Genomic DNA, 72,089 nt, shown 5'->3' with positions numbered 1-72,089 from the left:
GGTAGTGTTAGGTTTAATTATAACTTAGGTTAGGATTTATTTTACAGGTAAATTTGTTATTATTTTAACTAGGTAACTATTAAATAGTTCTTAACTATTTAATAGCTATTGTACCTGGTTAAAATAATTACAAAGTTGCCTGTAAAATAAATATTAATCCTAAAATAGCTATAATATAATTATAATTTATATTGTAGCTATATTAGGATTTATTTTACAGGTAAGTATTTAGCTTTAAATAGGAATAAGTTATTTAATAAGAGTTAATTTATTTCGTTAGATAAAAATTATATTTAACTTAGGGGGGTGTTAGTGTTAGGGTTAGACTTAGCTTTAGGGGTTAATACATTTATTAGAATAGCGGTGAGCTCCGGTCGGCAGATTAGGGGTTAATAATTGAAGTTAGGTGTCGGCGATGTTAGGGAGGGCAGATTAGGGGTTAATACTATTTATGATAGGGTTAGTGAGGCGGATTAGGGGTTAATACATTTATTATAGTAGCGCTCAGGTCCGCTCGGCAGATTAGGGGTTAATAAGTGTAGGCAGGTGTCGGCGACGTTGAGGGGGGCAGATTAGGGGTTAATAAATATAATATAGGGGTCGGCGATGTTAGGGCAGCAGATTAGGGGTACATAGGGATAACGTAGGTGGCGGCGATTTGCGGTCGGAAGATTAGGGGTTAATTATTTTAAGTAGCTGGCGGCGACGTTGTGGGGGGCAAATTAGGGTTTAATAAATGTAATACAGGGGTCGGCGGGGTTAGGGGCAGCAGATTAGGGGTACATAAATATAACGTAGGTGGCGGTCGGCAGATTAGGGGTTAAAAATTTTAATCGAGTGGCGGCGGTGTGGGGGGACCTCGGTTTAGGGGTACATAGGTAGTTGATGGGTGTTAGTGTACTTTAGGGTACAGTAGTTAAGAGCTTTATGAACCGGCGTTAGCCAGAAAGCTCTTAACTCCTGCTATTTTCAGGCGGCTGGAATCTTGTCGTTAGAGCTCTAACGCTCACTTCAGAAACGACTCTAAATACCAGCGTTAGAAAGATCCCATTGAAAATATAGGCTACGCAAATGGCGTAGGGGGATCTGCGGTATGGAAAAGTCGCGGCTGTAAAGTGAGCGTTAGACCCTTTCCTGACTGACTCCAAATACCAGCGGGCGGCCAAAACCAGCGTTAGGAGCCTCTAACGCTGGTTTTGACGGCTACCGCCGAACTCCAAATCTAGGCCTAATATTCCCTAGTGGTAATCTAATAGATTGGCCACCTACAAGGCCACATAGACCCACAGTAGATTAACAGATATACATACCTATAATATAATCTGGGTCTCATAACAGAACTACTAAGTGCTTCATATACTTAGCATTGTAAAGGCTGAGGATTGAATAACCAACAGAGAGAGTGTTTTTAACATTTTCAAGGGTAGCATACACACATACTTTATGCTGACTTTTTTAAAATTAAATTAATAAAGGTTATATTTTAAGTCCTGGTATTTTTTTGTTTCAAGTTCCAGTAATCAACCGAACCAATCTATATAATTTAATTACAGTGTAAAAAAGCATTCTTTTTTTGGACTCACTTGCTTATACAGCAGGTACAGTTCATCTTTGTAAATAAAGTTTTTCATATGCTTACGCACTGCTCCTTAAGTGTTCAGGTATAAATCTTAAATTTAATTACTTCAAGTAAAAAATCAAAGTTAAGAGACAAAACACTTAGGCAGATAATCCTTTAAGCCTCAAAATAATAAAGGTTCAAAACTTCTCCCTAAATACATTTTTAATATATAGTCTATTGTGACACTAAGGGTAGATAGATCTATACCCATATTAATTTTCTAAAAGTATAATATTTTTTTTTAACACTCACTATAAGAATACTGTGATTCCAAGGGCGTGCCCTAATATCATTTTTATATTTTTTTAAAATCCTATTGGCTGATGCAATCAGCCAATAGGATTGAGCTTTACTCCTATTGGCTGATCCAATCAGCCAATAGGATTGAGCTCACATTCTATTGGCTGATTGGAACAGCCAATAGAATGCAAGCTTAATCCTATTGACTGATTGCATCAGACAATAGGACTTTTTCACCTTTAATTCCGATTGGCTGATAGAATTCTATCAGCCAATCAAAATTCAAGGGACGCCATCTTGGATTAAATCACTTAAAGAAACCTTCATTCGTCGTTAGCCGTGGAAAGAAGAGGATGATCCGCGCCGGATGTCTTGAAGATGGAGCCGCTCTGCGCTGGAAGGAGGAAGATAGAAGATGCCGTCTGGAGGACCACTTCTACCGGCTTGGATGAAGACTTCTCCCGGCTTCGTTGAGGACTTCTTGCTGCTTGGATGAAGACTTCTCCTGGCTTCGTTGAGGATGGATGTCCGGTCTTCAAAACTGTAAGTGGATCTTTGGGGGTTAGTGTTAGGTTTTTTTAATTGTTTATTGGGTGGGTTTTATTTTTAGATTAGGGGTTTTGGGCACAGAAAAAGAGCTAAATGCCCTTTTAAGGGCAATGCACATCCAAATGCCATTTACAGGGCAATGGGGAGCTTAGGTTCTTTTAGTTAGGATTTTATTTGGGGGTTTGGTTGTGTGGGTAGTGGGTTTTACTGTTGGGGGTTGTTTGTATTTTTTTTACAGGTAAAAGAGCTGATTTCTTTGGGGAAATGCCCTGCAAAAGACCATTTTAAGGGCTATTGGTAGTTTAGTTTAGATTAGGGTTGTTTTTTTTTGGGGGGGGGGCTTTTTTATTTTGATAGGGCTATAAGATTAGGTGTAATTAGTTTAAATATTTGATAATTTCATTTTTATTTTGTGTAATTTAGTGGGGTTTTTTTTTGTAATTTAGCTAATTGTATTTAACTTATTTAATTGTAGTGTAAGGTAGCTAACCTTACACTACAATTAAATAAATTAAATACAATTACCTAAATTACAAACACTTAGGGCTCCTTGTACTAAGCCGTCAATTCATCCGTCATTGTAGACGCGGATAAACTCGCCGTTACTCGCCGCGGGCGAAATGGTGTCCGCTGTCGCTATGTACTAATATTCCCCCAATAAATAGACAAGTCTAGCCCGCCGTGAGCAGTTGCGGATTGTTGATAAATTTGACGCCTCGCTCGCCGCGACTAAGCTGATGTACTTAACTTTCAGTTGAATTGTCTGGCCAATTATTAACACGTGACATGCAAGGTGTCACGAACATCATAGTAGTCACGGGAATAGAATTTTGCTCCTATAAAAGTTCAACTTATCTAAACAACTTTATTATTGTTCAAAATTTTTTGAAGAGTGATAACAGAGCGTTATTTTTGTAATATTTATTAACAATTTGGATATGGCTTCATCTGGATCTGATAATATATAAATATTAATATAAAAATAATTATAAAGATTGACAACTATACAATACAAATTTAAAATATAGATTACTCTTTAATTACAGTCGACAAATTGGGCGCAATTTATGTACATGGAAATGAGAGACAAATTAGACGCCAGTTATGCTGTAAGTACAATGCTGATATTACTGCCTTTTATATATGTCTAGACTGGCGTCTAGATTGACTTTCCTATTGTTTTGTACCTTGCCCGCCACCTAAAAGGTGGCGAGGCAAAAATAACGAGGTGGGAGCGGAAATTGTAGCGAGCGGACAAATAGATTTTTTAGTACATTCGTTTTTGGCGAGTTGGTGGTCAAATGTGTCTAATTACAGTGAAAAATGGAGCGGTAGCGAGGTTTGGTGGATAATTATGCTCGCAATTTTAAAGATGCGAGTTTTAACATAATTGACGGCTTTGTACATATCAGTTTGCGAATTTTGACGCGAGATTTGTTGCGGGTAGCTCGCTGACTGCTTAGTACATGGAGCCCTAAATTACACAAAATAAAAACTCAGGATAGGTTTATTTTACAGGTAAATTTGTATTTATTTTTACTAAGTAGTTAGTAAATAGTTAATAACTATTTACTAACTAATCTACCCAGTTAAAATAAATACAAATTTGCCTGTAAAATAAAAATAAACCCTAAGCTAGCTACAATGTAACTATTAGTTATATTGTAGCTATCGTAGGGTTTATTTTACAGGTAAGTATTTAGTTTTAAATAGGAATTATTTAGGTAAGGATAGTAATTTTTATTTAGATTTATTTTAATTATATTTAAGCTAGGGGGTGTTAGGGTTAGACTTAGGTTTAGGGGTTAATAAATTTAGTATAGTGGCAACGACGTTGGGGGTGACAGATTAGGGCTTAATAAATGTAGGTAGGTGGCGGCGATGTTAGGGGCGGCAGATTAGGGGTTAATAATATTTAACTAGTGCTTGTGATGCAGGAGTGCGGCGTTTTAGGGGTTAATATGTTTATTATAGTGACACCGACATTGGGGGCGGCATATTAGTTGTTAATAAGTGTAGGTAGGTTGCGGGAATGTCGGGGCAGGAAATTAGAGGTTAATAAGTATAATGTAGGTGTCGGCGATGTCGGGGGTGGCAGATTAGGGGTTAATAAGTGTAAGATTAGGGGTGTTTAGACTTGGGGTTCATGTTAGGGTGTTAGGTGTAAACATAAATTTTGTTTACCCATAGGAATCAATGAGGCTGCGTTACGGAGCTTTATGCTGCTTTTTTGCAGGTGTTAGGCTTTTTTTTAGCCGGCTTTCCCCATTGTTGTCTATGGGGAAATCGTGCACGAGCACGTAAAACCAGCTCACAGCAGCATTCAGCAGCGCTGGTATTGGAGTGTGGTATGGAGCACAATTTTGCTCTACACTCACTTTTTGCAGAATAACGCCGGGTTTATGAAAACCTGTAATACTAGCGCTGTAGGTAAGTGAGCGGTGACAATAATGTGCAAGTTAGCACCGCACCCCTCATAACGCAAAACTCGTAATCTAGCCGTATGTTTACTAATCAGCTGATTATTTAACCTGTGCTCCAATTCTGCTATCCCCAAATCTGGTCTGAGGACAGGTTTAAAAAGCCCTGGACTACATTCATAGATGCTAAAGAGGTTGCTAAGGAACTTTGTTGTAAAGGTGAGGTTATGTTTGAAACTCATTAAGCACTTATCTTTTTTGAGTGTATCTTTATTGGGCATTCCTGCTATAACTGTGTTAACCCCTTATGCTATATTGATTTGTATCTATATCTAGTGGAAGTTTGCTCTAAATACGGCGGCAACAGGTCTATTTGGTTTCCCTGCAGTCTCCCAGTCCCCATTAGTAACACTGATTGGTAGGGCACAGAGTTCAGAATGAGGTCATCAGTGAACCACTGGGAACTCCCTGCCCTGCCAATCAGGGGGGATATTACAGGGGACACCTTCTGTTTAGGAGTGTAGCACTGCCTGTCTGAAGCACAGAGTTGTGCTTCCAAGGGGGGGTGGGGCACTCCCACAGTGGTTCCCCTCCCATTAGACACCACTGACAGCCCTCCCAGCCACCCTCTTGACATTGGACAAGAACCTTGGGGGTGCATGATTTTTTTGAAGGAAGAGGGGGTAATTTAAGGAAAATAAAATCTCAATAATTTATTTTGTGAATAAGGCAGAGCATAGAATTAAAAGAAAAAAATTCCAGTTGACTTTTATTATCAATTATACTTTGTTCCCATGATATTCTTTGCTGAAGAGATACCTAGGTAGGTTCCTGGTGCACTACATGGCAACAAATAGTGCTGCCATCTAGGGCAAGATTAAATACGCGGCACAGGCTTCAGCGCAACTGCTGAAACCCGTGCCGCACATCATTTCACCTCGCACATCGGGGTATTACATAAACCCCGCCGGCAGTTCATAAAGTGCCGTAAGTCGGATAAACTAGCGATGTCCAGAAATGAGCGTAAATACAAATTTCTGGAGTCGCCAGTGATTTACAGCACTTTAGAAACTGCCGACGCCTAAGAAAAAAAAAAAAAAAAATCAAATCTCCTGTAAAATTCTAACCCGCCTCCCAAAAATAAACCTGACACGTAAAACCCCTATATCCGCCATCAAACCCACATCAGAACTAATAATAAATGTTTTAACCCCTAAACCGACAACCCCCACAATGCAATATGCCTAATTAAACTATTAACCCCTAATCCGCAATTCCCCCACATCGCAATCTACCTAATAAAACTATTAACCCCTAACCCGCCATTAACCCTAATCACAACAAACCTAATACAACTATTAACCCCTAATCCACCAAAACCACACAACGCAATAATCCTAATAAATCTATTAACCCCTAATAAGCCAAGCCCCCAAAACACAAATAACTTATTAAATTACTAAGCCCCCTAACCTAACACCCCCTAAATTAACCCCAATTACCTAAATTAAAAAATGCTAAGTTAAAATTAAAATAAAAAAGCTAACATTACAAAACCTAAATTTAAATTAATCTAAGACTACAAAAAATAAATAAAAATCTAACATTACATAAAATAATAAACCAAATTATCAAAAATAAAAATATTAAACCTAATCCCTATGAAAATAAAAAAGCCCCCCAAAATAAAAACACCCCCTAATCTAATGGTAAACTACCAATAGCCTTTAAAAAGGCCTTTTGTAGGGCATTGCCCTAAATTAAACAGCTCTTTTCCTTAAAACAGTCCCCACTCTAACAGTAAACAGAACACTAAAAGATCCTAAACTACCAATTGCCCCTAAATAGGCATTTGTATGGGCATTGCCCTTAAAAAAGCATTCACCTCTTTTACTGCCCTTAAAGGGCATTCACCTCTTTTAAGAGTGCGCAGAAATCCCTAATCTAAAAAAAAAAAACCCGCAAAAAAATAAAAAAAACCTAAGACTAACCCCCCCAAATAGGTACTGACCATTTCTGAAGTCCGGCGGAGAAGGTCCTGTTCCAGGCGGTGAAGATTTCTTCCAAGCGGCGACCTCTTCCTTCTTTATCCAGGACCAAGCCGGCACGGAGCGGAGATGAGCGCTAATCGGCGGCCACGGAACCTTCGAGCGTGGAGGATCCTCTCTGTACGATCGCTGCCGTACACTGAATAGTGAATTCAAGGTATGAGAGCTACGGAAATCCTATTGGCTGATTTGAACAGCCAATAGGATTTCAGTAGCTCTCATCCTATTGGCTGATTTTAATTTGAAGAATCAAATCAGCCAATAGGAATGCAAGGGACATCATTCCTAAACGCGTACCTTGAATTCACTATTCAGTGTATGACTGTGATCGTACGAAGAGCATCCTCCACACTCCATGGCTCCGCGGTCGCCAGTCCTGTTCCGCGCTCAACTCCGTTCCACGCCAGCTTGGTCTTCAATGAAGAAGGAAGAGGTCCCTGCTTGGAAGAAGATGTCAGCCGCTTGGAAGAAGACTTCACCACCTGGAACAGGACCTTCTCAGCCAGACTTCAGGAGCAGTGAGTACCTATTTGGGGGGTTAGACTAAGGCTTTTTTTTTTTTTTCTGATTAGGGATTTCTGGGCACTCTTAAAAGATATGAATGTCCATTTAAGGGCAGTAAAAGAGCTGCATGTCCTTTTAAGGGCAATGCCCATACAAATGCCCCTTTGGGGGCAATGAGTAGTTTAGGATTTTTTAGTGTTAGGTTTTTTATTTTGGGGGTTTGGTGGGTGAGGGGTTTTACTGTTAGAGGGAGGACTTAGTATTTTTTTAAGGAAAAGAGCTGTTTAACTTAGGGCAATGCCCTACAAAAGGCCCTTTTAAGGGCTATTGGTAGTTTAGCATTAGATTAGGGGGTGTTTTTATTTTTGGGGGGCTTTTTTATTTTCATAGGGATTAGGTTTATTTTTTTATTTTTGATAATTTGGTTTATTATTTTATGTAATGTTAGACTTTTTTTATTTTTGTAATCTTAGATTAATTTTATTTTTAAGCAATTTTAGCTTTTTTATTTTTATTGTAACTTAGTATTTTTTAATTTAGATAATTGGGGTTAATTTAAGGAAGTGTTAGGTTAGGGGGCTTAGTAATTTAATTAGTTATTTTTGTTGTGGGGGTTTGGCAGATTAGGGATTAATAGATTTATTATGATTATTGCGTTGTGGGGGTTTGGCGGATTAGGGGTTAATAGTTTTATTAGGTTTGTTGCGATGTGGGTTAATGGCGGATTAGGGAGTTAATATACTTTATTAGGTTTATTGTGATGTGGGTTAATGACAGATTATGGGTTCATATACTTTATTAGTTATTGCAGTGGGGGATTGCGGTTGACAGGTAGATTGATATTGCGCATGCGTTAGGTATTAGTTAATATTTTCAAGCAGTTACGGAGCACACATACTCAGTGCAAGGCTTGCTGCGTCTGCTTATTTTTAGCGAGGTGAAAATAGAGTAAAATTTCTAGATTTTCACCGCGTAAGTCCTTGCGCTGAATATGTGATACCAATTTGCGACGCGGTTCTATGTTAGCTTATGGGAGTAAAAATTGCGGCCGACGGGTAAAATATACGTGCCGTATTTATATGGACTTTGCTGGCATTTGTTTGGTGTCACTGCTGACAAATCCAACCATAGCACCATAAAGGTAATGAACTAATAATAATGGTTCTATGCCTTGTGATCACTGCAATATGCTCTGATAAAATGTATATATATATATATATAAAAAAAACTGTTTCTGCCTATCAGTATCATTTGTGCTTACCTTGCAGACAGGTAGGAGAGATACATTATATCAGAAAGAGATTTAAAAAAAACCAAAAAACTTCTAATTACCAAAATAAGGGATTGTGGTTTCTAATTTTCACTTGATACCCAGAAGTCAAAGAAACCAGGCAATAAGTTATGTTTTTGCATCTGTTTAAAACAATTTTGAAATTGGACCCAAAATGTATCAGCAAGCATTACACTTTTTGATAGCAACAGTGAGCAAATTATAATAGCTTCGCTGCAGTATATAAAACATAGCAAGAAGACGGTGTAGACAAATTATAATGAGATAACAAGACTTGATTATAACAAAACTAATAAAAAAAAAAACAAGTTTCAACACCAGCTTGTGACAAATCATTTGCTGGAACATTCTGTGGTTTTGTCTATTCAAGCACATTTTTCTAAACCAACTTTAAAAGTACAGCACCAAAAATGTTACTATTTAAAAAAGATAGATAATCCCTTTATTACCCATTCCCCAGTTTTGCATAACTAACACTGTTATATTAATACACTTTTTACCTCTGTGATTACCTTGTATCTAAGCCTCTGCAGACTGCCTCCTTATCTCAGTTCTTTTGACAGACTTGCATTTTAGCCAATCAGTGCTGACTTAACCCCTTAAGGACCAGCGACGTACCCTGTATGTCGCTGGCCTTTTTTTGGGACTTGATTGTTTTATAGCACGGTCTTGCCACCAGCGTTGAGACTGCTCTATTCCACTAAGCCTGCTGGAGGGAGGGAATTAATAGCGTGTTCTTGCTAGACTTGTGCTATTATGTCCTGAAAAATCCCTTAACGACCAGTGACATACAGGGTACATTGTGGTCATTAAGGGGTTAAAGGGACAGTCTAGGCCAAAATAAACTTTTATGATTCAGATAGACCATGTAATTTTAAACAATTTTCCAATTTACTTTTATTACCAATTTTGCTTTGTTCTCTTGGTATTCTTAGTTGAAAGCTTAACCTAGGAGGTTCATATGCTAATTTCTTAGATCTTGAAGGCCACCTCTTTGTGTGTCTGAGAAGCCGGTGTTGCTGTTTTTGTTGCCCTTACTCACGGCTAGATTTAGAGTTGGGCGGCAGCCATCAAAACCAGCGTTAGAGGCTCCTAACGCTGGTTTTTACCGCCCTCTGGTATTTGGAGTCAGTCAGGAAAGGGTCTAACGCTCACTTTAAAGCCGCGACTTTTCCATACCGCAGATCCCCCTACGCTATTTGGGTATCCTATCTTTTCAATGGGATCTTTCTAACGCCTGTATTTAGAGTCGTGGCTGAAGTGAGCGTTAGAAATCAAACGACAAAACTCCAGCCGCAGAAAAAAAACTGTAGTTAAAAGCTTTCTGGGCTAAAGCCGGTTTATAAAGCTCTTAACTACTGTGCTCTAAAGTACACTAACACCCATAAACTACCTATGTACCCCTAAACCAAGGTCCCCCCACATCGCCGCCACTCTATTAAATTTTTTAACCCCTAATCTGCCGCTCCGTACACCGCCGCCAGCTAAATTATCCCTATGTACCCCTAATCTGCTGCCCCTAATACCGCCGACCCCTATATTATATTTATTAACCCCTAATCTGCCCCCCCAACGTCGCCGCCACCTACCTACACTTATTAACCCCTAATCTGCCGAGCAGACCACACCGCTATTATAATAAAGTTATTAACCCCTAATCCGCCTCTCTCCCGCCTCAATAACACTATAATAAATAGTATTAACCCCTAATCTGCCCTCCATAACATCGCCGACACCTAACTTCAAACATTAACCCCTAATCTGCCGACCGGAGCTCACGGCTATTCTAATAAATTTTTTAACCCCTAAGGCTAAGTCTAACCCTAACACTAACACCCCCCTAAGTTAAATATAATTTAAATCTAACGAAATAAATTAACTCTTATTATATAAATTATTCCTATTTAAAGCTAAATACTTACCTGTAAAATAAACCCTAATATAGCTACAATATAAATTATAATTATATTGTAGCTATTTTAGGTTTAATATTTATTTTACAGGCAACTTTGTAATTATTTTAACCAGGTACAATAGCTATTAAATAGTTAATAACTATTTAATAGTTACCTAGTTAAAATAATTACAAAATTACCTGTAAAATAAATCCTAACCTAAGTTACAATTAAACCTAACACTACACTATCAATAAATTAATTAAACTACCTACAATTACCTACAATTAAACCTAACACTACACTATCAATAAATTAATTAAATAAAATACCTACAAATAACTACAATTAAATAAACTAACTAAAGTACAAAAAATAAAAAAGAACTAAGTTACAAAAAATAAAAAAATATTTACAAACATTAGAAAAATATTACAACAATTTTAAACTAATTACACCTACTCTAAGCCCCCTAATAAAATAACAAAGACCCCCAAAATAAAAAAATGCCCTACCCTATTCTAAATTACAAAAGTTCAAAGCTCTTTTACCTTACCAGCCCTGAAAAGGGCCATTTGCGGGGCATGCCCCAAAGAATTCAGCTCTTTTGCCTGTAAAAAAAAAAACATACAATACCCCCCCCAACATTACAACCCACCACCCACATACCCGTAATCTAACCCAAACCCCCTTAAATAAACCTAACACTAAGCCCCTGAAGATCTTCCTACCTTATCTTCACCATGCCAGGTTCACCGATCCGTCCTCGGAAGTCTTGATCCAAGCCTCGGAAGTGTTGATCCAAGCCCAAGCGGGGGCTGAAGAGTGACGTCCATCCTCCGGCTGAAGTCTTGATCCAAGCGGGCAGAAGAGGACATCCGGACCGGCAAACATCTTCTTCCAAGCCGCATCTTCTATGTTCTTCAATCCGATGATGACCGGCTGATCTTCAAGACCTCCAGCGCGGATCCATCCATCTTCACCGACGACTTCCCGACGAATGACGGTTCCTTTAAGGGACGTCATCCAAGATGGCGTCCCTCGAATTCCGATTGGCTTATAGGATTCTATCAGCCAATCGGAATTAAGGTAGGAAAATTCTGATTGGCTGATGGAATCAGCCAATCAGAATCAAGTTCAATCCGATTGGCTGATCAGCCAATCAGATTGAGCTCGCATTCTATTGGCTGATCGGAACAGCCAATAGAATGCAAGCTCAATCTGATTGGTTGATTGGATCAGCCAATCGGATTGAACTTGATTATGATTGGCTGATTCCATCAGCCAATCAGAATTTTCCTACCTTAATTCTGATTGGCTGATAGAATCCTATCAGCCAATCGGAATTCGAGGGACGCCATCTTGGATGACGTCCCTTAAAGGAACCGTCATTCGTCGGGAAGTCGTCGGTGAAGATGGATCCGCGCTGGAGGTCTTGAAGATCAGCCGGTCATCATCGGATTGAAGAACATAGAAGATGCGGCTTGGAAGAAGATGTTTGCCGGTCCGGATGTCCTCTTCTGCCCGCTTGGATCAAGACTTCAGCCGGAGGATGGACGTCACTCTTTAGCCCCCACTTGGGCTTGGATCAACACTTCCGAGGCTTGGATCAAGACTTCCGAGGACGGAATGGTGAACCTGGCATGGTGAAGATAAGGTAGGAAGATCTTCAGGGGCTTAGTGTTAAGTTTATTTAAGGGGGTTTGGGTTAGATTAGGGGTATGTGGGTGGTGGGTTGTAATGTGGGGGGGTATTGTATGTTTTTTTACATGCAAAGGAGCTGAATTCTTTGGGGCATGCCCCGCAAATGGCCCTTTTCAGGGCTGGTAAGGTAAAAGAGCTTTGAACTTTTTTAATTTAGAATAGGGTAGGGCATTTTTTTATTTTGGGCGTTTTTGTTATTTTATTAGGGGGCGTAGAGTAGGTGTAATTAGTTTAAAATTGTTGTAATATTTTTCTAATGTTTGCAAATATTTTTTTATTTTTTGTTACAGTTCTTTTTTATTTTTTGTACTTTAGTTAGTTTTTTTAATTGTAGTTATTTTTAGGTATTTTATTTAATTAATTTATTGATAGTGTAGTGTTAGGTTTAATTGTAGGTAATTGTAGGTAGTTTATTTAATTTATTTATTGATAGTGTAGTGTTAGGTTTAATTGTAACTTAGGTTAGGATTTATTTTACAGGTAATTTTGTAAGTATTTTAACTAGGTAGCGATTAAATAGTTATTAACTATTTAATAGCTATTGTACCTGGTTAAAATAAATACAAAGTTGCCTGTAAAATAAATATTAATCCTAAAATAGCTATAATATAATTATAATTTATATTGTAGCTATATTAGGGTTTATTTTACAGGTAAGTATTTAGCTTTAAATATGAATAATTTATTTAATAAGAGTTAATTTATTTAGTTAGATAAAAATTATATTTAACTTAGGGGGGTGTTAGTGTTAGGGTTAGACTTAGCTTTAGGGGTTAATACATTTATTATAGTAGCGGTGAGCTCCGATCGGCAGATTAGGGGTTAATTATTGTAGGTAGCTGGCGGCGACGTTGTGGGGGGCATATTAGGGGTTAATAAATATAATATAGGGGTCGGCGGTGTTAGGGGCAGCAGATTAGGGGTACATAACTATAATGTATGTTGCGGCGGTATACGGAGTGGCAGATTAAAGGTTAATAATAATATGCAGGGGTCAGCGATAGCGGGGGCCGCAGATTAGGGGTTAATAAGTGTAAGGTTAGTGGTGTTTAGACTCGGGGTACATGTTAGAGTGTTAGGTGCAGACGTAGGAAGTGTTTCCTCATAGAAAGCAATGGGGCTGCGTAAGGAGCTGAACGCTGCTTTTTTGCAGGTGTTAGGTTTTTTTTCAGCTCAAACTGCCCCATTGTTTTCTATGGGGGAATCGTGCACGAGCACGTTTTTGAAGCTGACCGCGTCCGTAAGCACCGCTGGTATCGAGAGTTGCAGTGGCGTTAAATTATGCTCTACGCTCCCTTTTTGGAGCCTAACGCACTGAAAACGCAGCCATTCTGTGAACTCTAAATACCAGCGGTATTTAAAAGGTGCGGGGGGAAAAAAGCATGCGTAGCTAACGCACCCCTTTGGACGCAGAACTCTAAATCTAGTCGTCAGTGTGCACGAGGACAGGTTCATGTTGTAAAGAATGTTTTTTGTTTTTTTTTATGTCAACGCTATCACAATTCTACCAAATCAAACTGAGCATAGTAACTCCGATGATATTCAAACTCCAGTTCCCCACAACAGCACCTTTAACAACCAATAAGGACTGTCAATCACAGAAAACTGAATCAATACACACACAAAAAAATAAATCAATACAACTGTTCGCGGCTCTCATAAACTAACCAGGCCTCTCTCTCTCATTCTGCTGGTCCCAGTTGTTAATATCTTGTAAATATGTTTTCTGCATGTTTTTACATTTAATTGATGGTGATGATATATTCGGTATCATTTCTCATTTTGTCCTATTCAGTCATCATCAGTAGACTGTCATCTTTGTTGGCCTGGGTAGCAACATCTTGTTTTTGGGGACCAAGCATGCACAAATTAGTGGCCAACATTGTTATTGTTTATCTAATATGTGTTTTCAATCAATCTTTGGGTATCAAGTGCTTTTGGCTGTTGAATTAGATTTATCTATTTTGGTGTTGATATTTATCTCTCAGGTGATGTTCATGGATTGTATGGGTGACTTTTTCCACTGTATAATCCAACATTTTTCGTATACAAATGTGTCATTATATTTTGGGTATGTGATCATTTCAATGTAAAAAAAAATGTATATCAGGAACTGAAACATGAGCGACTAGATTGGAAGCAACGCTAATATCTTTACTACTATGGACAATCAGCATGTCATTTTTTTAGTTCCCTTAAAAGGACATTCAAGCCAAAATTGAAACCCACATGGATGCATTTAAGCTTTGAAGGAAGCATATTTGTAATATACATGTATTAGCAAAAATGCTAATAAAAGCTATAGCTGTTTCTAAAGTGTATGCACCATGTGCCAGCATACACAGCATATGCACAGCCTAAGGGTCTTGTACAATCTGGTAATTACTCAGTTAGTTAATTACCGACATGATACTAGCCCTAACTGGGGCTCTGAGCAGCTGCAGCATTAAAAATGCTGGGACTTCCGGTGGGCGGCTCTAGAAGATGGCTGCAAGCTTGCTTAGCTCTGAAGAAATCTTCTTCTAATCTCAGCTATACTGCCATCGTCCTATGCCATCTGCATCTCCCTTGACAGATAAGCTGTCCGAGAATCTCAAGCAGATAGAAGCACTTTCATCTCTTCTTCCCCGGAAGGCACTTTACTAGGCCATTTGGCATTTTGGCGTGTTTCTTACCGCCACATTGTGCTTAGCTCCATTTCAACTCATCAACCTCAAGAAATGGAAAGGCACATCACCAAAAAATCAGGCTGCGACAAAGACATTCTTGCTGAATTAAAGGCCACTTTCCTGCCTAAGCTCACCAGACTCTTATCATCCTGTACTGAGCTATGCGAAATAGCAAAGATGAAGGAACGGCCTCTCTGACTTAGGGAGCCCATTTCCAACAGACATGCCCCTACCTTAAAAAGTATGGCTAACAATACTACACGCCACTTATGGGGAACAGTTGGTTGCCTTAAGACCCCTGCTCCACCACAGAACAGACCAGCGGCAGGAATATCGGAGACCAGAGCAACTCCCTCCTGCCCGGACCTGTCAGAATCTGCCACGGAACTACTTATGGATTCAAAGAAGTATTTACCGAACCCTTATGAGTCTATGCAGGCGTCTACCTCAGCTGTGGACATGGATCTAAACCTAAATTTAGTAGAGAAGACTGCACACAACGCCTCTTTTCCTGTAATAGAGGCAGAAAAAACCCACAGCTCCTAACTTGCCCACACCATTACATATGGAGATCGACAGGATCACTGTGCATGCAGCGAGGATGGCACGTCTGTGGGACTAGTCTTCAACCCTGGAGCAGTTACAATAATTGTCACAGTGGTATTGGATCACAGTAACAAGATACGAGGTCCAAGCAAGCAGAAATCATTCAGCCGCTGTCACTACAAGACAAGTTTTCCTGAGCTCCTATGTGGCTACGTATCAGTTCAGAGATCAAGAATACTGGCAATCCGGATGTTCAACACATCGGCAACAGAGCTGTTTGCAGTTGCTTACAATCCTAGCCCCCACGTGGAGGACAATTCATGGGGCATCGGCTGATGGGTGTTATAAGCAAAGCCACAAAGGGTCAACTTATTCATATGTGTTAACGAACTGACTCCCTGAAATAGAGGCACAATATAACTCACTCTGGTATGGGGTGGTATTGTTTTGATCACCATTCAGCCTTAGCCCTGTTGGCTGATTGTTTTGTTTAATAGTGTTTCTGGCTTGTTGTTGTGGCTGGTTTGACGAGTCCCTCAGACATCCCTGTAACAGTTTACTCCATCTACTCTACAAAGAGACATTGGAAGATTTATGATGAACTTCGTCAATCTGTACTTATTCTTATCATTGACCATGTACTTGTTTTTTGTTTTTATGAAGGTAGATAAACCTCTGTCAAATTGTATCTCATATAATGATTCTGCATAATGTAATATCTTTATACTTAAACTACTTCATCATGCGCCCTTGATTAGAGCTCACCCTCATGCCATGCAATGTTCCTGTTCTGTTTTTTTTGGCATTGTTTCAGATTCTCTATAAATAAGCAATACATATCTATTCACAATGTCATATATTAATCTTGGTATAGTAGGGATCAGGGGAAAACATCTTTGCATCTGCTTTTTACAAGAACTTCAAAGAACTCAGTGTATAGAATGTGGAGGATAGGGTATTCTTAGATTCTAGCTAGGTATTACATGATATGGAACTAAACTACTGGATAGTTTATATCTTAAACTCCTTTATGTCAGAATTACTCTGATGAGGCACCCGGAATATAGTCTGGAATGTATACCTCTTTGGGTCTACTTTGCTAATTACAAACATGATAAGTCTGAGAGTTCCATATACTTCTATTTCTGACATTGTATTACCCAGGGATACTCTCAGTAAGTGGGCTTGGATTTGTCTACTACACTTTCTAACCCTGATGCACTACATTTAGTTAAACCTGACCACTATTGCCAGCCTTGTAGATATTTTGACTCCTATATATATGGGCCCATGGAGGTAGTACTTTTTAAAATTAAATTAAACCACATTAATTTAGGGAATTCATCAAGCTACGTGCATCGCTGGTCGGCTCATGATCCTGATAATCATTGGGATCGTGCAGAGATTGTGAGGCTACATAAATCGCAGGCAGTTGACGTATCCCTACAATACGGTACGGACCTTGGCTTAGTAGATCTTAACCTTATAACCCTTTCCCACTTAGTTGGCTGCTAACTGTTCAAATAACTAAGGGTCATTTTCCTCAAGAATACCATAGATGTCTATAAACTTTGTCACAAACTGAGAATGGTTGGAATAGCTATGATGACAGTGAAGTTTCGTTTTGTTGTGTGCTGGGTTGTTTGTTATGTGTTATGTTGTTTGTTTATGTTTCGTGTTTAATAAAAACAAACAAAAAACTAAGAGTCGCAGGTGCAATATGAGATGATACTCAACTAATTGTGCTATAACCCTCAATGCAAGGATTATCCCATATTATAACATTGCTCTTATTTCAAACTTGAAGATTTCATATGTAATATGTTCTATGAATAGAAGTTGCCGTTTCGCTTTGTATCTAAGGATAGCAACTGTGGCACTACTGATATTGTATTGATATTCAATGTGTTGTGCTCATTTCATAATATACACTGTAGGGTTGCTGTAACTCTACCTGGCAATGTGTGTACTTAATTAATTGTACCTGTGTTTCTTTAATAAAAAAAAAAAAGATAAAAATGCTGGTGCACTGATAATCTATCTAGCTATGCTTCACATGCACATGCAGAGAAAAATACTAGCACTAAAACAGTGCTAACGTTTACTAGAAGCATTTTGCCAACACATAAACATTTTGCAAATATGTTTCTATTCAAAGATGTAATTCATCTATGTGCATTTAAATTTTGACTGGAATGTCCCTTTAATACACAATCATTATTTTGGGTAAACATATTTATTATGCTACCCACCTGGTAATTTTTTGCTTGGCCAGAATTTTCAAGACTCAGGTTTATGTAGATAATATATAATAAACATAGCAAAGGGGCTCTGTTATGGTAAAGCACCTTCTAAGCATTAGTGTGACTCTAATTTTAAACAAATTATTATTTAAAATTAGTCCTAGTAAATTTAGTTTCTAGAGTTAAACTGCCTAATTAGTTATGTAACTGTATGCTCATTAGTATGACCACTATTTTATCAAGAAAGGTGGCAACCCAAGATGAATATATCAGTAAAAATATAAGATCTGTCTATCTATCTATCTATCTATCTATCTATCTATCTATCTATCATCTATCTATCTATTTATATATCTGTCTATCCGTCTGTCTATTATTATTATTATTATTATTGTTAATAATAATAATATTTCTTTGTAATATGCTTAGGCAAATGATAGACCCTTTCTGAAAGTTCTGCTTAGTAGTTTTGCAGAATGAAAAAAAAATCAAGAAAATGTTGGAGTAAAATTGTTAGACAGCATTGTGTAATGAGCTTTAAACATAAAATAATGGCTCTGTAGAGTTTTACTGTTATCAGGCATTGTTTCTTTCCATCATTCGTACAACTGTTTTCCTTTGAAATAAAACAGAGCTGGAATATTTCATGCTTGAAAACTATTAGGCAAAAGCCCAAAGGATATATATCACAAATGAAAATTTTGATGAAAATATGCTAACACAGTAAAGTAAAAATGAAAATCTAAGGTGTGTGAAGCATATAAAATTACTTTACATGTGTCCTTCAAAAAAAGTTTAATACATAGTGAGGTCACATTGTTGCATATCAAATTCTTTAGGTCTCTTGCTGCCAGTAGCAATTACTTGTAAAAGAACATGTTTTCCCTAATGAGAAGCTATCGGGAATTTTTGAGTATACCTAAGCATTGCCTTTAGCAAAACTTATACGAGACACATAGGGCACGCACATCTTCATTTGGATTTAAAATTAACAAAATCAATGTAATAGATATGTGTATATATCTTAATCTTGCATTGCATTCAGGTTGCCATTATAATTCCTTAAATGTCTGAATATCTGTTGACTGTCTTACACACTTGCTCCCAAACTGTTTCCAACCTCACCTTTAAAGGGATATTTCCAAACTCATTCCTTAAAGGGATTGTAAGCAATTTGTAATTATAAGATATTTCTGTTGTGTTGCTATGCTATGGAATAACATATCAGCCAAGTTTGAACATAAAAAAATATATATATATCTGATTTGCTGTAGTTGTTTTTATTTATTTAAATTCCTACCCCAATTATTTGGAAGAGCAAATTCAGACTTATGTCATCAGACAACAACGATAACCAGTGTTAATATAAAGTGCATTGTTTTCAGTTATCAGTTAAAGGCAATTGGAAAGACACACAGGCCCATTTATCAAGCTCCGTATGGAGCTTGAAGGGCCGTGTTTCTGGCGAGTCTTCAGACTCGCCAGAAACACAACTTATGAAGCAGCGGTCTAAAGACCGCTGCTCCATAACCCTGTCCGCCTGCTCTGAACAGGCGGACAGGAATCGCCGGACATCAACCCGATCGAATACGATCGGGTTGATTGACAGCTCCCTGCTGGCGGCCGATTGGCCGCGAGTCAGCAGGGGGCGGCGTTGCACCAGCAGCTCTTGTGAGCTGCTGGTGCAATGTTAAATGCGGAGAGCGTATTGCTCTCCGCATTTAGCGAGGTCTTGCGGACCTGATCCGCAGTGTCGGATCAGGTCCGCAAGCCCTTTGATAAATGGGCCTGTTATAGTAGGATTAGCCTTGATAAGTCTGCATTGTATATTCCTAGCGTTAAGAATTAGAACATCTACAATTTTTACAGCTACCTGATAAATGGGCATATTAAATAATGAAAATATATTACAAAGTTGTTTTACTATGCATCACTAAATATTTTATATTAAAATCTCAATGTGTTTTCTGTCCCTTTAAACTCACCATCGACGTCCCCATACCTTACTCTGTTTACTATTTGATGACATTATAAAAAGAAAATTTGACATTTGCATCCAGAATATGACACTGTGGGGTTGTTAGAAAAGCATTAAAGCGTTACATGAATGTCAAAGCTAAACTTTTATGATTCAGATGGAGGGAATATTTAAATAAAATACTTTCCCATTTTCTCCTATTATCAAATATACAATAACTATTTCTCATAGTATCATTTGTTAAAAAATCTCCTTTCTATGACACCATACATAGGCAGGCTCAAGAGCGTGCATGTGTCTTAAAAATTATTTGGCAGCATGTCTACAACAATGCTTATAACAATGTTTTACATATGGTGCTAAAGACGTGCACACTCTTGAGACTACCTCAGTATGCTGTTATGGAAAGTAGGTAAGTTTAAACAAAGAATGCCAATGAAATGAATACCATTTGAAATTAGAAATAAATTGGATTTTTATTTTACACTCACATTTTACTTTCATGTTTCTTTACGCACACATTTGATTAATGACATTAATTATTAATAAACTTTGCTATGTGCTTTCAATACTTCTTTCCCTCACTATCCCAGAGAAGTGGAAGTAGAGTCTTTTTACTTTGGAAATTCACCCTGCAACATGCTATAGAATAATTGCGGGTTCAGTGAAGAAGCTCATTTATATCTGTTTCTTAAATGAACCACAGCAAAGCAGAAATGATAAACAACATTCAAATACTTCTAAAACATTTATTTTGTATGCATATCTTTTCACAATGCCGTGCTTAAAGGGATATGAAACCCACATTTTTTCTTTCATAATTCAGATAGATCAGGAAATTGTAAGCATCTTTCTAATATACTCCTATTTTTCTCCGTTCTCTTGGTATGCTTTGTTTAATGAGCAGCAATGCACTTCGGGTTGCTGACTGAACACATGAGTGAGCCAATGACAATTGGTATATACTGTATATGCATCCATCAATCAGCACTTAGAACCTAGGTTCTTTGCTGCTCCTGATCTTTCATAGACAAGTGAAACGCGACCACTTCAGGGGCTTCGTGTTTATTTTAACTGCACTCTGTTCATTTTAGACTATTTGATATTTTTATCTGTTGCTGTAACATTTGTTGTAACATTTGGGGCATATTGTGGGAAGGATGGGGAAGGGATATATAGAATATTTAGTGTAAAAAAAAAGTGGCTTATCTACCCTAATATAGGGCAATACAGGACACAGTTCCTAAATAGAGGCTCTTATATTTACCTAATATCGTTGATTTTTTCCCCTCCTCCACATATGTGATAGACAACCTAAAATCAGCAACATTGAAGAGTACTTTATACAAGATATAGTTACAGAGTTGTGTTGTTAACTATTTTTCTGGCACGCTAGATACAACTTCTATTTCTGCTGCCTTTTTAACTACAACTAGTAAAAGTTAAATTTTAAGTGGAAAAATATATACTTTATGTGTAGAAAGAGCATACTTTTCCTTATTCTCTTAATAGGTTTTTTTCCTTGATTTCATAGATAAATCTTTCAGCAAAGGATAAAAAGAGTAGAAAGCAAATTACATAATAGCAGTACATTGAAAAGTTGTTTAAAATAGTATTTTCTATCAGAATCATGAAAGAAAAAGTTTTGGTTTCATGTCCCTTTAAAAGGACATTTAACACCTCTTGGTTTTGTTTAAAAATTTGATTATTATTACAAATAAGCTCATTGAATATTTTCTTATATTGGTAGCCAAGAATCAGTTTATATAAACTTGAATAATTATTAAAAATGCACTGTAGTAAAATCATAAACTAGTAACAATAAATGTGATTATTCTATAATTATATAATTGCTGGATAAACTAGCACTGCATTTTATTCATTTTCAATCAGCCTCAGATAATGTAGTCAAAATAAAACTTACATTATTCAGACAGGGCACGCTATTTTAAACAACTTTCCAATTTTCTTTTATCATCAAATTTGCTTTGTTTTCTTGGTATTCTTTGTTGAAACTAAACCTAAGTTGGTTTATATGCCCATGAGTAATCCCTTGAAGGGCGCCTCTTATCTCAGTGCATTTTAACAGTTTTTCACAGTAAGACTGTGGTAGTTCATTTCTACACTATAGATAACATTGTGGAATAATTTATGATTCAGCCGTGATTGGCTAAAATGCATGTCTGTCAAAAGAACTTAGATAATGAGGCAGCCTGCTGAAGTTTATATACAAGGACATCACAAAGGTAAAATGTTTATTAATATAACCGTGTCGGTTGTGCAAAACTAGGGACTGGGTAATAAAGAAATTATCTTTTTACATGATAAAACATTTCAACTAGACCGTCCCTTTAACTGGATTGTGGACACAGTCAGATTGTCACCATGTATTAAATAAATACATATATTTCTTCTTCAACTAATAAACAAATATAATTTTTAACCCTTTCGTGACAGGGTTAAAGTGCCTACATCGGAACAACTGTTCCGATGTAGACAAATTGAAACTACGCGATCGTGCATACGATCGCGAGATTTCAATTATTGGATCGCATCTGGGGGGCGTCCCTACAATCCTAGGAACGCCCTCCAGACCGCGATTAAATCCCTGAAGCACAGAAGGCTTCAGGACAGCCGTTAGTTATGACGTTCCATTCCGTCATAACGGCTTTAAAGCCCAGTCTAATTATGACGGAATGGAACGGCATAACGGCTTTAAAAGGTTAAAGGGACGGGGAACCCAAAACAATTTTTCATGATTCAGGTAGAGGATAATATCTTAAACAAATTTCTTAATTATTTTATATCACATTTTCTTCATTCTATTGGTATCTTTTGATTAAAACCAGACGTAAACTCAGGACTGTGCACAAATTTGTAGCACTATATTGCAATAGTTTTGCAAGAATGGTATTGATTTGCAAGAACACTAGAGGGCAGCCCTATTTCTTGCCATGTAATTCTCCAGACATCTACCTAGACATCTCTTCAACAAGCATACCATTGAAACGAAGCAAATTTGATAACAGAAGTTAAAACTTTTTTAAAATTGTATATTTTATCTGAATCACAAAAGAAAATGATTGGGTTTCATATCTCGTTAAGAGACTTTTCAATTTACTCTATTTTCTAATCTACATTGTTATCTTGGTATCCTTAGTTGAAAAGTATACTAAGGTAGGCACAGCAAATCATGCTTCTAGTATGCACAAGTACACCCATGGAGAATATATTATAATCCATTCATTGTGCCTGTCCCATACATTGCCTAGGGCCCAATTCTCCAAAACCCTCTGCTCTGGTGAGATTATCTAAGAAGTCTCTTTGAGATCCTTCAAAGAATTATAGAAATTTTAGCTTGATAGATGTCTATCTTACTAAGCAAGGTTCTCAAAATCAAGGAGAGAAACTTAAACTACAATTTAATGATATAAAAATAGCTAAGTGTGACTTTTCTCCCTGCCGTCAAGTTTTTGTTAACCAAGCCCATAGAAAGGTCAAGACAAGACAATTCCGTAACTCTAAATCTAGGTTACAAAATTAGCTTTTGTCCTCTCCAGATTGGATAAACACAATTCTTACAGAAAACCAAGAGGTATTTAATAGACGCGTGCATTCATTTTTTAATGAACGCAAATTCGTAAAAAAAAACAACATAATTTATGTAAGAACTTACCTGATAAATTCATTTCTTTCATATTGGCAAGAGTCCATGAGCTAGTGGCATATGGCATATACAATCCTACCAGGAGGGGCAAAGTTTCCCAAACCTCAAAATGCCTATAAATACACCCCTCACCACACCCACAATTCAGTTTAACGTATAGCCAAGCAGTGGGGTGATAAAGAAAGGAGTAGAAAGCATCAACAAAGGAAATTTGGAAATAATTGTGCTTTATACAAAAAATCATAACCACCATAAAAAGGGTGGGCCTCATGGACTCTTGCCAATATGAAAGAAATGAATTTATCAGGTAAGTTCTTACATAAATTATGTTTTCTTTCATGTAATTGGCAAGAGTCCATGAGCTAGTGACATATGAGATATCAATACCCAAGATGTGGAGTCTTCCACTCAAGAGTCACTAGAGAGGGAGGGAATAAAATAAAAAACAGCCATATTCCGCTGAAAAAATAATCCACAACCCAAAAAATAAGTTATTTTCACTTTTGAAAGAAAAAAACTTAAATCAAAAGCAGAAGAATCAAACTGAAACAGCTGCCTGAAGAAGTTTTCTACCAAAAACTGCTTCCGAAGAAGCAAATACATCAAAACGGTAGAATTTAGTAAATGTATGCAAAGAGGACCAAGTTGCCGCTTTGCAAATCTGATCAACTGAAGCTTCATTCGTAAAAGCCCACGAAGTGAAGACTGATCTAGTAGAATGAGCTGTAATTCTCTGAGGCGGGGTTTAACCCGACTCCAAATAAGCTTGATGAATCAAAAGTTTCAACCAAGAAGCCAAGGAAATAGCAGAAGCTTTCTGACCTTTCCTAGGACCAGAAAATAAAACAAATAAACTGGAAGTCTTTCTGAAATTTTTAGTAGCTTCCACATAATATTTCAAAGCTCTTACCACATCCAAAGAATTTAAGGATCTCTCCAAAGAATTCTTAGGATTAGGACACAAGGAAGGAACAACAATTTCTCTATTAATGCTGTTAGAATTCACAACCTTAGGTAAAAATTGAAAAGAAGTCCGCAAAACTGCCTTATCCTGATGAAAAATCAGAAAAGGAGACTCACAAGAAAGAGCAGATAGCTCAGAAATTCTTCTAGCAGAAGAAATAGCCAAAAGGAACAACACTTTCCAGGAAAGTAGTTTAATGTCCAAAGAATGCATAGGCTCAAATGGAGGAGCCTGTAAAGCCTTCAGAACCAAATTAAGACTCCAAGGAGGAGAAATTGATTTAATGACAGGCTTAATATGAACTAAAGCCTGTACAAAACAGTGAATATTAGGAAGAATAGCAATCTTTCTGTGAAATAAAACAGAAAGAGCGGAGATTTTTCCTTTCAAGGAACTTGCAGACAAACCCTTATCCAAACCATCCTGAAGAAACTGTAAAATTCTAGGAATTCTAAAAGAATGCAAGGAGAATTTATGAGAAGAACACCATGAAATGTAAGTCTTCCAAACTCTATAATAAATCTTTCTAGAAACAGATTTATGAGCTTGTAACATAGTATTAATCACTGAGTCAGAGAAACCTCTATGACTTAGAACTAAGCGTTCAATTTCCATACCTTCAAATTTAATGATTTGAGATCCTGATGGAAAAACAGACCTTGAGATAGTAGGTCCGGCCGTAACGGAAGTGGCCAAGGTGGGCAACTGGACATCCGAACCAGATCCGCATACCAAAACCTGTGTGGCCATGCTGGAGCCACCAGCAACACAAAAGACTGTTCCATGATGATTTTGGAAATCACTCTTGGAAGGAGAACTAGAGGTGGAAAGATGTAAGCAGATTGATAACACCAAGGAAGTGTCAGCGCATCCACTGCTTCCGCCTGAACATCCCTGGACCTGGACAGGTATCTGGGAAGTTTCTTGTTTAGACGAGAGGCCATGAGATCTATCTCTGGAAGCCCCCAAATCTGAACAATCTGAGAAAACACATCTGGATGGAGAGACCACTCCCCTGGATGTAAAGTCTGGCGGCTGAGATAATCCGCCTCCCAATTGTCTACGCCTGGGATATGCACCGCAGATATTAGACAGGAGCTGGATTCCACCCAGGCATGTATCCAAGATACTTCTTTCATAGCTTGGGGACTGTGAGTCCCACCCTGATTATTGACATAAGCCGCAGTTGTGATATTGTCTGTCTGAAAACAAATGAATGGTTTTCTCTTTAGTAGAGGCCAGAACTGAAGAGCCCTGAAAATTGCAGTTCTAAAATATTTATTGGTAATCTCGCCTCTTGAGATTTCCAAACCCCTTGTGCTGTCAGAGATCCCCAAACAGCTCCCCAACCTGAAAGACTCGCATCTGTTGTGATCACAGTCCAGGTTGGGCGAACAAAAAAAGCCGCTTGAACCAAACGATGGTGATCTATCCACCATGTCAGAGAGTGTCGTACATTGGGATTCAAGGATATTAATTGTGATATCTTTGTATAATCCCTGCACCATTGATTCAGCATACAAAGCTGTAGAGGTCTCATGTGAAAACGAGCAAAGGGGATTGCGTCCGATGCTGCAGTCATGAGACCTAAAACTTCCATGCACATAGCCACTGAAGGGAATGATTCAGACTGAAGGTGCCGGCAGGCTGCAACCAATTTTAAACGTCTCTTGTCTGTTAGAGACAGAGTCATGGACACTGAATCTATCTGGAAGCCTAAAAAGGTGACCCTTGTCTAAGGAATCAAGAAACTTTTTGGTAAATTGATCCTCCAATCACAAATAAAATGATTAGCATGTTGCAGTAAGCGAACAATGCTAGATATGTCAAAATCCAATTCATGTTGCGGTAAATTTTCCAACCAGAAAGTTGATGCAGCCGCAACATCACCCAAAGAAATAACAGGTCTGAGAAGATGACCTGAATATAAATAGGCCTTCCTTAGATAAGATTCAAGTTTCCTATCTAAAGGATCCCTAAAGGAAGGGCTATCTTCCATAGGAATAGTGGTACGTTTAGCAAGAGTAGAAATAGCCCCATCAACTTTGGGGACCTTTTCCCAAAACTCTATAGATTTTGCTGGTAAAGGATACAATCTCTTAAAAAACACCTGGGGAAACCACAGGAGGTTTAAAAACAGTATTTAAACGTTTATTAGACTGAACGTCAATAGGACTGGTTACCTCAATATCCAAAGTAATTAACACTTCTTTTAATAAAGAACGCATATACTCTATTTTAAATAAATAAGTAGATTTGTCAGTGTCAATATCTGAGGAAGGATCTTCTGTTTCAGATAGATCCTCATCAGAAGAGCATGCATTATTATGTTGTTGGTCATTTGAAATTTCATCAGCTAAATGAGAAGTTTTAAAAGACCTTTTACGTTTATTAGAAGGTGGAAATGCAGACAAAGCCTTCATAATAGAATCAGAAACAAATTCTTTAAAATTTACAGGTATATCATGCACATTAGAAGTTGAAGGAACTGCGACTGGCAATGTACTATTACTGATAGAAACACTATCTGCATGTAAAAGTTTATCATGACAACTATTACAAATGACATTCGGTGGAATAATTTCTACAATTTTACAACAAATGCACTTAGCTTTTGTAGAACCCATGTCAGGCAGCAATGTTCCAGCAGAAACTTCAGAGGCAGGATCAGATTGGGACATCTTGCTCAATGTAAGAGAAAAAACAACATATAAAGCAAAATTATCTATTTCCTTAAATGACAGTTTCAGGAATGGGAAAAAATGCAAACCCATAGGCTTCTTGATAGAAAAGAAAGCAGGAGGCAAACAACAATGGGGTATTGAAATAATGAAGAAAAATAGGCGCCAAGTATGACGCACAACGTAACGTAAACTTTTTTGGCGCCAAAAATGACCGGAAATGAGACACTTGCGTCACTAATGACGCCGCCTTGTGAATGATCTCAACGTCACGTATGACGCCGGAAATGACGAAGTTGCGTCAAAAACGTAATTTCCCGCGCCAAAAAAGTTTGCGCCAAAAATGACGCAATAAAGTCTAACATTTGGCGCACCCGCGGGCCTAATACCCGCAAATGCAAAAAGTAGTCAAATTGAAAAGGACTAAACCCCAGGTAAGAAATACATTTCTTAAAATGTTTATATTCCCAAATATGAAACTGACAGTCTGCAGAAGGAAATACATGAACCTGACTCATGGCAAATATAAGTACAATACATATATTTAGAACTTTATATAATTTGCATAAAGTGCCAAACCATAGCTGAGAGTGTCTTAAGTAAATGAAAACATACTTACCAAAAGACACCCATCCACATATAGCAGATAGCCAAACCAGTACTAAAACAGTTCTTAGTAGAGGTAATGGTAAATTTGAGAGTATATCGTCGATCTGAAAAGGGAGGTAGGAGATGAATCTCTACGACCGATAACAGAGAACCCATGAAAAAGACCCCCGTTAGAGAAATCATCGTATTCAATAGGTGATACTCCCTTCATGTCCCTCTGACATTCGCTGTACTCTGAGAGGAATTGGGCTTCAACAATGTTGAGAAGCGCATATCAACGTAGAAATCTTAGCACAAACTTACTTCACCACCTCCATAGGAGGCAAAGTTTGTAAAACTGAATTGTGGGTGTGGTGAGGGGTGTATTTATAGGCATTTTGAGGTTTGGGAAACTTTGCCCCTCCTGGTAGGATTGTATATCCCATATGTCACTAGCTCATGGACTCTTGCCAATTACATGAAAGAAAAGGGAATTTTGTTTTGTTTTCAAGAAACAAAAATTTGAACAAATGCACCAACTAAATTTAAAGAAAGCAAAGAAATACATGAGTATTCATTTGTTTTCTTTAAATTAGCTGTTGGGGTTAGAAAATACTTATCTATAGGGCGCTTGAAAGTCGCATAATCCTGACCCTTCTTCTTAAATCCCCGCTAATAGGAGTCTTAGCACAACCATTCCCAGAGTCTACATTAAAGGAGATGGTTGTTTAGGGCTCTAAGAAGAAGGGATGGGATTAATGCGGCTCTCCTTGGAGCTAGAGGTAAGTATATAACGCAACAGGTGAACTTCGACAGTAGTAAAGAAACATTTGCATTTTTTTTTAATATAAATGTTCCCAGAATATTCAGTATTTATTTAATTAAAAACTTTACAAATACTGAACAGCAAGGCAGCAGAATATATGGGAATATTAATTTGTCTGGAAATTTGGTCTGAAAGATTCAGACAAACCAAATTTGTTACCTGTGCACATCTCTATTATTTAATGTCCCTATAGGCATTGCATTGCTAGACATCTGCCATTTTTTAAACAGTTTGCAAGGTTTTGCAAATCAAGATAAGTTCAGGGACAAACACCTTGAAAAGTGAAATTCATGTTCCTGGTCTCCTTCTGTTTCCAGTCAAAGGGTCCGACTTACCATTTTGCGGATGGACATGATCTGCTATAGTGGATCATGTCCACCGCACATCTATAAATGCCGACAGCATACGCTGTCTGCATTTATCATTGCACAATCATTTTTATTGAAATGCTTGTGCAATGCCACCCCCTGAAGATTTGCGGCCAATCGGCTGCTAGCAGGGAGTGTCAATCAACCCGATTGCATCCAATCGGGCGGATTGCTGTCTGCCACCTCAGAGGTCTTAACTACTGTTTTCGGTGAGCCTAAAGGCTTGCGTGGAAACAAATATATCCAGTTTGGATGGAGCCACAATTCTTGCAGCCAATCAGATTCCTTACAGGTCTTTGCGACCCTTTTGTAAAATTAGACCTTTTGAATGCTGCTGCATAATTTGTCCACAAAAAAGTCAACAATACAAATTGCATTATTTGGCATTTGCTATTTATAATGAAGCAGAGCATTAACCCCTATCCATAATTTTTTTGGTATCTGTATTAGTTATTGGCAGGATCATTAGAATCCTGCAGAGCAGAATACGGGTTGTTAAAATTGAGTATACAGTAATATCTATCAACATGACAGAATGAAGAAAATCTGCATTGACTCGCTGAATACTTCAATTATTTTGGAGTGTTCATAAGAAAAAAGGCTTTCTTACAATTATGGGTAAAAAAAAGCTACTCAAGTATTAAGAAAATAGTTTCATATCACAATGCCAATTATTTAAGCAGATACTGCTAAAAAACTTCATCAGTTCAGCAAGATAAAAGCTACTTAAGATTTAGATAAGACATTATTACATTTATGACAGCCACAATGACATTTTCCCCAGTTTTAGAGTAAGATTTACTTTTGATTAATTTATTTCCTGGTGATCTGAAAAAATTAATATTACAGATATGCCAGGAGTTGCATATGTATGAAATATACAGATATTCAGTGCAAATTACTGTACGGATACTTTACCAGCCTTTACAGACATTTACAACAATAAGTTGTGTGTGCATTACATATCTGTACATAAAATAACATTTAATTTATATCATGAAACTCAATTAATTTGGTTAGGATGCACATTCTAGTAGCTCCGGCCACTTCAAAAATAATGTAAGAATTTAAAGATTGTACAAGCCTATATAATGGCCCAAAAAGAAAACTAATTAGCATGGATGACCTATGCACCCTAATCTCAAAGGGGGTAATACTACATTGATGATACCTTACAAGCATCGGGTGTAAACTGCTGACAAGCGGCCTGGGGGGCCGCCATCTTCTAGCCTACGCAGCGATTACAGGGAGGAACGAGACTGCTAAAGGGCTATTGAGTTCTTCCTAAATTCGACGTCTGCCACCATATTTAACCATGGAAACTGCAGAGCACGTTATGGTGAGGATACACCGCTTTTTAGATGGCCATCGCGATGTGTTTAATTGCTCTAACGTATTGGCACTCCGGCGGGCAGAAGTGTTGCCTGTTGTCGGCGCTAATCACGCTCCCACTAACCACTATTATTGTTACTCCCAAGAGGGGCGATGCTTTGGGGCCCCAGTGTTCCTCACCTATTTGGCACCAAGTACGGAACACTTTGGGAGCAGAGAGCATGGTGGCAGTGGCTCACTTAAACAGACTGGAAGCTGGAGGCGGCCCATCTAGAGCTGAACACCTAATACCTCTGGGCACTGTGAGCATTGTCTACAAAGCATCAGTCACAATGGATCATAACCTCCCGGCACGACATCAAGTATTTCCTACTCTGGCCCGTAGTGGCTTGTATGGTCTGAGGCATGCAGGTTGGACCGACGAGAAGGCAGCTCAAAACGGACCTTACCGTACAGTTTCAGAACTTTTCTTACTCTCTGACTGCCCTACCCATCTTAGCTTTATTGCCACAGTCCAAAGTTTCAAACCCCATGATTGCCTTCAGAAAAATGTCCTGAAAACCAGAGTGGGCTAAACTATCCCCTGTTTAAGGGTTTCTGTCAGCCTCACAAGACTGATAGTGGTTTAAATTCCCCTTAACCTAACAATTTTTCTTTTTTACTATCATATATTGTAAGCCACATACTGCGATTTTTATTCTACTGTATTTTTCTGGGCTTTAGCACATTATTACCTATACTCAAGGAAAAAAAAGAGATTCTTCACTTAGGGTCCATGAGTGGCCCTTTCACATTACTGTTTATCTACTATATATATTATGTTCATTGCAATGCTGTGGCACAATAGTGGCCGCTTAACTTATTTGGTGGATATACTGTTTGAGCAACACTTACTGTTTATACTAAGGCCTAGATTTGGAGTTCGGCGGTAGCCGTCAAAACCAGCGTTAGAGGCTCCTAACGCTGGTTTTGGCCGCCCGCTGGTATTTGGAGTCAGTGATTAAAAAGTCTAACGCTCACTTTTCAGCCGCGACTTTTCCATACCGCAGATCCCCCTACGCCATTTGCGTATCCTATCTTTTCAATGGGATCTTCCTAACGCCGGTATTTAGAGTCGTTTCTGAAGTGAGCGTTAGAGCTCTAACGACAAAACTCCAGCCGCCTGAAAATAGCAGGAGTTAAGAGCTTTCTGGCTAACGCCGGTTCATAAAGCTCTTAACTACTGTACCCTAAAGTACACTAACACCCATAAACTACCTATGTACCCCTAAACCGAGCTCCCCCCACATCGCCGCCACTCGATTAAAATATTTTAACCCCTAATCTGCCGACCGCCACCTACGTTATACTTATGTACCTCTAATCTGCTGCCCCTAACCCCGCCGACCCCTGTATTACATTTATTAACCCCTAACCTGCCCCCCACAACGTCGCCGCCAGCTACTTAAAATAATTAACCCCTAATCTGCCGACCGCAAAGCGCCGCCACCTACGTTATCCCTATGTACCCCTAATCTGCTGCCCCTAACACCGCCGACCCCTATATTATATTTATTAACCCCTAATCTGCCCCCCTCAACGTCGCCTCCACCTGCCTACACTTATTAACCCCTAATCTGCCGAGCGGACCGCACCGCTACTATAATAAAGTTATTAACCCCTAACCCGCCTCACTAACCCTATCATAAATAGTATTAACCCCTAATCTGCCCTCCCTAACATCGCCGACACCTACCTTCAATTATTAACCCCTAATCTGACGACCGGAGCTCATCGCTACTATAATAAATGGATTAACCCCTAAAGCTAAGTCTAACCCTAACACTAACACCCCCCTAACTTAAATATAATTTACATCTAACGAAATAAATTAACTCTTATTAAATAAATTATTCCTATTTAAAGCTAAATACTTACCTGTAAAATAAATCCTAATATAGCTACAATATAAATTATAATTATAGTATAGCTATTTTAGGATTAATATTTATTTTACAGGCAACTTTGTAATTATTTTAACCAGGTACAATAGCTATTAAATAGTTAAGAACTATTTAATAGTTACCTAGTTAAAATAATAACAAATTTACCTGTAAAATAAATCCTAACCTAAGATATAATTAAACCTAACACTACCCTATCAATAAATTAATTAAATAAACTACCTACAATTACCTACAATTAACCTAACACTACACTATCAATAAATTAATTAAACACAATTCCTACAAATAAATACAATTAAATAAACTAGCTAAAGTACAAAAAATAAAAAAGAACTAAGTTACAAAAAATAAAAAAATATTTACAAACATAAGAAAAATATTACAACAATTTTAAACTAATTACACCTACTCTAAGCCCCCTAATAAAATAACAAAGCCCCCCAAAATAAAAAATTCCCTACCCTATTCTAAATTAAAAAAGTTACAAGCTCTTTTACCTTACCAGCCCTGAACAGGGCCCTTTGCGGGGCATGCCCCAAGAAGTTCAACTCTTTTACCTGTAAAAAAAAACATACAATACCCTCCCCCCCAACATTACAACCCACCACCCACATACCCCTAATCTAACCCAAACCCCCCTTAAAGAAACCTAACACTAAGCCCCTGAAGATCATCCTACCTTGTCTTCACCATACCAGGTTCACCGATCCGTCCTAGCTCCAACATCTTCATCCAACCCAAGCGGGGGTTGGCGATCCATCATCCGGTGGCTGAAGAGGTCCATAAGAGGCTCCAAAGTCTTCCTCCTATCCGGCAAGAAGAGGACATCCGGACCGGCAAACATCTTCTCCAAGCGGCATCTTCGATCTTCTTCCATCCTGTGCGGAGCGATTCCACCTTGAGGCAGGCGACGCGGATCCATCCTCTTCTTCCGTTGTCTCCCGACTAATGACGGTTCCTTTAAGGGACGTCATCCAAGATGGCGTCCCTCGAATTCCGATTGGCTGATAGGATTCTATCAGCCAATCGGAATTAAGGTAGGAATTTTCTGATTGGCTGATGGAATCAGCCAATCAGAATCAAGTTCAATCCGATTGGCTGATCCAATCAGCCAATCAGATTGAGCTCGCATTCTATTGGCTGATCGGAACAGCCAATAGAATGCGAGCTCAATCTGATTGGCTGATTGGATCAGCCAATCGGATTGAACTTGATTCTGATTGGCTGATTCCATCAGCCAATCAGAAAATTCCTACCTTAATTCCGATTGGCTGATAGAATCCTATCAGCCAATCGGAATTCGAGGGACGCCATCTTGGATGACGTCCCTTAAAGGAACCGTCATTAGTCGGGAGACAACGGAAGAAGAGGATGGATCCGCGTCGCCTGCTTCAAGATGGACCCGCTCCGCACCGGATGCAAGAAGATCGAAGATGCCGCTTGGAGAAGATGTTTGCCGGTCCGGATGTCCTCTTCTTGCCGGATAGGAGGAAGACTTTGGAGCCTCTTCTGGACCTCTTCAGCCACTGGATGATGGATCGCCAACCCCCGCTTGGGTTGGATGAAGATGTTGGAGCCAGGACGGATCGGTGAACCTGGTATGGTGAAGACAAGGTAGGATGATCTTCAGGGGCTTAGTGTTAGGTTTCTTTAAGGGGGGTTTGGGTTAGATTAGGGGTATGTGGGTGGTGGGTTGTAATGTTGGGGGGGGGGGGTATTGTATGTTTTTTTTTACAGGCAAAAGAGCTGAAATTCTTGGGGCATGCCCCGCAAAGGGCCCTGTTCAGGGCTGGTAAGGTAAAAGAGCTTGTAACTTTTTTAATTTAGAATAGGGTAGGGAATTTTTTATTTTGGGGGGCTTTGTTATTTTATTAGGGGGCTTAGAGTAGGTGTAATTAGTTTAAAATTGTTGTAATATTTTTCTTATGTTTGTAAATATTTTTTTATTTTTTGTAACTTAGTTCTTTTTTATGTTTTGTACTTTAGCTAGTTTATTTAATTGTATTTATTTGTAGGAATTGTGTTTAATTAATTTATTGATAGTGTAGTGTTAGGTTAATTGTAGGTAATTGTAGGTAGTTTATTTAATTAATGTATTGATAGGGTAGTGTTAGGTTTAATTATATCTTAGGTTAGGATTTATTTTACAGGTAAATTTGTTATTATTTTAACTAGGTAACTATTAAATAGTTCTTAACTATTTAATAGCTATTGTACCTGGTTAAAATAATTACAAAGTTGCCTGTAAAATAAATATTAATCCTAAAATAGCTATAATATAATTATAATTTATATTGTAGCTATATTAGGATTTATTTTACAGGTAAGTATTTAGCTTTAAATAGGAATAAGTTATTTAATAAGAGTTAATTTATTTCGTTAGATGTAAATTATATTTAAGTTAGGGGGGTGTTAGTGTTAGGGTTAGACTTAGCTTTAGGGGTTAATACATTTATTAGAATAGCGGTGAGGTCCGCTCGGCAGATTAGGGGTTAATAATTGAAGGTAGGTGTCGGCGATGTTAGGGAGGGCAGATTAGGGGTTAATACTATTTATGATAGGGTTAGTGAGGCGGATTAGGGGTTAATAACTTTATTATAGTAGCGCTCAGGTCCGCTCGGCAGATTAGGGGTTAATAAGTGTAGGCAGGTGTCGGCGACGTTGAGGGGGGCAGATTAGGGGTTAATAAATATAATATAGGGGTCGGCGATGTTAGGGCAGCAGATTAGGGGTACATAGGGATAATGTAGGTTGCGGCGGTTTACGGAGCGGCAGATTAGGGGTTAAAAAAAATATGCAGGGGTCAGCGATAGCGGGAGCGGCAGATTAGGGGTTAATAAGTGTAAGGTTAGGGGTGTTTAGACTCGGGGTACATGTTTTCAGCTCAAACAGCCCCATTGTTTCCTATGGGGGAATCGTGCACGAGCACGTTTTTGAGGCTGGCCGCGTCCATAAGCAACTCTGGTATCGAGAGTTGCATTTGCGGTAAAAATGCTCTACGCTCCTTTTTTGGAGCCTAACGCAGCATTTGTTTGAACTCTCGATACCAGAGTTAAATTTATGGTGCGGCCAGAAAAAAACCCGCGGAGCGTTAACAGCCCTTCTACCGCCAAACTCCAAATCTAGGCCTAAGAGTGTAATCTGTCATTCACCTATATTGGGTATTTGTTTGATCTTTTTTCTTTTTTCCTTTTGGAAGCCTACCCTGTAAAAATGTATTGTACCTTAAAATATGTATTGATGATTACTAATGGTTTGTTGTGTAAAGAATATCAATAAAAAATTATATATAAAAAAAAAAAAAGAAACAATTAATTTACTATGTTTTCAGCTTCATTTAGAAAGTTGTTCCAACCTAGTTATTTTAAAGTTTACATGGTAGTATTGTACTTGAGTGATTATGAATGACATAACATAAATCAACAATTAAGCATTGTATTGCTAAACATCTGCCATTTTGTAAGCAGTTTGCAAGGTTTTGCAAATCAAGATAAGTTCAGGGACAAACACTTTGAAAAGTGAAATTCATGATCCTGGTCTTCTCTGTTTCCAGTTAAAGAGACATGAAAGCCAAAATAAAATATTAACGGTTGGCTAGAGAATTTCAATTTATTTCTAATAAAAAATGTACTTGTTCTCTTGGTATCCTTTGCTGGAAATACATAAGTAGGCTAATGAGCATCAGAACTAGTATTCATGGGGATTTTTTTGCAAATGCAATCATTTACATAAATTATTTTGCATGCTTTCTATGCATTGTGGTATTGGGCACCTCAACAAAACCCCTTGATAACCTTATAACCATCTATAAATATGGGCTATTGAGTTCCAAGTATCAATCATGTAAATTAAAATGATTAAGGGTCAGATTATAATGGTGCACTATTTAGTGCTTTCGCTCACTTGCAAACACTGGCAGAAGTAAACTTTTGAAGCATGCAGATTACAGTGCTTATTACAAGTTGAAAGTAAATGGTTTGCGCACAAGCAAAACCCCACACACGCTAACTTCAGGACTTTGGATATCATGACCACGTTAACTTCTTCTCCCCATAGACTTCAACACCTCATTAGACCAAGGGGCCTATCTATCAAGCTCCGAATGGAGCTTGAGGGCCCGTGTTTCTGGCGAGTCTGCAGGCTCGCCATAAACAACAGTTATGAAACAGCGGTCTAGAGACCGCTGCTCTATAACCCTGTCCGTCTGCTCTGATGAGGCGGACAGGATTTGCCACAATTCAACCCGATCGAGTACGATCGGGTTGATTGACACCCCCCTGCTGGCGGCCGATTGGCCGTGAGTCTGCAGGGGGCGGTGTTGCACCAGCAGCTCTTGTGAGCTGCTGGTGCAATGCTGAATACAGAGAGTGTATTGCTCTCCGCATTCAGCGATATCTGTCGGACCCGATCTGCACTGTCGGATCAGGTCCGACAGACATTTGATAATTCGGCCTCATAGTGTGCTTAAATGGACACTGAACCCAAATGTTTTCTTTCGTGACTCAGATAGAGCATAACATCTTAAGCAACTTTCTAATTTACTCCTATTATCAATTTTTCTTCATTCTCTTGCTATCTTTATTTGAAAAAGAATGCATCTAAGCTTTTTTTGGGGGTTCACAACTCTGGACAGCAATTTTTTTATTGGTGGATGAATTCATTCACCAATCAGCAAGAACAACCCAGGTTGTTCACCAACAATGGGCCAGCATCTAAACTTACATTCTTGCATTTAAAATAAAGATACCAAGAGAATGAATCAAATTTCATAATAGCAGTAAATTAGAAAGTTGCTTAAAATGTCATGCTCTAGCTGAATCACGAAAGAAAAAAATTGGGTTCAGTGTCCCTTTAACTTAAAGGGACATTGTACACTAGTTTTTACTTTCCATAAATGTTTTGTAGAAAACCCATTTATATAGCCCATCTGGGAGTGTTTTTGTATCAATGTATAGTTTTGCTTATTTTTAACATTGTGCTGATTTTCAGACTCCTAACCAACCCCAAAGTATCAGATTTAGACTGACGTCTACAGATTCCTGCTTTCTCTTGTTTGTGCAATCTGTCATTTCATATGCAGGGGAGTGTCTGCCCTTCCTGCTTTCCCAGCTCATTTCACTTGGTGTCCCAGCCTAACCTCATCTAAACTTGGAATCTCTAAGTAAATTTGTAAAAGTTTTTTTACTGGATATTTTTAAAAGTATCTGTACATATTATTCATTATAGTAGTGTCTATTACATGCAGTTATATGAAAATTGGTGTACACTGTCCATTTAAAAGGATAGTCTTCACCAGAATTTTTATTATTTAAAAAGATACATAGTCCCTTTATTACCCATTCCCCGGTTTTGTATAACCAACACTGTTATAATAATATTCTTTTTACCTCTGTGATTACCTTGTATCTAGGCCTCTGCAGACTGCCCCTTTATCTCAGTGCTTTGGACAGACATTCAGTGTAGCCAATTAGTGCAGACTCCTAAATAGCTCCACAGGAGTGAGCACAATGGTATCTATTTAACACATTAACTAGTACTGTCTAACTGTGAAACACTTTTAAAATGCTCTCAGCTAAGAGGCAGTTTTCAATGGTTTAGAAATCTGTTTAAGCCTACTTAGGTTTAGCTTTTCAAAAATACCACCAAGGGAACAAAGCAAATTTGATGATAAATGTAAATTAGAAAGTGGTTTAAAATTGCATGCCCGATCTGAATCATGAAAGTTTAATTTTGACTAGACTGTCCCTTTAAGTAAAGCCTTAGTTTTAATAACTGCTGGTTGTAAAAGAATATCCACATATTTTGAAAGACCACTAGTCAGTAAATCTGCCCCAGAAACTATGGGGGATATCTATCAAGCCGTCAACTTTGTTGAATTTGATGGCACCAATACTCTCACCTAACATCGTGGCCGCGAACCTGAATACGATCTCCATATTTATAAAAAAAGCCAGCAAAAAGACGTGCACCAAGTATGGGGTGATGAGCATCGGACTGTTGTTAACTAACAGACATCGATCTTGCGTCTATTCGGCTTTTTACCAACTTTATATATACCCTGTCACTAAACGCCGCCACTATACTAAAATGTTTAACCCTTATCCCGCCGCTCCACGACCCTGCCGCCACTAAATAAAGTTATTAACCCCTATCCTGCCGCTCCCGGACCCCATTGCCAATAAAGTTATTAACCCCTATTTCGCTGCTCCCGGGCCCCATGGCCACTAAATAAAGTTATTAACCCCTATCCCGCCGCTCCCGGACCCCGCCGCCACTAAATAAATGTATTAATACCTAAACCTCTGGCCTCCCATATCGATACCACTAACTAAACCTATTAACCCCTAAAACCACCAGCCGCCCACATCGCCATAAACTAAATTAAGCTATTAACCCCTAAACCTAATAAGCCGCTAACTTTAAATTAAAATTACAACATCCCTATCTTAAAATAAATTTAAACTTACCTGTAGAATTAAAGGAAACAAATTTTAAGTTATTAATTAACCTACCCTATTATACTACAATTACATTAAACTAGCAATTAAATTAACTAAATTACATATTAAAAAACCCTAACCCTACTCAAATTATTTAAATATACTATTTAACCTTATTAAAAATTACTAAATTACCAAAAAAAACAAACGCTAAGCTACAAAAAATAAAAAAAACACTAAATTACGGAAAAACAAACAAACGACATTATCAAAAATAAAAAAGAATTACACCTAATCTAATAGCCCTATCAAACTATAAAAGCCCCCCAAATAAAAAACCCTAGCCTGCAAAAAAAAACTACCAATGGCCCTTAAAATGGCTTTTGTGGAGAAAGAAATCAGCTCTTTTACCTGTAAAAAAAATACAAACACCCCACAACAGTAAAATGAGAACTCAATCCTATTGGCTGTTAGGAACAGCCAATAGGATGAGAGCTGCTCAAATCCTATTGGCTGATTGGAACAGCCAGTAGGATTTTAGCAACTCTAATCCTATTGGCTTATTGGAACCTTTCAGCCAATAGGAAAGCAAGGGACACCATCTTGGATGATGTCACTTGCATTCAAGTTCCAGTTTACGGCAGTGAACGAATTGAAGAGGAGCTCCACGCTGGATGTCTTCAGGATGCACCCGCTCTGCGCCAGATGGATGAAGATAGAAGATGCCGTCTGGATGAAGATGGAAGAGGCCACCCAGATGAAGAATTCTTGCAGCCCGGATGAAGACTTTTTGCCGGCTGGATGGATTCTTTAAGCAGGACTTCAATAACTGTAAGTGGATCATCGGGGGTTAATGTTAGGTTTATTTAAGTTTTTTTTGGGTAGGTTTGATTTTTGGATTAGGGTCTGGGCAGGTAAAGAGCTAAATGCCCTTTAAAGGGCAATGCCCATACAAATGCCCTTTTCAAAGCAATGGGAAGCTTAGGTTATTTTAGAAAGGGTTTTTATTTGGGGGGGTCGTTGGTTGGGTGGTGAGTTTTACTGTTTGGAGGGTGTTTGTATTTTTTTACAGGTAAAAGAGCTGATTTCTTTGTGGCAATGCCCCACCTTATTTAACCTTTAATAAGGTTAAATAGTATATTTAAATCATTTGAGTAGGGTTAGGGTTTTTTAATATGTAATTTAGTAAATTTAATTGGTAGTTTAATTTAATTGTAGGCTAATAGTTAGGGTAGGTTAATTAATAGTTTAAAAATAGTTTATTTTAATTCTACAGGTAAGTTTAAATTTATTATAAGATAGGAATGTGGTAATTTTAATTTAAAGTGAGCAGCTTGTTAGGTTTAGGGGTTAATAGCTTAATTTAGTTTATGGCGATGTGGGTGGCTGGAGGTTTAAGGGTTAATAGATTAAGTTAGTGGTAGTGATGTGGGAGGTCAGAGGTTTAGGGGTTAATACATTGATTTAGTGGTGGCGGGGTCCGGGAGCGGCGGGATCGGGGTTAATAACTTTATTTAGGTGACAGCGGGGTCTGGGAGTGGTGGAATAGAGGTTAATAAAATTATGTAGGTGGCGGCGATGTTGGGGGTGCAGATTAGGGGTGTTTAGACGCGGGGCTTATGTTAGGGTGTTAGGTGTAAACGTTACTTGTTTTCAACCACATCAATGGGATATCTGGCAGCATCAAACATAAGCTTACGCTGCTTTCAGACTCCCATTGATTCCTATGGCATCTGCGGCCTCCAGGGTGGTGGATTGAAAACCAGGTATGCTGGGCCGGAATAGCCACGAGCATACCTGTTAGAAATTTGATAAGTGGCAAAAAGTGTCAGATAGAGCTGAATGTGTATTCAGAATCAGGACATCTGTAATGAAGTAAGCATCAATCTGCGTCGGATTGAGACCGGCGGATCATATTTTACGTCACAAATTTCAACATTTGCTGGTCTGTAGTCTTTGCTAACTAGGTCGGATCAAGCTTGCAACAATTATGCTGTGGAATTTCAGCATATTTGCGGTTGGCGGCTTGATAGATATCCCCCCTATAGGTCTACCTGGGGCGTTTCCTTAGTTTTATAAATTGTAGGAAAAATATAAAAATTTACAATTTTGAGAGCTTAATATATTTAAACTCTTCCGAATTCAAAAAAATTTCAGTTGGTACAGGCTTTTGTAATCCAGTTAGCTGCTTTCAGTCAATGGTATGTGCCATTTTCAGCACTTTACAGATGGTTTTGGATTATGAAAATGTCACTTGGCTAACAATGGACTACATTCTAACCACTATTTCAATTCCTTTACAAAAGCCTAAAAGACTTGGAGGTTCCATTCAGCTTAATTTACTAATCAACACATCCAGAAGTATATAAATAGTTACTTGTTTCAAATTAATCCAACATACAAGTATTATGCTTCACCTTTGATTAGGGCTTTCAAAAAAAGTAATGTATTTAATCACAATTTTGCTAATTAATAAAGAAAAAAAAATACGGCTTACCATTTTTATGCTTTGATAATCAATATATAAAAATATAAATGGTCACACACTGTTTTCCAGACTACTTGAACCGTTTCAGTGAATCTTAATTTCTTAGGTTTTATCTTTATGTTCTGATCACCATTGGCCACAGATGTTGCTTTGTGTGGATTTTTTTAAAAGTCTCTCAAACTGCTCTGTGCAATGTATTGAGCCTGTCTGTGCTTTACCTGAAATTATAATTTCTTCTGACATTGGTGCATGACTCCTGATGCCTCATTACTTACCTTCAGATCACAGCTTTGCTTATGTTTGAATACCCAAGTAGCTTAATACTGTTCAGATATGTATTTACCTAGGTTCAAGTGTATGGCTTTCATTTCCTCTTACCTTAATATATGAGTATTATACTGCTTTGGTTGCTAAACTGTGAGCTTAGCAGTCTGCAACATATAGCTTCAGACTTCCATTACCTCAAAGGATTCCGTTTTTACATTTTGTATTTATTTTTTGTAAGAAAACTATAAATAAACCTCTTAATAATAACCTCTCTCTCACATCAGAGAGGGTGGAAAAATTACATCCCAGGTTATTAACAAGTCGTGCTTTTAAGCAAGTCATTTGATGGAAATCAGGAGGTAGGTCTGCACAAGACATTGCTTGTGTAATCTTAAATTGTAGCATAGCATTGTTGGCCCAGAACTATGACAGACAGATTTCCTACCTGGAAATTCAATCTGCCAATTTTTCATCAATGGGGGGCTAAATATTATTCAGTTTTCAATTAAAATAATATATTTAATAACATAGCAAAAATAATAAATTAATATGCAACTAAATAATTTTGTATTTTCACATACAATACGATACAAAATTACTAAATAGAAAATCTAAAGAGACACAACTCTCATTACATTGAGTTCACTGAAGTATGCAATTTAGGGCTAAATTACAAGTGGCATGCTACCTGTTGCTCACAAGTGATAAAGGGGTTTATAACGACTCTTTGGGTGCGTCAAAAGAAGCGCGTATTGCAAGTTGAATGTAATCGCGTTTGATTGAGTGCAATTTAACGTGCGTTGGGATAGAGCAAGTTCAGAGCTCTGGTAAACTGCAATGTAAATCAAAAAAGTCGTACAAAACAAATCAAAAATACATTTAGTTATACTCATAAATAATAACACTGTCTAATAAAAATTATTAAAAAAAATATTGCATAAAAAATGTTATAAGGGCTCAAATATATGAGGTCTCAGGTGTTAGTTAAAAATAGGCATGCAAGGGGTTTTAACATAGAGATACACACCTATACATGTCTAAATATGTATATGTATGTATGCGTGTGTGTGTGTATATATATAATTTATATGTGTGTACATATTTATTTATATATGTATATATGAATTTACAGGCATTTATACACATATAATCACATAAATACATATTTATACATATATAAACATAAATATGAGGGCATTGGAGCCCTTTGTAGTCAAGTAGCTGAAAACATGATAAATATTATTTATGCAAAATTCATATTTATTAAAATGTACTGTAAATATGTTCTTCACATAGGGGAATATGTTCTAAGTATTTTTAAATGTTTTTAAATATATATTCCGATATTTATCTGTATCTGTATACCTATACATAATCATATATATTTATAGGTATAGATATATAGTTTAACATAAAAATATCATATATATACATATATATATATATATATATATATTTAAATATAACATATTCTGTCATGTGCGCTGGTATTACAAGTTAGGTGCATTTGCGTTCGCATTGCACAGAACCTTTGCGCTCACGAGAGCGTGCTTCCATAGACTCCAATGGGAGCCTCTACTCATGCAGTGAGACATGGTATGAAAACCTTGCACAACGACGGCGGTAAGTGGCACAGCGATGGGCAGCAAATTTAAATACTGTATATATGTATATGAATGTATACTTTACAAATATATTAAAGGGTTTTTATGTGTATATACACATATTAACACATAAATATATATGTATATAAGTGTATACATATACTGTATATCTACAGGGAACACCCAGTTCCCCATAGACCGCAAAAAAATAAAACGGCACTGGAAAGTGCCTTTACAAACACCCCACACCAGCCAACTTTAACCCCTCATAACTGCTTCTTGCAGTTATTTAAAAAAAATGCTACTTTTTTAATTAATAACTACACTAAACTGTATTTTGGGTGCAATTAGGGCACATTTTAAAAATTAACCAGAGATCTGATCTTTGGTTAATTTTTGGAGGGCTGATTGCTACCGCAAGCTTACTATAGCAAAAAAACAGCCCCTTGTAATGGCTGGTTATTATTGCGCACCGTAAACGGGAAAATATATATATATATATATCCAGTGATGTATTTAGGTTTTGTGCTGCCCTAGGCACTCAAAATTTTGCTGCCTCCCCCAAAGGCCTTTTTTCCCCTCAATATTTTTTTGGGTCAGTGTGTAGAATGTTCTGTTTTATTTTTTTTTGCATAACAATTCAAAATAAAATGGGCTATCAAAACACTTGCATACAGGTGGGTTGAATTGCATGCATCTCATACCATTTTCTTCCTGAGAGAATTGAGAGAAAAGAAGGGGAGGGGAGAAAAGGGAGGGAAAGAAGGAAGGTAGGGAGGGAGGGAGAGAGAGAAAAGTGGGAAGGGAAAGAAAGGAGTGGAAGAAGGGAGCAAGAGAGAGAGTTGAGAGTAAGAAGGGAGGGAGGGAGGGAAAGAAAGAAGGGAGGGAGTTGAGGGAGGGAGGGAGTTGAGGGAGGAAGGGAGTTGAGGGAGGAAGGGAGTTGAGGGAGGAAGGGAGGGAGAAAGGGAAGGGAGGGTGAAATGGAAAGAAGGGGAGAAAGTAAAGGAGGGAAAGAAGAATACACTATGAAACAATCACTGCCCTTCACATGCAACAACATACAGTAATTACAATCATGAAACTTTTTAAGTGTCCGTTTACTATTTACTCCATGGGTTCATGAATGCAGAGGAAGCTAGCTATTAGTAGCTAACATACATTAGCACTGAGAGTTTATAATTAGACATCACAAGCGGAGCTAAGCAGTGCACAGTCGCATCCAGTCTGTTAGCTACTAAGACCTGCAATAAGCACTGCGCTCACAGACCCACCACAGCTGACAAGAGGAGGCAGCATATCGGCACAATGTCTTCTCCTCCAACCTCACCTTGTAAGCATATCCAAGTTTCTCACCAAGAACACTTCCACTGCAAAAATGCTGGCGGCTCTACATTAAGCAACGGTTTAAAGGAGCACTGCCTGTGAAGAGCTACCTTAATCAGCGCATGTGCCTTGTCTTCTCTGTAAAAGTCTGCACTTTATCGCTCACTGTACTGTGTGCTGGCTTTTAGAGAGAGGATAGGGCAGATGTGCTGCCCCTCTCAAATCTGCTGCCCTAGGCACCAGCCTTGTTGGTCTAGGTCATAATACGCCCCTGTATATATCCTAATATATAAAAGGCTAAGTGTGTTTGTCCGAAGCTGTCATGCGCAATAGAGACTGCGCGAGGACAAATACACCTGGCCTTCAACAGACTGACCTGGCATCTATTCTGGGGCTGACCGGGTATGAGGGGGGCATGATGCAGACAGGGCTGGGCAGGGCCGGTCGTGATGCGGATGGGGCAAGGTGTGACATGCGCGGGCTGTGCGGGGCCATGCGGACATGAGAGAGCTCAAAAGAGGGGGGATAGAGAGAGCAAAAGAGGTGGGATAGAGAGAACAGAAGAGAGGGAGAGAGACAGCAAAAGAGCGGAGAAGGAGAGCAAAAGAAAGGGGAGAGAGAGAGAGAGAGCCAAAGAGGGGAGATAGAGAGAGAGCAAAAGAGAGGGAGAGAGACAGCAAAAGAGAAGGGGAGAAAGGGGAGAGAGAGAGCAAAAGAGAGGGGAGATAGAGCAAAAGAGAGGGGGAGAGTGCAAAAGAGGGGAGAGAGAAAGACAGTGAGAGAGCAAAAGAGAGTGGGTTAAAGAGGGGGAGAGAGAGAGAGAGAGAGCAAAAGAGAGGGGGGAGAGAGAGCATAAGAGAGGAGGGAGAGAGAGAACAAAAGAGAAAGGGAGAGAAAGAGCAAAAGAGAGGGGGAGAGAGACAGCAAGAGAAAGAGGGGAGAGAGACAGCAAAAGAAAGGGGGGAAGAGAGCAAAAGAATGGGGAGAAAGAGAGCAAAAGAAAGGGGAGAGAGCAAAAGAGGGGGGATAGAGAGAGCAAAAGAGAGGGAGAGAGACAGCAAAAGAGAGGGGGAGAGAGAGAGCAAACAAGGAGGGATAGAGAGAGCAAAAGAGGCGGGATAGAGACAGCAAAAGAGAAGGGGGAGAAAGCAAAAGAAAGGGGGAGAGAGAGAGCAAAAGAAGGGGGATAGAGAGAGCAAAAGAGAGGGAGAGAGAGAGAGGAAAAGAGGGGGGAGAGCACAAAAAGATGGGAAGAGAGAACGCAAAAGAGAGGGAGGAAAAGAGAGGGGGCGAAAGAGAGTAAAAGAGAGGGGAAGAGAGAGCAAAAGAGAGGGAGAGAGACAGCAAAAGAGAGGGTAAAAAGGGGAGATAGAGTGCAAAAGAGAGGGGAGGGAGCGATAAAGAAAGGGAGGAGAGCGCAAAAGAGAGGAGAGACAGAGCGTGCAAAAGAGAGGGGGGAGAGACAGAGAGCAAAAGAGAGGGGAGAGAGAGCAAAAGAGAGGGGGGGAGAGAGCAAAAGAGAGGGGGGAGAGAGAGCAAAAGAGAGGGGGACTGAAAGAGCAAAAGAGAGGGGGAGAGAGACAGCAAAAGAGAGGGGGAAAAGAGAGCAAAAGAAAGGGAAGAGAGAGAGCAAAAGAGGGGGAATAGATTGAGCAAAAGATTGGAGAGAGAGAGCAAAAGAGAGGGGGGATTCTTTCACCACCCTGCCATTTTTGGAATCCACCGGGATGCAGCGTAAGCTGCATCCCAGTGGATGCAGCGAAGGCAAATGGAGTATTACAAAAGCAACACCTAATCGCCCACATTAAAGTATTTTTTTTTTTTAAAACTAACCGCCCGCATCAAGTATTAAGAAAAAACACTGCCCGCACAAAATCTAAAAAAAAAAAATCCTACACAAAGTATTAACTCCTAAAGCGCAAAACTCCTACATCACAATAAACCTATTTAACTTATTAACCCCTAAACCGCAAAATACCTACATCGCAATAAACCTATTTTCCCCATTAACCCTTAAAACGCAAAATCCCTACATTGCAATAAACCTATTTACCCTATTAACCCCTAAACCCCTACATCGCAATAAACCTATTTACCCTATTAACCACTAAACCCCTACATCGCAATAAACCTATTTACCCTATTAACCCCTAAACCCCTACATCACAATAAACCTATTTACCCTATTAACCCTTTAAACCGCCAAAACCCACAACCCAAATAACTATTTAAATAACTAAGTACAGTACACTAACCTAACACCCCCTAACCTAACAACCCCTAACCTAGCACCCCCTAACCTAACAATCCCTAACCTAACACACCATTAAATAAACCCAAATGACCTAAACTAATACATTTTAAAGTTACAAATAATAATAATAATAATAATAATAATAATAATAATAATAAGTTTACAAAAAAGAAAAGAAAAGCTAGCATTGCAGAAAATAAAAAAATCAAATTAGCAAATTAGCAAATTTAACAAATTATTAAAATAAAAAAGACTCCCCAAAATAAAAACACCCCCTACTCTAATAATAAACTACCAGTAGCCCTTAAAAGGGCTTTTTTAGGGCATTGCCCCAAGATAATCAGCTGTTTTACAAAAATATACTAAGTCCCACCTAACATTAAACCCCCCCACCCCCAAAATAAAAAAACCTAACACTCAAAAACCTAAACTACCCATTGCCCTGAAAAGGGCATTTGTTTGGGCATTGCCCTTAAAATGGCATTTAGCTATTTTTGTGCCCATCCCTAATCTAAATAGAACAAATCCCCCCCAAAAAACCTTAAAAAATCCCGTCTAACCCCCAGGTTGGTACTCACGGTTCCTGAAGTCCGGCGGGCAAGATCCTGTTCCAGAGGGTGAAGTCTTCTTCCAAGCGTACACTAATAAATTATAAAGCAGCACTATGTGGATATCCGAAAACAGTGATTAAGGCTATACACCTATTACAAGATAAAAAGACACATATATCTCAAGTGTTTACATTCGGCCGCAAATAATCGTATGTACACATTGTTTCAAAAAATGGCTAAACCTTCAATTTTAAGCTGTTATAAATAAATGATTGTTAGACTAAATCGTTATGTAGCCACAAAAATAATACTACTATCCACTAGTGTGGATTATACAGTTATGATAGCCAGTTCACGGTGAACGTTATGACCAAATACTTGCAGTATTTCCAAAAGGCTTATGTCCTGAACAAAGAGTTCATATAATTTGATCCACTGAAAATCCTAATACGAAATAAGCTAGGTGCTGCCGTCTATGGAGCCTGAGCATCTTGACAGGTTCAAATATGAAGAGACTGCGAACAGAGGAAAAACACAGCGCAACCCAGGTCTCAAGCGTAAAATGATTTTATTACATCACACGCACATATGAAAACATACTTCCAAGAATTATGTACCGATACCGGATGAAACGCGTTGGATTTTTTGGTCACACAGAGCATCCGTAGCAAGACAGTTGAACACTAGCGGGCTGTTTGAATCGGCTATACTGAATGCCAGAGACACGCTGTTTTACCAAAACACGCTATCACGCTACTGTGTATGCTGCTGGTGGATTTTATCATCAAAAGACTTTTTATGTGATTATCAAGTACATACTTCTTGTAAGTATATTTTTATATGTGCGTGTGATGTAATAAAATCATTTTACTCTTGAATCCTGGGTTGAGCTGTGTTCTTCCAAGAATTATCCTCTTCTTCTTCTAGGAACATCCTGCGCGGAGCGGTGCTGAAGACCGCAGAGCTGAAGTCCGGCGACCCTGGAACTGAAGACTGGCGAACCCGGAGCCATGAGGTTCCTCTTCGTACAATCTCTGCCGTACACTGAATAGTGAATTCAAGGTGCAAGATTAAAGATGGCGTCCCTTGAATTCCTATTGGCTAATTTGATTCTTCCAGTTCAAATCAGCCAATAGGATGAAAGCTACTCAAATCCTATTGGCTGTTTAAATTAGCCAATAGGATGAGAGCAAGTGAAATTGTATTGGCTATTCAAATCAGCCAATAGAATTTCACTTGCTCTCATGCTATTGGCTAATTTAAATAGCCAATAGGATTTGAGTAGCTTTCATCCTATTGACTGATTTGAATTGGAAGAATCAAATCAGCCAATAGGAATTCAAGGGACGCCATCTTTAATCGCGCACCTTGTATTCACTATTCAGTGTATGGCAGAGATCGTACGAAGAGGATCCTCCACGCTCCATGGCTCCGCGGTCGCCGGTCTTCAGTTCCAGAGTCGCCAGTCTTCAGCTCCGCGGTCTCAGCTCCGCTCCGCGCAGGATGTTCCTGGAAGAAGAAGAGGTTGTGCTTGGAAGAAGACTTCACTGCCTGGAACAGGACCTTCTCCGCCGGACTTCAGGAACCGTGAGTACCAACCTGGGGGTTAAACTTAGGATTTTTTAAGGGTTTTTAGGGGGGATTTGTTTTATTTAGATTAGGGATGGGCAGAAATAGAGCTAAATGCCCTTTTAAGGGCAATGCCCAAACAAATGCCCTTTGGGTAGTTTAGGTTTTTTAGTGTTAGGTTCTTTTATTTTGGGGGGTGGGGGGTTTAATGTTAGGTGGGACTTTGAATATTTTTTGTAAAAGAGCTGATTATCTTGGGGCAATGCCCTTCAAAAAACCCTTTTAAGATCTATTGGTAGTTTATTATTAGAGTAGGGGGTGTTTTTATTTTGGGGGGTCTTTTTTATTTTAATAGGGATTAGGTTTAATTTTGTTAAATTTGCTAATTTAATTTTTTATTTTCTGTAATGTTAGCTTTTTTTATTTTTTGCAAACTTAGTTTTTTTTTATTTTTGTAACTTTAGAATGTATTAGTTTAGGCAATTTGGGTTTATTTAATGGGGTGTTAGGTTAGGGGTTGTTAGGTTAGGGGGTGTTAGGTTAGGGGGTGTTAGGTTAGTGCACTGTACTTAGTTATTTAAATAGTTATTTGCGTTGTGGGTTTTGGCTGTTTAAAGGGTTAATAAGTTAAATAGGTTTATTGCGATGTAGGGGTTTTGCGGTTTAGGGGTTAATAGGGTAAATAGGTTTATTGCGATGTAGGGGTTTAGGGGTTAATAGGTTTATTGCGATGTAGGGGTTTTGTGGTTTAGGGGTAATAGGGTAAATATGTTTATTGCGATGTGGGGGTTTTGTGGTTTAGGAGTTAATAGGGTAATTAGGTGTACGTTGTTTCTACATTTGTAGTTTAAAAAATAATTAGACTGCCCTCTGGGCAGGCTTATCGACTAGTATATATATATATATATATATATATATATATATATATATATATATATATATATATATATAAATATATATATATATATATATAAACCCAAATTTTTCTTTCATGATTAAGATAGAGCATATCATTTAAAAAAAATTACTTTTATTGCAAAATTTTCCTTAAAGGGATAGTCTCGTCAAAATTAAACTTTCATGATTCATATAGGGCATGCAATTTTAAACAACTTTCCAATTTACTTTCATCATCAAATTTTCTTTGTTGTCTTGGTATTCTTTGTTAAAAGCTAAACCTAGGTAGGCTCATATGTTAATTTTAAGCCCTTGAAGGCCGCCCCTTATCGCAGGGCATTATGACAGTTTTTCACAGATAGAGGGTGTTAGTTCATGTGTACCATATAGATAACATTGTGCTCACGCACAAGGAGTTATCTAGGAGTCAGCACTAATTGGCTAAATTACAAGTCTGTCAAAAGAACTAAAATAATGGGGCATCTGCAGAGACTTAGATACAAGGTAATCACAGAGGTAAAAAGTGTATTAATATAACTGTGTTGGTTATGCAAAACTGGGGAATGGGTATTAAAGGGAGTATCTATATTTTTAAACAATAAAAATTCTACAGTAGACTGTCCATTTAATCTCTGCCTTAATCTCGCTGTAATTTTTGTTGCAATAGCAGAAACACACTACTGGGAACTGTATGAGCACATCAGATGAGCCAACAACACGAGACATCAGATGAGCCAATAACACAAGACATATATGTGCAGACACCAATCAACAGCTAGCTCATAACAGTGCTTTGCCACTTCTGAGCCTACCTGGGTATGCTTTTCAACAAAGGATCACATGAGAAGGAATTAAATTAAATAACAGAAGTAAATTGCATGCTCTAGCTAAATAATAAAAATTTAATTTTGTATTTACTGTCTCTTTAAAAGTAAAAAAAAATGAAAAATTAAGCAATTCTATTGGTGGGTGTTTTCTTAAGCCAGTCATGATTTCATTATATTTATAATGGTATTAGCTTCACTACAAAAAGTTTACAAACAATTGCAAACAGTCCATAAAGTTAATAGGCTAATTATTTTCAGAGCTTATAATCACTTTTATTAAATTTTAAGAATATGAGTTAGTTACACGTTGAATGAGGTCTTTTGAAAAATGTCAATTTAATTCTCTTCTCCCAGGAGTTTCAAAACCTTTCTAATGTATTATTCTAAGCCAAGATTCTAATGAACTAGGAAATATTAGATGAAGGGTTGACAATTACTAGAGGATCACAGGACCAAACTGATCCAGGTTATTAATAGTAATAACAATATTAATACTCTCTTTGAATGAATATATGAACATTTATAATAATCTTCATAAGTGCTATAGCCTAGAAGATAAGATGAATGATGAATACTTTAGGTTTAAGTCAAACCAATCACCTTATTTTGTTTTTATTTATCTGGATACATGCATAAACAAGTAGAAAGAAAATACTTTACAAATATATCCTTAAAGGGACAGTCTAGTCAAAATTAAACTTTCATGATTCAGATAGGGCATGCAATTTTAAACAACTTTCCAATTTACTTCTATCATCTAATTTGCTCAATTCTTTAGATATCCTTTGTTGAAGAAATAGCAATGCACATGTGTGAGCCAATCACACAAGGCCTCTAGGTGCAGCAACCAATCAGCAGCTACTGAGCATATCTAGATATGCTTTTCAGCAAGTGATATCAAGAGAATGAAGCAAATTAGATAATAGAAGTAAATTAGAAAGTTGTTTAAAATGACATGCTCTTTCTAAATCACGAAAGAAAAAAATTGTCTTTCATGTCCCTTTAAAGGGACAAAAAAATATTTTTTTTCTTTCATGATTCCAATAGAGCATAACATTTAAAAAAACTTTCTATATTACTTCAGTTATAAATTTTTATTTGTTTTCTTGTTATCCTTTGTTGAAAAGCTGGGATCCAAGCTCATGAGTGTGCACGTGTCTACAGCACTATATGGCAGCAGTTTTGCAACCATTTTATACATTAGCAGGAGCACTAGATGGCAGCACTATTTCCTGTCATGTAGGGCTTCAGGCATGTGCACGCTACCTACCTAGGTAACCCTTCAACAAAGAATAACATGAAACAAAGCAAATTTGATAATATAAATAGATTGGAAACTTTTTTTTTTTTTAAATAGTATTCTCTATCAAAATAATGAAAGAAAAAGTGTGGGTTTAATGTCATGATTCAGATAGAGCATACATTTTTAAGCAACTTTCTAATTTACTTCTATTATCAATTTTTCTTCATTATCTTGCTAAAAAAGCAGGATTTTTTGGCTCAGCACCCTGGTTAGTGCTTACTGATTGGTGGCTACATTTATCCACAATCAGCAAGCCCTACCCAGGCGCTGAGCCAAAAATGGTGGGGCTCCTTCTTGACAAGGTGTCTGCCTTCACATTAAAGGTTCCAGGGCGATAAGTGATGTAAAAATCAAACCTATCCAAAAATAGAGCCCATCTTACCTGTCGTGAGGAGAGAGTTTTATTCTTTTTTTAATATTCAAGGTTTTTGTGATCAGTAAATATTATGAAAGTTTTGAGGTTCCTTCTAGAATGTGTCGTCACATTTCCAAGGCAGATTTTATGGCAAGTAGCTCTTTGTCCCAGATGGAGTAGTTTCTTTCTGCTGGTTGTAAAGTTCTAAAGTAGAAAGCAACTGGATATGTTTTGGAAGACTTGTTTTGTCGTTGTGACAAAATGGATCCAATACTTGTGTGGGATGCGTCTACTTCTAATACAAACTCAGGTGTATAACAGTCTTGAATTAGGGGTTAACTTAAGCTCAGTAATAATTGATTGAGGATTAGATGATAGCTTAGTAAAGTTATTTAAAGCAAAGTCTGCTTGAGAACAAATCTTGGTAGATAGTGTAATGATATATGAAATGGAATGGAGGATTGGATGAATATGAAATCCCCAAAACAGATTGCTTAGCTAATAAGATCAGACAAGTTTTTAGATTACATGTTACATGCTCATCAGTTTGAATCAACTTAGCAAGCACAAAATAAACTTCAGAAGTAAGCAGAGTAAATAAACAGCTTGGAAGATCTACGCAGAAGCTGAAGCAAGCAAAGTAAGTTGCGGAAGTTCAGTGCAGATTATTTAATAGTTAGTAACAGTCAGAATAGGCTTGATAATCAGGTTGAATAAGATCTGTGGTTACAGATATACTTGCGGTTAGCTGCTTGTATAAGAGGAGACCTTGAAGCGATACAGTAGATAGGAGAGTTCAATGAGGTGGCTGTTAATAACAGTGTGAGGAGAGCTGAGCGTCTTGCTTCACTGAGGTGGCTGTTGGTAACAGCGTGTGGAGAGCTGAGCTTGAGCGTTCAGTGGAAACAGCTGAGCGGAATCCGGAAGTGAGGGCCGACAGCTGGTTGTCAGTAACGCTGGAAGATGAGGCTGTGTGGCTGTGAAGCCAGGAGAACACTGTCTGAAGTGACGTCACAGCGGTGAGTAGTTATTTTGAAGCTTGGAAAGCTGCTGGCAGCAATACAGCTTTAGAGGTTGAATGGAATCAAAGTTAGTTCGCAAAGCTTGAGAGAAGTCTATGGAATGTGTAGACTAGGATCCACAACAACATAGAGGAGGAACAAAATATTCAAGAAATGAGAGGTGGCAGGAAACGACCTTATAAAGTCTATATGGGGAATAGGAGGAGCAATACTTAAGAAGGTATTACAGAGTTCTTACAGTCAGAGAGATGACATTTGTGAGACTCTGCCCACTGAAGAATGCGAGTCACCTTCTTCATAGTTAACAAACTCCAAGTTCCTCCTTGGTAGTGAATATATGCCACCGAAGTGATGTTGTCCGATTGAAATCAGATAAACTGGACTAAACTCAGTTGAGGCCAAGCTGTTAGAGCATTGAGAATTGCTCTCAATTATAGAATATCTATAGGGAGATCAGACTCCTCCAAAATCCCTGACCTCTTAGGGATCCCCAAACTGCTTCCCAGCCTAACAGGATGGCATCCGGAAACAAATGGTCCTGGGAGATCCACCAAGACAGAGAAATCCTTGTCTCAGAGTCTAAAACTATCCTCTGAGAGAGATCTGAGTGTTCTCTGTTCCACTGATTGAGCATACATAACTGTAGAGATCTGAGATGGAAGCAAGCAAATTGAATAATGTCCATTGATGCCACCATGAGACCAATTACTTCCAAGCATACTGCCACTGATGGACGAACAGAAGACTGAAGAGAACGACAGGCCTCCAGAAGCTTGAATCTTCTGACCTCCATCAAAAAAATCTTCATAGATACTGAGTCTATGATTGTCCTCAGAAAAGATACCCTGGTACTTGGCACAAAGGAACTCCTCCCTAGATTCTCCTTCCACCCGTGAGAGCAGAGAATAGTTAACAGATAATCTGTATGGGATCTTGCCTGGACCAAGATATCATCCAAGTATCATCCACTGCAATCCCAAGAGATCTGGCCAAGCCAAAAGGGCCCCTGGAACCTTCGTAAAGATTCAAGGAACAGTGGCGAGGCAAGGCTAAAAATTAGAAATTTTGATTCAAAAAAGCGACTTTAGGAACTTGAAATGTTCCTGGTGGATAGGCACATGAAGATATGCATCCTTTAGGTCTATGGTGGTCATAAACTGACCCTCATGAACAAGAGGGAGAATAGAAGAATAATCTCCATTTTGAAGGATGGGACCTTGAGAAACTTCTTAAGAGACTTGAGGTCTAGAATGGGTCGAAAAGTTCCCTCCTTCTTGGGAACCACAAAAAGATTTGAATAAAATTCCTGACCCTGTTTGGCTAGGGGAACTGGGATAATCACTCCCAGCGAGGACAAATCCCTTACAAAGTTTAAGAAGGCCTCTCTCTTTACCTTATTTACAGATAATCTTGATAATAGTAATCTGTTCCCTGGGGGGGGACAAGACTTGAATCCTATCCTGTATCCCTGGGAGACTACATCCACTGCCCAAGGATCTTAAACATTGCAAATCCAAGCCTGCTGAATGAAGGAAAGCCTGCCCCCTACCTAATCCAGAATTGGATCGGGAGCGGCCCTTTCATGCTGACTTAGCATCGGCGGAAGACTTTCTGGATTGCTTACCCTTGTTCAAGGGCTGGCTAGCCCTCCAAGAAGTCTTAGCTTGCTCAGATTTAGAAGACAAGGAAGATCTCTGTCTCTTGAAGTTACGAAAAGAATGAAAATTAGAAGTCTGATGTCCCTTGGGTCTATTCTTCTTATCCTGTGGTAAAATAATCTCCCTTTTCACCAGTAACCGTGGAAATGATCTCTGCCAGACCATAACCAAATAAAGTCTTACCCTTAAAAGGTAGAGACAGAAGCTTGGATTTGGAAGTCACATCCGCAGACCAAGACTTTAGTCAAAGGGCTCTGCAGGCTAGTATCGCAAAAATAGAAATCTTGGCTCCCAGCCTAGCAACCTGCATACTAGCATTGCAGATAAAAGTATTAGCCCGCTTTAGAGCCTTGATCCTATCCCGGATCTCCTCTATAGCAGTCTTCTCTGAAATTAGATCATACAGTGAGTCACACCAATAAGAGGCTGCACCAGCAACTGTCGCAATACTAGCAACTGGTTGCCACTGCCAACCCTGATGAAGAAACATCTTTCTTAAATAACCCTCCAGTTTCTTATCCATAGGGTCTCTAAAAGAGGAACTATCCTCAAGAGGAATTATTCTCTTGGCTAAGGTAGATATAGCGCCCTCTACTCTAGCAACAGTGCACCACAGATCTCGCACTGAATCAGCCACAGGAAACATCTTTTTAAACACAGGAGACGGGTTAAAAGAAACACCCAGCTTATCCCATTCCTGAGATTTAATGTCAGACATGCGATCTGGAACAGGAAAAACTTCCACAGAGTTAGGTTTGACATCAAAACCTCTATTCAGTTTATTAGCTCTTTTAGGAGTCTCTGCAACTGTTTCAGAGTCATCCAAAGTAGTTAAAACCTCCTTCAAAAGTAAACAGAGGTGCTCCAGTTTAAATCTAAAATTAACCTCCTCAGAATCTATTGCACTAGGAACTGCAGATTCTGAATCAGATATCTCACCTTCAGAAGCTGCAGAGGAATGATCCTCACTAGATAACTGAGAAAGAAATCAGTCTTGGCAGAATCAGAACCCATAGAAATGTTCTTAGATTTTCTCTTCAATTTAAAAGAACTATGTAAAGCACGTAGGGCTGCAGAAACTGCATAAGTCAGCTGCACAGCAAAATCTTTAGCCAAACAAACACTCCCAGAAACTGACTGTGAAGAACCTCAGGGCACTGCATGTGAATCTGTCAAAGACTGGGACATGTTAGAAGAAGGCTGAGACAAACCCTGAACAACATTATCCTGAGAAAAAGAAGGCTCAGATAAGGAATCATTCTCCTTAGATAATAAAACCTTATTAAGCCAAGGAGAAAAAGCACAATATAATCTGGGCATCTACACAATAAAGACATTTATCAAATGACAGAGAAAGCTTGGTATGGCTTCCCTAGTAAATAAAATAGCAATTTATTTCCCTTATACTCTGATTTCAATATAAAAAAATAGAATAAAATTCTAAGCATAGATAAATAATTATTAAAACCAGCACCTCTACACCCCAGCCATGCTGGAGAGACTCACCCAACCGATAACCAGGAATTCAATCTAGCAGATAAATGCTGTTCAAACTGCAGATCATAGAAAGCTGCAAACATCAGAAACAGGCAGAAAAACGATCTAATGCCAGAAAATCCGGTCTGTCCTCTTGTCCAGCTAGAAACAAACTTCCAGCACTCAGGAAGTAACTGAGCGGTCACATGACCTCAAATTCAAAAGTGAGATGCGGTAAAAAGAACCGCCAACAACTTCCTTATAAAAATATTACCCAAACTAAATAAAATGTAAACTTGCTCAAACAAATCCCCATAGCCGAAATCAAAAAAGCCTTCACATGACAGAACAGTACCCTGAACTTCTGCCTAATAAATCCCCAACCCTTAAAAGGGATATACAGTCCCCTAAGGATCCACCTTGTTCTCCAAGTATCTTGTTTTTTAAAAAAAACAAGGAACCCCTAAGTGCTGCATCCTTCTCACTTAGATGGTAAAAGCTCTTACCTGTGGATCCGCTGTAGGGCAGGTACAGCAAACAGGTGTGACAGAATCCTCACTGACATAGATCTGTAGATAAAGAAAAAAACAGAGTAACCAACCCTGGTTTTCTATATAGGGGTAGCAAAAATGTTGGAAGGTAAGCAAAGACCACCTTGCCATCTTCCAACTGCAAAAAAAACACCATTACTCTTACTAATGAGAATTACATGGACACAGCATAACCCCACTCCTTGCTTGCAGGGAACAGTATCCATTAAAGGATTACCAACTTGATTTCTTCAGACATCTTCTTCGCACATCCCCTCCAATTTTACACAGACAAAGAATGACTGGGGATTGTGGGAAGTGGGAGGATACTTGAAACTTTGCAAATGTTGGGTTTTGTGTACCTTTAATTGAAAGTATCTACAGATGATATCTCTGATTAAGTGCTGATTGCAACATGTAAAGCATCATGGTTTTGCATATATTGCATTTTCAATCTCAATAATAAAGTTTTAACTATTGTTTGATCCCAAAGTTCACAGAATATTTGTTTGACTATTTGATTATGGCTTTGTCCTGCAATTTCTGTTTGAACCGTTTAGTCTCATGGGTGTTGTAGATCGATTACGCAATCACTTTGAAAGGAAGTGTTACATAGAAATATTCAGACTTACAGCCTGGAATGTTGACTTATAGTAGTCTAACTCTGAATAATATTTTTTTTTTACTTTAACCATGACTGCACAATATACATCTTAATAAAATGTTTAATCTTGTTGCATGCTTAAAAAATACAGAAATAATATGCAGTAGGACACTAGTCTTGGTTCAACTGATATGTGATATAATTGAAAAAGCATCTGATCTCAGTGAGAATATATTTTCTACATTTGATAGAGAACTTAACAATACCTTGTTGAATTATAAAATGTACATACGGTAGCTAAAGTTTGACCTTGTGAAGGTTGATTGTAAATCAGATTATTGGAGTTAGAAAACTGTTGAATTTTGAATGTATTTAATTTATTTTCAACTATTCACTTGGAGACATTATTATAATAATTACTGCCGAAACAAAATTGGTTGTTCTTTTATGATATACACACCTTATTTCATAATATATTGTGTTGCTGTTGGTTAAAAAGACATATTATAGCTATGAGTTTAAATATAATATCTCACTTCCCAGCATTGTTGGATTTCCTAAATACCCACAAAACATTATTGTAAATATTAATTTGTGACTGCTTAAACATTTTATATCGTAATCCTTCCGCCCCAGTCTGTCTTCCCTGTCTTGTCTTTAGTTAATGTACCCCCTGTACAGTACCACGTAATGGAATCCATTGGTGATAAAAGATAATAATAATAATGTATATGTTAGCCATTTTAATTCTTTTTGGACAAATGTACAAACAACAAATGTTTTCATATTTGTTGCATTTTATATATATATATATATATATATATATATATATATATATATATATATATATATATATATATATATACACACACACACAAGCCAAATGCATGTGAGACAAATGCAGTTGATTCATTTTGAGTGGTTAAAGTCAGTACTCTAAAGATAGGAAATGTTTTAAAAAAATCAACTTTATACTGTTTAGGTGGAAAGGCTATGAATCTTTACAGAATTCCATAACAATTTAGCAATGTCAGTTGTTTGATTCTAATGTCAGCCACTATGTTCTTGGCCAGTTCTTACTCCATTAAAATATATCTATACTAGAGGAATATGGATTCTTTACAAGGAAATCACTAACTTCTTTTTTTAGATATTAAATTTTACTGGGAAGAGTCATTACTAAAATCATACCCTTCATTGACACCAGTGGTACAATCAACTCAAGAGTAACATATATCTGATTGGGCTCAGCCCCAATGACTACTCCCCTAAAAGAGCTCCAGAGGCCTCCACCACTACACCTTACCCTACCCTATTCTACCATACCTTATATCTTTTTTTGCCCCACTCCTCCTCTCCTGTAAACCACTAATCACTAACTTCTCATATCACCATTATACTGATCCCTTCTATCTCTTTCCCTCCGGCATTGCCCTTGATCTGCTGTCTTTCAACCTCTATGTTAGAGAACTTAGCATAGCACAGCAGAAGGGACACCGATGTTTGTCTGAATGCAGTGCCTCCCCTAGCACTAAGTCAAAGAGATAGATGGCTGTACAGTAATTCAAGAGACAATTGTTTTGAAGAGAACAAGGACATATCCTTTAAGTAATGATTGAGTACCTTATAGTTATAGTTTATATATATAAAAATATATATATATACACACAATTGTTTTTTACTGCTGCTGTTTTGTAGAAGAATCACTAACTACTGCATTAACTTTTTTTTTTAATCTGCTGTTCTCTGCTGCCCCGAAAACATTTCCAATAGGAAATGCTGAAGAGATACATTTTTGTCAAAAAATGCATCCATATTGACCACCTTAATGAATATTGTACACAATGAAACACATTTTATTTGTGGGGAATGCCATGTCCCAAAACATGTTTACTATAGACATAGCCCTCCTAGGATGAGAGTTCTGTGCCATAGTCTAATGGTTTAGGGAGACATTTTTTTACCTGGGGTGTAGAACAACAATAGTTGGAAAAGACATTAAAGTTTTTTCTTTTTATGATATTGTCCTTTTAATGTAATGTATGGTTGGCATATCCTTTTCCCCATAAACTCATTAATTATTTGCTCAATTAAATTGGCCTGGATCTCAATCTCTTGGTAATCTTTGTTGAAGGAGCATCTATGCTTTGTTACTGTGCTATTATTTTTAGCGCTTCCAATGCACTATGTCTAACTTGGTGTTCCTTGTAGTTTATTTTTTTAGCATTGCTTTTTTTCCTGTGTGCTACTTTGCTGTCTAATTTTTGTTATGTTTAGAATCATTATTTATTTAAATTTACGCAATTTCTACATTCTGTGTCCATATGCTGTTTGTTGATTTAGCAAAGACTTGAGTGTAGAATTGTCTGTTTAAATTCCAGTTGCTGACCTTGGTTATACACATGCTTTTGGAGTACTGGATACCCATGGCTGATCTAGACTGTTATCACTACTAGGCTTGTCTTATCCTCTGAACCTTGCCTTGTGATTGACTTATTGGCCTAACCTTATGGCTCTCCCTAGACTTTGAGATTGCCTGTGACTATACGGGAGTTGCGTTACTCTTTACTGACAAACTGATCTAGTAAGGATTTATGAGGGTGATGAATGAAAGATGGCATGTGATACCTGAACAGGAAAATATGAATACCTGGTAATGCCCTTTGGTCTCTGCAGTCCCCCAAATATTTTACAAGCTTTTATCATTGATATCTTCAGGAATCTACTCAACTTATCATAGTACGTTCTGACAATGTTCTGTTGTTTCTGAAAAATCTAACGGAGTATCAACTTCATGTAAAGCAATTTGCATATGGTGGCATCAAATAGACTGCACTTTACATTTATACAATAATCTAACCTATATAATTTGGTGAGCTGTGACTCTCCTGCAGTTTATTTTCTGTAAATTGTTTATACTTTACATTGTGTTTTCTGAGGAGGGAAATAGTGGGGTGGTGGTCTAGGAACAATCTGTGGGTGTGACCAATAATCCGTTAATCTTCTTATTTGATTCTCCTTTAAAGCTTTTGGATTTTTTTTTCAAATCCTGGCAACTATGTGTTCTCATAGCAACCTACATTTTGCAAGCAGTTTCTTAGAGGACAAAACCATTTTTTTTATAAATACTAACACATTTCAAGAGAATAAAAGCATTAATGTAGCTTATCATTTACACATTATATGTGCATGGTCTTATAAAGTTGTTACTCATTTATCTTTAAGTGATTTTGAGATACACTTTACAAGATCTGTGGACAATGACTATTTTATGGTCCCTGCAAAATTCTAAAAAAAGATACAATTCATCTAGTAATATTTTTGCCTCATCTTTCGACATATTACAGCTAATTAGTACCCCCTGATGAGAAACAGCCCACTGATGGAAAAAAGCATTTAGATAAGATCTAGATTAACAAATGTAGCTCGTTTTATATAATTTGTACAGCTGGATTATTAATAACACATCTTTATTCAAAATGGTTTGTGGGAAAGAACACATATATCTAATTTATCACATTTCCAGCCAAGTTGTACAAGTCTTTTTGATGCAGTAGGGCAGAGGAAAAAAGAAAATGTCCAGTTTACTAAGATTAAATATGGATTGCATTCATTTTAGTGCACATAAAAGTATATTGTAGGTAGCAGAAAAATAAAAACTAGCATTACAGCTTCTAATTAAGAGTTATGTTTGTTAAACTGTAAGGAAGAAAATACAGTTTCTTAGTTTGCTGAGTAATGTTCCACAAAATAAATATAGAAAATATAGGCTCAAATGTAGTCCATTATTATGACTTTTTCTTATTTAATTATATGGTAAATTTCATATACTGCATACATAAATAAGTTTTTTTTTTAAGATCATAAAAAGCAAAGAAATGATCTTTACTTTGGTAACATTTTAACAGTCGTGTGGTCTTTCAATAAAGGTAATTTTTTCGTTAGCGTGTTCTCGCCGCCAACTGCAAGACCATGTTATTTTAGCAAGCTTGTAGGAGGGAGGGAGATTCTAATAGTGCGGACTTGCTGCTCGCGTAAAGACCCGCACTATTATACCCAGACAATCCCTTAACGACCAACGATGTACAGAGTATGTTGTGGTCATTAAGGGGTTAAAGGGACAGAATTTTTTGTTTAAAAAGATTGTTTTATTGTTTAAAAAGATAGATAATCCCTTTATTACCCATTCTCCCGTTTTGCATAACCAACACAGTTATATTAATACACTTTTAACCTCTGTGATTACCTTGTATTTAAGCCTCTGCAGACTGCCCCCTTATTTCATTTCTTTTGACAGACTTGCATTTTAGCCAATCAGTGCTGACTTCTAGGTAACTCCACAGGCATGAGCACAATGTTATCTATATGGCACATATGAACTAACACCCTCTAGTTGTGAAAAAAATGTCAAATGCATTCAGATAAGAGGCGGCCTTCAAGAAATTAGCATATGAGCCTACTTAGGCTTAGTTTTCAACTAAGAATACCAAGAGAACAAAGCAAAATTGATGATAAAAGTAAACTGGAAAGTTGTTTAAAATGACATGCCCTATCTGAATCATGAAAGTTTATTTTTCACTAGACTGTCCCTTTAAAGAAATGTTGTATGTGAAAATTCCTCTGTAATCAATATGAAAAGCAGCACTTAAATTACATAAAGAAGCATTAATTAAATTGTAGCAATAATTTATCCTGCAGTGTCAGTTGTGCACTTCCAGCTAAAATGTTCTTCTGGTAATAGGTACTTCATAATAATGCTCATTGATTGATAGATAAAATGACCATTTGTACCAATCAGCTTCTGAGCATTGTCAGAGAGTACAAATGACGTTGCAAACAGGAGGAGGTCAGCCCAATTGTGTTATCTCACTGACCAAATTCTGTTTAAGTTATTAATCACTATTAAAATATCTTATTTTAAACTAACAGACATATTTTACTGCTGTATGCATCTGCTGTAATTTTGTATCTGTGCGGAACTTAGGATTTTAATTAGAGAAGTGCATTTGGGCTTTGTCATCCGAATTTCGAGTTATTTAACATACGAACAGTCAAATTAATTATTGGAAGAAACGGATGAAAAACTAATTTCTTGATGAAAATTATTAATTTATTTGTTTCATGCTGTTTGGCTCCAAAAAAAGGTGCAGTGGGAATGAGTTATATTGTTTGGTTAATAAGCTCCTATGTTTATAATGATGTATAGGGGGACTTAACATTTATTTGTGAGGGGTTTTACCATTTTTTTGTTGAATCCTTATTATTATTATCGGTTATTTGTAGAGCACCAACAGATTCTGCAGCGCTATAAACAAAGGCGGAGTACAGCAAAACATTTATAGGGATCAAACAGGTAGAGGGCCCTGCCAAGAGTCGCACTGTTGTAGTCAGCTCCTAAGGAGGTGATCTACAAACAGCTGGACTATTAGGCTTACATACTAAGGGGATTCAGGGGATATCAATGGAGGAGAGGAACTGGTATAAAGAAAGGTTAGTGTAAGTTGTATGCATCCCTGAAAAGTAGAGTCTTTAGGGAGCGCTTAAAGCTTTCAAAACTAGGGCAGAGTCTTGTGGAGCGAGGCAGAGAGTTCCACAAGATGGGAGCCAGTCTGGAGAAGTCCTGTAAATGGGAGGGAGAGTATCTGGAGACAAGGTATGAGATATAGGGGGGAACAGTGCAGTTGAGGGCATTGTATGTCAGAGGGAGAATTTTGTGTTTAATTCTAGAGGCAAGAGGAAGCCAGTGAAGGGATTGACAGAGAGGTGCAGCAGATGAAGAGTGACGTGTAAGGAAGATGAGCCTGGCAGAAGCATTCATTATGGATTTAAAGGAGCTAGGCGGCAGCTGGGGAGACCAGAGAGGACATATTTGCATTAATCGAGGCAGGAAAGGATAATAGAGTGGATTAAAACCTTAGTTGTGTCTTGAGTAAGGAAATGTCTAATTTTAGAGATGTTTTAAGGTGGAAACGGCAGGCTTTAGCCAAGGACTGAATGTGAGGAGTGAAAGAAAGATCTGAGTCAAATGTGACCTCAAGACATCGGGCATGCGGGGTAGGGGTAATGATGGAGTTCTCAACAGTTATAGAGAGATGGGGGGTGGAGATTTTGGAAATAAGGAGCTCAGTTTTGGAGAGATTTAGCTTGAGGTAGTTAGAGGACATCCAGGAAGAGATGTGAGAAAGACAGTTAGTGGCATGGGTTAGCAAGGAAGGATATAGGACTGTTGCAGAGAAGTAGATTTGGGTGTCATTGGCATACAAATTATATTGGAAACCGTGGGACTTAATTAGGGAACCTAATAATTATGTGTCGATTGAGAAGAGAAGGGGATCAAGGACAGAGCCTTGCAGTACCCCGACAGAAAATGGTGACGGGGCAGAGGAGGCCCCAGAGAAGGCTACACTAAAGGTACGGTTTGACAGGTAGGAAGAGAACCACAAGAGTGCTGTGTCACAAATGTCGAAGGATTGGAGGGTTTGGAGCAAAAAAAGGGTGGTCAACAGTATCAAAGGCTGTGGACAGATCAAGGAGGATAAGCAGAGAGAAGTGGCCTTTTGATTTTTCTGTAAGTAGGTCATTGGTAACCTTAACAATTGCTGTCTCTGTGGAGTGATGGGGACGAAATCCAGATTGCAATGGGTCAAGGAGGGAGTTTAATGAAAGGAAATGGTATAGGCGTGCATATACTAGCTTTTTGAGAAGCTTTGAGGCAAGAGGAAGGAGGGAAATAGGGTGGTAGTTGGATGTGGAGGTTGGATCAAGGGAAGTTTCTTTGAGGATAGGTGTGACCAATGTATGTTTCAGAGATGAGGGATATATACCGGTGCTGAGGGAGAAGTTGAAAATGTGTGTGAGTATAGGGGTAAGGGTAGAAGAGAGGAAGGGGAGTAGCTGTGAGGGGATAGGGTCAAGGGGACAGGTAGTGAGGTGGGTATAAGTGCAGAAACGTCTTCCTCAGTAACAGGGGAGAAAGAGCTAAGTTTATGGCTATGTGGGTTGTGGTTGATTGCGAGCGAGGGGGTGAGAGATTGGAAGTATGTTGAGAGCTGATTTTGTTTCTTCAATTTTCTTATTGAAGTGGCTGGCAAAGACTTGAGCTGACAGAGAAGTTGTATTAGGAGGTGGGGGTGGGCGGAGAAGAGTATTGAAAGTGGAGAACAGATGTTTTGGGTTTTAAGAAAGAGTAGAGATAAGAGTAGAGAAGTAATGTTGCTTATAGAAATTAAGGCCAGAATAGTAGGAGTTGAAGATTAATTTGTAATGAAGAAAAACAGCTGAACTCCAAGATTTTCTCCAGTGCCACTCAGCAGTACAGGAACATCTGCATAGGCATTAGATGAGTATGCCAGGGCTGAGGATGAGTGTGTGATTTCCGAACTATGGTAAAAGGGGCCAGATTGTCAAGGACAGATGTAAGGGTGGAATTATAGTGGTAGATAGATTGGTCAGGGCAGGAAAAGAAGGAGAAGGATGAAAGGAGAGGTTTGAGGGAATTAGCAAGCTGTTGCAGGGAAGTCAGCTGTGTCCACGAAATTACTTGATTGCTAAATCAAAGACAAATTAAAGGCCAATTGCAAAGTTAGATTCGCAGAGTTAGATTCTGGTCTGGTCAGGGTGAGATAAGTTAAGTAAACAGACAGTAAAATTTGGAGGAGGTTGAAACTATGGCATAAGACAGCTATAAATTTAAGAATAATAGCAAGTATTGATAAGGATTGAACATCACATGACAATTAACAAAACATTAGAAGTAAGACATTGGATAACATTGCAACCAATGCAAGACTAAATTAACAACTTAAAATCATTTGCTCAATATAAATATACACATACCAAAAGAGAGTTACAGGAGAGGAAAAAACACCAGAATGCAGTGATGTCAGGGTGTCAGGAATCAAACAGACAAGAAGTGGAAAAATAATCACACCTTTATTAATAACAAAAAAAAATAATAAAAAGTCCACAAGTCAAATAACAAGCCAGGAGTCAAAACCAGAGCTGGTAGTCAGATGAGCCGAGTCAGGAGCCAAAGCGAATAGTCAGACGAGCCGGAATCAGGAAAAAGAAAAACAGCAGAGTCAGGAACAAGCCAGGGATCAGGAACCAGGAAGGACGTCAGACAGCCAGGTAATACACAGGAACTCTCACAAACAGGTCTGAGACAAAGCAAAGGCAAAGCATACTGAACAGAGGCCCTTTAAATAATAAGTGATGACATCACAATTCTGAGACTGCATCCTGTCTCACACAGATGATGCACACCAGTCTGGCTATAAAAGGAAGTGAAGGAAATGAGCAGCATCCCCCATAATGCAATATAGTCAGCAAGAGAGGTGAGTAAAATGGCTGCCAGCAGCACATGGCAAACAAAACGGGGAAAAAACCCTGACAAGTGAATAGTTTGCAGACTGACAGGGACTCTATTCACATACCAAAAGAGAGTTACTGGAGAGGAAAAAACACCAGAGTGCAGTGAATAGTTTGCAGACTGACAGGGACTCTATTCATGTACCAAAAGAGAGTTACAGGAAAGGAAAAAATACTTAGAGTGCAGTGAATAGTTTGTAGACTGACAGGGACTCTATTCACGTACCAAAAGAGAGTTACAGGAGAGGAAAAAACACCAGAGTGCAGTGAATAGTTGGCAGATGGACAGGGACTCTATTCACGTACTAAAATAGAGTTAGAGGAGAGGAAAAAACACCAGAGTGCAGTGAATAGTTTGCAGATTGACAGGGACTCTATTTGCGTACTAAAAGAGAGTTACAGGAGAGGAAAAAACATCAGAGTGCAGTGAATAGTTTGCAGACTGACAGGGACTCTATTCATGTACCAAAAGAGACTTAAAGGAGAGGAAAAAATACCAGAGTGCAGTGAATAGTTTGCAGACTGACAGGAACTGTATTCACATGCCAAAAGAGAGTTACAGGAGAGGAAAAAACACCAGAGTGCAGTGAATAGTTTGCAGACTGACAGAGACTCTATTCACGTACTAAAAGAGAGTTACAGGAGAGGAAAAAACATCAGAGTGCAGTGAATAGTTTGCAGACTGACAGGGACTCTATTCACGTACCAGTAGAGTAAGTTACAGGAGAGTAAAAAACACCAGAGTGCAGTGAATAGTTTGCAGACTGACAGGCACTCTATTCATGAACAAAAAGAGAGTAACAGGAGATCAAAAAATACCAGAGTGCAGTGAATAGTTTGCAGACTGACAGGGACTCTATTGATGTACCAAAAGAGAGTTACAGGAGAGGAAAAAACACCAGAGTGCAGTGAATAGTTTGCAGATTGACAGGGAATCTATTCACGTACCAAAAGAGAGTTACAGGAGAGGAAAAAACACCAGAGTGCAGTGAATAGTTGGCAGATGGACAGGGACTCTATTCATGTACTAAAATAGAGTTAGAGGAGAGGTAAAAACACCAGAGTGCAGTGAATAGTTTGCAGACTGACAGGGACTCTATTCATGTACAAAAAGAGAGTAACAGGAGATCAAAAAATACCAGAGTGCAGTGAATAGTTTGCAGACTGACAGGGACTCTATTGACGTACCAAAAGAGAGTTACAGGAGAGGAAAAAACACCAGAGTGCAGTGAATAGTTTGCAGACTGACAGAGACTCTATTCACGTACTAAAAGAGAGTTACAGGAGAGGAAAAAACATCAGAGTGCAGTGAATAGCTTGCAGACTGACAGGGACTCTATTCACGTACCAGTAGAGTAAGTTACAGGAGAGGAAAAAACACCAGAGTGCAGTGAATAGTTTGCAGACTGACAGGCACTCTATTCATGTACAAAAAGAGAGTAACAGGAGATCAAAAAATACCAGAGTGCAGTGAATAGTTTGCAGACTGACAGGGACTCTATTGACGTACCAAAAGAGAGTTACAGGAGAGGAAAAAACACCAGAGTGCAGTGAATAGTTTGCAGATTGACAGGGAATCTATTCACATATCAAAAGAGAGTTAAAGGAGAGGAAAAAACACCAGAGTGCAGTGAATAGTTTGCAGACTGACAGGGAATCTATTCACGTACCAAAAGAGAGTTAAAGGAGAGGAAAAAACACCAGAGTGCAGTGAATAGTTTGCAGACTGACAGGGACTCTATTCATGTACCAAAAGAGAGTTACAGGAGAGGAAAAAACACCAGAGTGCAGTGAATAGTTGGCAGAGGGACAGGGACTCTATTCATGTACTAGAAGAGAGTTAGAGGAGAGGAAAAAACACCAGAGTGCAGTGAATAGTTTGCAGACTGACAGGCACGCTATTCATGTACAAAAGAGAGTTAAAAGAGATAAAAAAATACCAGAGTGCAGTGAATAGTTTGCAGACTGACAGGGACTCTATTCACATACCAAAAGAGAGTTACAGGAGAGGAAAAAACACCAGAGTGCAGTGAATAGTTTGAAGATTGACAGGGAATCTATTCTTGTACCAAAAGAGAGTTACAGGAGAGGAAAAAATACCAGAGTGCAGTGAATAGTTTGCAGACTGACAGGGACTGTATTGACATACCAAAAGAGAGTTACAGGAGAGGAAAAAACACCAGAGAGCAGTGAATAGTTTGCAGATTGACAGGGACTCTATTCATGTACTAAAAGAGAGTTACAGGAGAGCAAAAAACATCAGAGTGCAGTGAATAGTTTGCAGACTGACAGGGACTCTATTCATGTACCAGTAGAGTTACAGGAGAGGAAAAAACATCAGAGTGCAGTGAATAGTTTGCAGACTGACAGGGACTCTATTGATGTACCAGAAGAGAGTTACAGGAGAGGAAAAAACACCAGAGTGCAGTGAATAGTTTGCAGATTGACAGGGAATCTATTCACGTACCAAAAGAGAGTTACAGGAGAGGAAAAAACACCAGAGTGCAGTGAATAGTTGGCAGATGGACAGGGACTCTATTCACTTACTAAAAGAGAGTTCGAGGAGAGGAAAAAACACCAGAGTGCAGTGAATAGTTTGCAGACTGACAGAGACTCTATTCACATACTAAAAATTGAGTTACAGGAGAGGAAAAAACATCAGAGTGCAGTGAATAGCTTGCAGACTGACAGGGAGTCTATTCACGTACCAGTAGAGTAAGTTACAGGAGATGAAAAAACACCAGAGTGCAGTGAATAGTTTGCAGACTGACAGGCACTCTATTCATGTACAAAAAGAGAGAAACAGGAGATCAAAAAATACCAGAGTGCAGTGAATAGTTTGCAGACTGACAGGGACTCTATTGACGTACCAAAAGAGAGTTACAGGAGAGGAAAAAACACCAGAGTGCAGTGAATAGTTTGCAGATTGACAGGGAATCTATTCACGTACCAAAAGAGAGTTAAAGGAGAGGAAAAAACACCAGAGTGCAGTGAATAGTTTGCAGACTGACAGGGAATCTATTCACGTACCAAAAGAGAGTTAAAGGAGAGGAAAAAACACCAGAGTGCAGTGAATAGTTTGCAGACTGACAGGGACTCTATTCATGTACCAAAAGAGAGTTACAGGAGAGGAAAAAACACCAGAGTGCAGTGAATAGTTGGCAGAGGGACAGGGACTCTATTCATGTACTAGAAGAGAGTTAGAGGAGAAGAAAAAACACCAGAGTGCAGTGAATAGTTTGCAGACTGACAGGCACGCTATTCATGTACAAAAGAGAGTTAAAAGAGATCAAAAAATACCAGAGTGCAGTGAATAGTTTGCAGACTGACAGGGACTCTATTCACATACCAAAAGAGAGTTACAGGAGAGGAAAAAACACCAGAGTGCAGTGAATAGTTTGCAGATTGACAGGGAATCTATTCATGTACCAAAAGAGAGTTACAGGAGAGGAAAAAATACCAGAGTGCAGTGAATAGTTTGCGGACTGACAGGGACTGTATTGACATACCAAAAGAGAGTTACAGGAGAGGAAAAAACACCAGAGAGCAGTGAATAGTTTGCAGATTGACAGGGAATCTATTCATGTACTAAAAGAGAGTTACAGGAGAGCAAAAAACATCAGAGTGCAGTGAATAGTTTGCAGACTGACAGGGACTCTATTCATGTACCAGTAGAGTTACAGGAGAGGAAAAAACATCAGAGTGTAGTGAATAGTTTGCAGACTGACAGGGACTCTATTGACGTACCAAAAGAGAGTTACAGGAGAGGAAAAAACACCAGAGTGCAGTAAAATGGTTTGCAGACTGACAGGGACTCTATTCACGTACCAGTAGAGTAAGTTACAGGAGAGGAAAAAACACCAGAGTGCAGTGAATAGTTTGCAGACTGACAGGCACTCTATTCATGAACAAAAAGAGAGTAACAGGAGATCAAAAAATACCAGAGTGCAGTGAAAAGTTTGCAGACTGACAGGGACTCTATTGATGTACCAAAAGAGAGTTACAGGAGAGGAAAAAACACCAGAGTGCAGTGAATAGTTGGCAGATGGACAGGGACTCTATTCACGTACCAGTAGAGTAAGTTACAGGAGAGGAAAAAACACCAGAGTGCAGTGAATAGTTTGCAGACTGACAGGCACTCTATTCATGAACAAAAAGAGAGTAACAGGAGATCAAAAAATACCAGAGTGCAGTGAATAGTTTGCAGATTGACAGGGAATCTATTCACGTACCAAAAGAGAGTTACAGGAGAGGAAAAAACACCAGAGTGCAGTGAATAGTTGGCAGATGGACAGGGACTCTATTCATGTACTAAAATAGAGTTAGAGCAGAGGAAAAAACACCAGAGTGCAGTGAATAGTTTGCAGACTGAAAGGGACTCTATTCATGTACCAAAAGAGAGTTAAAGGAGAAGAAAAAATACCAGAGTGCAGTGAATAGTTTGCAGACTGACAGGAACTGCATTCACATGCCAAAAGAGAGTTACAGGAGAGGAAAAAACACCAGAGTGCAGTGAATAGTTTGCAGACTGACAGAGACTCTATTCACGTACTAAAAGAGAGTTACAGGAGAGGAAAAAACATCAGAGTGCAGTGAATAGCTTGCAGACTGACAGGGACTCTATTCACGTACCAGTAGAGTAAGTTACAGGAGAGGAAAAAACACCAGAGTGCAGTGAATAGTTTGCAGACTGACAGGCACTCTATTCATGTACAAAAAGAGAGTAACAGGAGATCAAAAAATACCAGAGTGCAGTGAATAGTTTGCAGACTGACAGGGACTCTATTCACATACCAAAAGAGAGTTACAGGAGAGGAAAAAACACCAGAGTGCAGTGAATAGTTTGAAGATTGACAGGGAATCTATTCTTGTACCAAAAGAGAGTTACAGGAGAGGAAAAAATACCAGAGTGCAGTGAATAGTTTGCAGACTGACAGGGACTGTATTGACATACCAAAAGAGAGTTACAGGAGAGGAAAAAACACCAGAGAGCAGTGAATAGTTTGCAGATTGACAGGGACTCTATTCATGTACTAAAAGAGAGTTACAGGAGAGCAAAAAACATCAGAGTGCAGTGAATAGTTTGCAGACTGACAGGGACTCTATTCATGTACCAGTAGAGTTACAGGAGAGGAAAAAACATCAGAGTGCAGTGAATAGTTTGCAGACTGACAGGGACTCTATTGATGTACCAAAAGAGAGTTACAGGAGAGGAAAAAACACCAGAGTGCAGTGAATAGTTTGCAGATTGACAGGGAATCTATTCACGTACCAAAAGAGAGTTACAGGAGAGGAAAAAACACCAGAGTGCAGTGAATAGTTGGCAGATGGACAGGGACTCTATTCACTTACTAAAAGAGAGTTAGAGGAGAGGAAAAAACACCAGAGTGCAGTGAATAGTTTGCAGACTGACAGAGACTCTATTCACGTACTAAAAATTGAGTTACAGGAGAGGAAAAAACATCAGAGTGCAGTGAATAGCTTGCAGACTGACAGGGAGTCTATTCACGTACCAGTAGAGTAAGTTACAGGAGATGAAAAAACACCAGAGTGCAGTGAATAGTTTGCAGACTGACAGGCACTCTATTCATGTACAAAAAGAGAGAAACAGGAGATCAAAAAATACCAGAGTGCAGTGAATAGTTTGCAGACTGACAGGGACTCTATTGACGTACCAAAAGAGAGTTACAGGAGAGGAAAAAACACCAGAGTGCAGTGAATAGTTTGCAGATTGACAGGGAATCTATTCACGTACCAAAAGAGAGTTAAAGGAGAGGAAAAAACACCAGAGTGCAGTGAATAGTTTGCAGACTGACAGGGAATCTATTCACGTACCAAAAGAGAGTTAAAGGAGAGGAAAAAACACCAGAGTGCAGTGAATAGTTTGCAGACTGACAGGGACTCTATTCATGTACCAAAAGAGAGTTACAGGAGAGGAAAAAACACCAGAGTGCAGTGAATAGTTGGCAGAGGGACAGGGACTCTATTCATGTACTAGAAGAGAGTTAGAGGAGAAGAAAAAACACCAGAGTGCAGTGAATAGTTTGCAGACTGACAGGCACGCTATTCATGTACAAAAGAGAGTTAAAAGAGATCAAAAAATACCAGAGTGCAGTGAATAGTTTGCAGACTGACAGGGACTCTATTCACATACCAAAAGAGAGTTACAGGAGAGGAAAAAACACCAGAGTGCAGTGAATAGTTTGCAGATTGACAGGGAATCTATTCATGTACCAAAAGAGAGTTACAGGAGAGGAAAAAATACCAGAGTGCAGTGAATAGTTTGCGGACTGACAGGGACTGTATTGACATACCAAAAGAGAGTTACAGGAGAGGAAAAAACACCAGAGATCAGTGAATAGTTTGCAGATTGACAGGGAATCTATTCATGTACTAAAAGAGAGTTACAGGAGAGCAAAAAACATCAGAGTGCAGTGAATAGTTTGCAGACTGACAGGGACTCTATTCATG

This window comes from Bombina bombina, chromosome 10 (assembly GCF_027579735.1).
Source record: "Bombina bombina isolate aBomBom1 chromosome 10, aBomBom1.pri, whole genome shotgun sequence".
Taxonomy (NCBI): domain Eukaryota; kingdom Metazoa; phylum Chordata; class Amphibia; order Anura; family Bombinatoridae; genus Bombina; species Bombina bombina.
This window is presented reverse-complemented; position numbering follows the sequence as displayed.